The 72089-nt window shown below is 39.7% G+C and overlaps 1 protein-coding gene across 1 annotated transcript; it reads left to right on the forward strand.

Moving 5' to 3' along the window:
* The first annotated feature begins 4915 nt into the window (after window positions 1-4915).
* On the forward strand, window positions 4916-6418 carry LOC107798057 (CASP-like protein 4D2). The gene is made up of 3 exons (XM_016620997.2): window positions 4916-5120; window positions 5610-5745; window positions 5964-6418. The coding sequence occupies exons 1-3, from the start codon at window positions 4975-4977 to the stop codon at window positions 6201-6203; spliced, it is 522 nt and encodes a 173-aa protein (XP_016476483.1). The 5' UTR covers window positions 4916-4974; the 3' UTR covers window positions 6204-6418.
* The last annotated feature ends 65671 nt before the right edge of the window (window positions 6419-72089 follow it).

Below are 72089 nucleotides of genomic sequence, written 5' to 3' on the forward strand. Positions count from 1 at the left end.
AGCGACATCTACTCCGGGGGCAGCGTCATCAGTAACTGCAACTCGTGTCCTCACCATCTGTGAGAGAACGAAATGATAAAAGCTTCAAACTCCGAGATCAATAAACTTGCACGATAGGAATGAAGAAAGTGAAACTGTCCTAATAGTTCCGTAGCCCCTCGAAGATAAGTACATACGTCTTCGTATAGATCCGTAAGACTCTACTAAACTCGCTTATGACTCGTAGCACCTATGAACCTAAAGCTCTGATGCCAACTTATCACGACCCAATTTTCCCTCCGTTGGGTATCGTTATGACACCTAGCCTTAGGAACTAGGTAAGCCTAATATTTACTAAATAACAACAATAATTAAATAACATCTAATAATTTTTTGAAATGCAAATCTCTATAAAATTTATAATTCCCAAAACCGGTAGTACAACTCATAAGCTCTACAGAATTTGTTACAAATTTCTAAATACAATTGTTTGAAATAAAGTAAACAGTGTGACAAATCAGAAGGTGACTCCGAAGCCTGCGAACGCAGCAGTAGGTTTACCTTGAGTCTCCACAGCAACAATCCGCACAGCTAGCTAATGATCAACTGACTTCAAAAATACCTGGATCTGCACAAAAATATGCAGAAGTGCAGTATGAGTACACCATGACAATATTCAGCAAGTATCAAGACTAAACTCAATGGAGTAGTGACGAGGTACAGTCAAGACACCTACTGGACTAAATAACCTGAACAAGTATAAGTATAGGAACAACACAGTATGATATCTACATAAGGACTACGCGAAATGGCAAATAATACGGTAATTTCAGTAAGAAAGGAAAATAACAAGTATCAGCGGAATACCATAATAATGACACAGTAGATGTACGGAAACATGATCTAAATCCGGTGATCACAAATAAATGAAAGGCAAATAACAACTTAACAAAATGACCGCTTTCACACCGGGTTTTAGCCAATAACCTCCACGAGGTACCGAACCTCAGAATATTCACAAATCACGGGTCTCAATTCCTGAACCCTAATACTTAGCATCTTGTGCCCTCATTACAATTTATAACCGCACTGACGACTCACGTGCCAAATAGAGCCATTAGCACATAGAAGGCAAGTAAACAAGGGTGTGCATCTATACTCAACAATATCAAGAAAATCTCTTAACCGATAAGAGTGCTTAACTACGTGTATGTTTGTGCAAGAGTCCAAACATAGTTCATACCACTACACAAATATCAACAACAAGAATGCCCCACGCTATCACAAGTAATCACAAATCAATCCCTGACACAGCCCACCTTGTCTCGCCACGTGTGCAATAATAAAGTAAATGCCAGCCTTGTCTCTCCACACATGCATAATAATGTTCCCACCTTGTCTCGCCATATGAGCAACCCACACATATATATATCCCACCTTGTCACGTCACATGTGCAAATATCAATAGTAATAATAGCATGACAGAAACCTCGTGCAGCCCAATAACACTCGCACGGCAGAAACCTCGTACATCACAATAACAACAACCGCACGGCAGAAACCTCGCGTACACGGACTACAATTAGCATAGAAGACTCAAATCCTAAGGGGTCGTTCTCCCACATGAAGTTAGGCAACATACTTACCTCAAAGAAGACAGACCGATACTCAAAAATGAACTTCTCGGTGAAATGGCCTCCGGACAGCTTAAATCTAACCAAAATAACTTTAAAGCACAAATAAAACTCATAAGAAACTATTTCGGATCATAAAGGCTCAATCCTTATCAAAATCTAAATATCTACCCCCGGGCCCGCACCTCGTAACCCAACAAATTTCACAAAACCCGAACGCCCATTCCGATACGAGTTCAACCATACTAAAATTATCAAATTCTGATACCAATTCATCCCTCAAATCATAATTTTTCATTTTGAAAACTTTCTTAAAAAATCACTATTTTTCTCAACTCAAAAAATAAATTAAATGATAAAAATAAAGATAAAATCATGGAATATATTAAATTCTAGGTGAAGAACACTTACCCAATCAATTTGCTTGAAAAACCCACAAAGAATCGCTCAAAACCGAGATCTACAAGTCAAAATATGATGAAACATGGCCTAACCCTCGATTTGGAAAACTTATATTCTGCCCAGGTCTGAAAGCATCGCGAACGCGGAGAAAGGCTCACGTTTGCGAAGAAAAAAAATGAAGGCTGCCAGTGTTCACGAAGGGATGCGAACGCACAACACAAAGGATAGGAACCTACGCGAACGCGAAGAGGACACGCGAACGCGAAGGGTAAATGATCACCAGCGCTCAGGGCCTTGTTTCTACTACGCGAACGCGGAAGGAAGGATGCAAACACGAAGAAGGAAAAAGGCAGACTTTCGCAAACACAAAGTGGAAATATTAGGCGGGACAGCAGAACACTATGCGAACGTGAAAGGCACTTCGCGATCGCGAAGAAGAACATCAGATGACAGAAAACAACAGTTCAAATAGGAAGAAATGACTTGTGGCCCATCCAAAACACACGCGAGTCCCCCGGGACCCCGTCTAAACACACAAACAAGTTCCATAACCTAACACAGACTCACTTGATGTCTCAAATTATATCAAACAACGTCGAAACTATGAATCGCACCATGAATCAAACTTATAAACTTTCAAATCTTCCAACTTCTAAAACACGTGCCGAAACCTATTAAATCAACCGAGAATGACGTCAAATTTTGCAGGCAAGTCCCAAATGACATAACATAGTTGTTCCCACTCTCGGAATTGCATTCCGACCCCGATATCGTTAAAGTCAACTATTGGTCAAACCACTCCACTTTCCAACTTCAACTCTTTCCAATTTTCGCCGAAATGCTTCAAATCACCCTACGGACCTCCAAATCCAAATCCGAATGCACACCTAAGTCCCAAATCACCATACGAAACTGTTGAAATTATTCAAAACCCATTCCGGAGTCATTTATATAAAAGTCAAATTTCGGTCAACTCTTACCGCTTAAGCTTCCAAAACTAGAATCCTTCTTCCGATTTGACTCTGAATCATCCGATAACTGAACTCGACCACGCACGCAAGTCAATACACATAATACAAAATTTCTCAAGACCTTATGCCACCGAACATGACTTAAATTCTCAAAACGATCGGCCAGATCGTTACAATATAATAGATGTCATTGTTTATTAACCATTTTCAACAAGACAAGATTGACATAATATAATAGATTAATAAATACTAGAATAGATTCTGGATCAGAATCCTTTTCAAAAGGAAAAAAAGAAGAGAAAAAATGGTAAGATTGTTTCTATGATAATTGACTTAATAAATTTAATTTGAAGTAGTTAAATTTATCGTATCTCCATTTTTACTGAGACATAGTTAGTAGTTACCTTTTTGGAAACATAACCGAGTATTATGAGGATTTATAGACAAAAAAAAAAGTATTATGAGAATTTAACCTCTTGTAAATAGTAAAAACGGGAAAAAGGAATGCTGGTCAACATAATTTATTTGTTTTTGGCTACAAGTTGTAATGTGCAACTGTGGGCTAGTGATTGTTTGTAGTTTTTGTCGAGCGGCTAACTTTGTCAATCTCTCCATAAAGTTTAGTTTTAGGCCACAAAATTCGTCGGGCCGCCCCGAAGGCAAAGTTGGAGAATCAAAATGATTTTCGGCCATACGCTTTCATGTTAATGAAGATACACTAGTTCTCTCCTCATTAAAGTTGTATAGGGACCTTCTTTGTTTCCACGTGCCTCCATCAACCCTCAAGCATGATAGTGACCATTTCTTAAGAAAGACAAATACCGAAAAGGAAACGAAATTTCACCAGCAAGTATAGAATGGAGATGTTATCATTCATCCATTCGTGATTTTATGTTAAATTGCTTGACAAGTTTCGGACTTTTATGTTGTTTAATTTCTTGATAATATCTAGTCGGATTTGACAGCATTTTTTAGCATACCGCATCGAAATTTCGTGATTTCACTGGTGATGATGCGTTTCTAGAAGGAAACAAACAACCAACAGAAAGTGACGCTAAAGAAGGATTCATAAGTCACACACCAGAAAAGAATTTGTTTGTTCTAATATGATCCACCACTAAAGCAGGCAGCTTCGTTTTATTGCATTGACATATGCTTCGAGTAAGGATCTAAAGGATGATGAGGAATGAGGCAAAGGGATGCTTTTCCATTTTTCTTTTTGGTCTTAAGTATGTTTAATTTCATAAGGTTGTATACATTGACTATAAAAGCGTAGGCAGAGTACCACGAAAAGTCATTTGATAGGTGTTAAAGAATAAAGATATATTTATTAAACAACTAGGCTGTCTCAAGTGTAAAAACAGAAAAATAGAAGATATAAAAGAGTTTCTCAAATACTTGTGGGTTTTTACACAGGGATCTGCACGATAAATCGTATATTCGTTTACCCTAGCTAATTATCTTGGCTTTAATGCTGCAGTAGAAAAATGTTATAATACATGAAAATGGAGCATATAGATTAGAGTAAAATAGTTGAAATGAAATTGTATTATAGAAGAATTATATATGCAATTAAAAAAAAAACTATTAATTCAAGTGAAAGAGGGGACTAAAGCCATTTATCTCCTTAAATAGGCATAGGAGTATCTCCTTAAAGCTTTAACTTGAATCAAATACACACATTATTCACTAATTATCAGATAGAGTACTTCAACATAACAAAATATTCTAATATTCATTGGAATGGATAAAGACGTCACGCCCTTTTCTGTGCTATGGGAAACTAATTGGCATCTAAGCTATCAGGAAATTTCATCTAGAGTGACAGTAGGTAGCACGTACAAAACACGAATTCAGACAAAAAGACATACTAGTGATTAATGTTTGTATAGTTGTAGTCCAACGGTATAAAAGGCTGCTCTCACAACCACTCCAAATGTGCATATCGCTATAGATCTTAGAATTGTTCAAAGATTAAGAAAAAAAGAATGACAACACCACGGGCAATAGCAATCCTTGTTCTCAGAATCTTTTCAATGTTGTTGTGCGCAGCTTCCGTGCCGCTCATGATTACCAACAGTTTCACGCTTAGTGGTGGCGAAAAAACAAAATACAGTGACATTAGGGGTTATAGGTGAACTTCTGCTCCCATCATTTGTCTCTACTTTTTGCTCTAACCACAATTAATCATGAGTAGGGTAACAAACATATTCTTGAGTAGTATGATTCTTGTCGGGAGTTAACTTATATATACTAAGAGTGTATAAGTTTTGTTTGCTTAAGTATATTTTGATCTATTGTAGCAGGCCAACAATCTTATATATATTTAGATCATACAATTAATTCCACTTTTATGCACGATATAACTTGTAGTAATCTTTTAGGTGATTTGATACTAGCTAGTGTGAGACTTATTTTACTTCGCTGTGTTAAAACATTAAACTAGCTCTTTGTAATTGGATAATAGTATATTTTTTGTCATCCAAGGATCGATGTTGTGTGATTATAAGAGTTAGAGATTTTGAATTCTAGTTATGAGAATGAAATCGAGAAAACTAAGCTCCCTCTCTGTTGTCGCTGTACTTAAAAGAAGTAACATGTTAATCATTCTCTACTATTACAGGTATGTCGTATCAGCCGCTATGGGTGGATTTTTGTACTCATTGATTCAGCTGCCCTTCGCAATGTATTATGCCTTCACAGGAAAAAAGGTTATTAAGGGAAGGTTCCTGGGCATGTTGGATTTCTACGCAGATAAGGTCTGCTTTTATAACCTCTTCTAACTCTATTTTAATTCATTACACAATTAAGTAACTCGCTGCAAATTAAGTAGGCAAATTAAAAAATTTGATAATTCACTGTCTTACTCATTTTACGTCCCACATTGGTGGAGAAAATGAGCTGTTACACATCATGTTGGGCGCGTCGTTCTTAATTAATAGCGACTAATTAAAGTTTTGAATGAAATTGGCTGCAGATGATAACATTCTACTTGGCAAGTGGACTTGGTGTGGGATTTGGTGTCAGTTCTGAACTCAAACGTTTCATAAATGGATTTGTGGATACTATTGAAACATCAGGGATTGATACATTCGAAGAGTTAAGGACCGAGAGCAAAAAATTCTTTGACAGGGGTACTTTAGCAACAACTCCCCTTTTGGCAGGATTTACAACCATGGCTGTTCTCACCATTATTACTTCCTTCCACCGCAAATGAAGAAACTTTTGGGTCAACAATTTAATAAATGAACCTCGAGGCCCTGTTGGTTAATTCGTGTGATGATGTTTAATAATTTTTTTTTTTTTTTTGTAATGTGTTGATTTTTAAATGCTTATGTGCTTGTCTCAATAAATATCAAAAGATATGTGGAGATCTACTACTGTCTGTCATTACAATTATATATATATAATGGTTTTTGCTTCTGTTGTTAATTTATTTGAGGTTCTTGAGTTTCTACTGATGGTATGGTAATTTCTAACACAAGGAAATCAATATTGATAATTGGGGAAATAGTTAGAAAAATCCATCCAAAACAATTATTGCAAAAAGACTGCAGGAAACATCTCATGTAGTATTATTTTGGGCCTTGGATTACATTTTACTGTTGGACTGGGAGCTTATTCAGACCCAAGTCTTCATATGAGATTTGTGATGGACAAATTTAGTAATGTTATTGAAGACAAAAGTAGGGAAACCTTTTAAAGGCCATACATCATTGAACCTATTTACTTGAGATCTTTTGTTGGCGAAACCAAGAATTTTAACAAGATAATTTTAAACAATGCAAGAATACTAGAGGAGGGATTCAAACCTTCAATCTAGAGCAAATTTTTGAGCTATCTTCCCTGCTACTTTAGTAATTCCCTTATGCAAGGGAATTCAATAAATTATATATACACAAAAAAAAAATCGATATAACCTTTTTTTTTCTTTGATTTTACACTATTATCTGTATAACTGTTTGACGAATGAGATTCAATTGAACCCCTTTATTCCGGACAACTCCACCCCTGTTTGATAGTAAGTGCTAACAAAAGTAAAAGTCTGGATGATATTTAACTTTTAATACAATTTTGTTATAAAATAAAGACTGTAAAGTAAAGACAAATATAGAGAGAAACTGATATATTATTCAGTTTCAAACTGATGTACATAATGAACTGAAATCTCCTCTATTTATAGAAGAAAGAAAACTGTTGTGTAAGCTGCGTGTAAGCTGCTATTGTACCAGATATAGATTATCTTCTACTGGGGGTAATATTTATCCATAACGGAATACCGAAAGGATAAGCTTCTTCAGGAGGCTTATTTCCAATAAAGTACTAAATAGATAAACATATTTACGGCGGAGTCCCATATGGATAAGCTTCTTCAGGAAGCTTATTTACAACGAATTACTAAATGAACATCCATGATATAATATATTTATAACAAATTTGAAATAATGCATTCACATGTCATATCAATTTGCTTAATTTATAGGTTACTTTAAATTGAGAGGAACATTTGGCTCTCGAGGAGGGGAGCCTTAGAGCAACAGTAAATTTATTTCTGTATGACTTATAGGTCACGGGTTTGAACTGTGGAAACATCCACTAATACTTGCATTAGAGTAAGTTGTCTACATTACACTGCTTGGGGTGCGGCCCTTTCCCAGACCCTGCGTGAATGCGGGATACTTTATGCACTGAGCTGTCTTTTTTTTGGCTCACACTGCCATGCCACCTTCTTTCTCTGCGCAGCCTTGCCTCCGAAATTTTGATTTTGCTAAATTTTATAACTCGTGTTATAGGTTGATGAATTGACAGAACGTACAGCCTTATCCCTGTCGTAAGTTCGAACTCCCAACGAATTATAACAAGTAGAAATCTACTCTCAACGTAAAATTTTTAATAGAGGAGGTAAAGTTTAAGACTTTCTTCTGCACGTATATATTCTCGATGAATTTACTTATGTTTCAAGATTATAGCATATGAACAAAAAAAAAAAAAACAATATTGTTAATTAGTTACATTAAAATGTGATCTCGTTTTATTTCTAGCTACGAGTTTGTAAATTATTTTTTGGAACAAAATGACATATGACGTACAAGGCTATTCTTGAGAATGACATTACTTTGATAATGTGATTTTTTTTTTGCACTAAACCGTGTATATAACTTAAATTCATGAAAAGCATATTAATTCATCTCTACTCATCTCCATAGTTCGATCGCGCGATGATCTCATTATAAACTTTTTCTTAAAAAAATTTATTTGTGACTGCTTTTTTGAAGCTTAAGTCGTTGAAAATTACTTTGCGCAAGAGGGCTCTAGCCGTTGTTGAGCCCAAAAGTTTTGATAATACTGAAAAACTTACAATTTCATATCTTCGGCAGCTTTTGATCTATATGCTTCTCGCTGTTAAAATTAAAGTAATATACACATAGGGGAAATATGGAACTGAACAAATACAACACTTCTAGGTTATTAAGCTAGGACTCCAAACGTATACGTAGCACCTTAACCTGTAGTCTTTTGCCTCTAATTAATTTTTTTTTCCTCAATTAGGTGAATTTGGGTAATGTTAATCTGTAAAGTGAAGGGCCTCTTAGGGTTTGTTTGGAAAGCCATGTGTAATTATCTGGCAGTGTAATTACTAGAATAGTAATTACACACCCTAGTAATTACACAGTATAGTAATTATAATGACCTGTTTCTTTATCACAACGTAATTACAATGTAATTCTCACTGTCATGTTTGGTTGGACAAGTATAATTACATAGTTAAACAAAATAATTCAGATTAGCATGTGAATAAGTTTTATTGTATGACAAACATATATGTAAATAATAAATATAAAAAATCAATTAACTAAAAGGTATTTAAAATCAATATTTTTCTCTAAAAATATATTAAATAATTATATCTTGGTAAATAATATCATAAAAATAATTGGTATCTGACAAATAAATAATATTGCTACTTAAGTTAGTTAACGAATTTAATTTTTTCACCAACTCATGTGAATATAAGAAAGTTAGACATAAGCTTAGAAAAAACTTTTCATAGAAAATATTTATACTAATGATTAGAAAACAAAATTAGTAAATACAAAACATAAATTTTAATGTGTGAAATATACACACACACACACACACACACAAACACATATATATATAGAGGCGCGCGCGCGACATGACCGGTTATTTTGCGCTTTAGCATTTTGTTCAGCGGTTTCAGACTTGGAGTAGCTTCATATGACGCATTATAACTTGCATGTATGGTTAGTCTTGATTTTTGAGAGGTTCAAAGTTAATTTGGAAGATTAATATTAAATTCGGAAGCTTTATGTTGGAGGTTCTCGGATTGGTGTTATGATGGCTCCAATAGGTTCCTATGGTGATTTTGGATTTAGGCGTATGTTCAAATTTGGATTTGGAGGTTCCTATAATGTTTTGGCTCTAATTGCCGAAAGTTGAAAGTTTGTAGGTTTTGAGAAGTTCATAGGTTTGAATGAAAGTTGACTTTGATGATATCGGACTCGGATTTTAGTTTTGGGACTTGGATTATGATCGTTTTGTCATTTAGAACTGGGGTGCAAAGTTTATTTGCATTCTGAGTCAGGTAGGCATGAATCAAACGCTTGGTTGCGAATTATTGATGTTTTTGAACTTGAAGGCTTGCAACACGAGTTTTGATGCTTGATTCTTGGTTGTGGATGTTATTTAGATGATTTGAGCTTACGAGCGAGTTCGTGTGAGGTTTATATACTTGTGTGGATATTTAGTGTGGGGCCCGAGTATGATGACCCGATAGGTCATCTAGAGTTTTAAAACTAAATTTCCGTGTTTCGAAGCCTCCAATAACTTCTTTAAGCCTTCCTCGATTTTCATGCGCAGTCCGGGTGTTTTCCTGAAGGCTTTTATGTTAAAATTTAATAAAATATAAAATTTTACCTTAAAAATTTATTTGAGTTAGCTTTGGTCAATATTTTGAGCAAATGGACCCGGATTGACAGTCCAGGTGGGTCAGTATCGTAATTTTGGACTTGGGTGTATGCCCGAAATCGAATTCGGAGGTCCCTAACTCGAGTTATCGCTTTTGTCGAAATTTGAATGTTTAAAGGTTTAATGACTTTAATGGTTTGACCAATGTTTGACTTTATTGATATCGGGTCCGTATTTTTATTTTGGAACCCGGTATAGGTCCATTACTATATTTATGACTTGTCTGTCAAATTTGGTAAAAAACGGAGTTAGTTTGACGTGATTCGAATGTCCGGTTGTTAAAATAGAAGTACATAAGTCTTCTTGAAAATTTTATTTGATTTGGTATCCGATTCGTAGTTCTAGGTATTATTTTGGCGATTTGATCATGCGAGCAAGTCTATATGATATTTTTGGACTTGTGTGCATGTTTGGTTTGGAGCCCCGAGGGTTCAGGTGAGTTTTGGATAGGCTACAGAGTGGTTTGGACATAGAAAACAATGCTGGTGTTCTTCAGTTTCTGGTGCAGGCCTCAGACCTCGCAATTGCGAGGTCTGGCCTCGCATTTGCGATATGGCAGCATCCCTGCGAGGTTCGCATTTGCGACCAACTTCTTCGCAATTGCGAAGTGGAGCTGGGGGACAGTGGTCGCATTTGCGATCAAATGATCGCAATTGCGAGGAGTTCATGTTCGCAATTGCGAACAAGCCATTGCAATTGCGATGACAGCAGGAATGTGAGACATTCGCAATTGCGAAGGATTTCTTGCATTTGCGGCTTCGCAATTACGAACCCCAGGTCGCAATTGCGACACCTACGCCTGAGCAAAATCTGAGTTAGACGAGATTTCTCTCATTCTTTCAAATTTTCAAACTTAGAAAACCCTAGAGGTGATTCTTCCAAGAACCCTTCTTTCCTAATTCATTGGCAAGTGATTCTAACCTATTTTTTTAAAATCTTCCATTACATTTCATAAGATTTTAACCTAAAATCTAGGATTTTCATGGTACAAATTGGGGGTTTGGGTAGAATTAGGAATTTTTGTAAAATTAAAATTTAGACCTCAAATTGAGGTCACATTTCTAAACAAATCACATAACCGGGCTCGGTAGTGAATGAGTAATCGGGTTTTGATCCGAATATCGGGTTTGGACCAAGTGAATCTAGGAGTTGACCTTTGTTGACTTTTTCAATAATGACCTAAATTGAACCTTTTTCATTTGCGGGTAGTTCCTAAGGCTTATTTTGAATCGTTTGGTTGATAATTTGATAGATTTGGTTCGTTCGGAGGCTTGTTCGAAAGACATAGCCGTGGTTGAGCTTTGAGTTAGTCTTTGGAGCGAGGTAAGTGTCGTGGTTAACCTTGACTTGAGGGATTACGACTTGTTTGTCTATTTGCTACATGTGTAATTGTTGGGTACAACATATATGTGAGGTGACGAATACTTATGTGTTGTTGTTGGGTCAAAGAATGTGGGTGGCACTTGTTTCTTGTAATTTATTTCTTTCTTTGATCATGATATCCATGCTTAGACTAGTTAATTACTAAATTGATCATTCTTTCTGCATTTATGAGCTATATGTGATAATTGAGTATTGTTTCCGAAGTTGAGGTTGGTATTGTGGAACCATTGTTGACGTAAGGCCTGTTCTTGCTCATTCTATCTCCCTTTTGTTATATGTTCATTGTTACATGGTAAGGGAGAGTGTTAATACATGAAGGGTGATGCCTTGCCATATTTGAGAGTTAATACACGAAGGGTGATGCCTTGCCATATTTGAGAGTTAATACACGAAGGGTGATGCCGTACCATAATTGAGTGTTAATGCACGAAGGGTGATGTCGTGCCATATTTATGAGTTAATGCACGAAGGGTAATGCCGTGACGTATCTATTATTTCATGATGAAATTGAGAGTAAAAGCACGAAGGGTGATACCGTGCCATTATCTGCACAAGAAGTGCATAAGTGTAGCATGAGTACTACCGACCCAATGTAATCTGTAAGTATCGAGCCTAACCTCGACGAAGTAGTGACGAGGCTATGACACGACACCTATGTAAAATCCTGTCCAGATATATATATATATATATATATAAAGCAACAAAATATCAAGTAGAACAATTAAAAAATATTAACTATGAGGGGACATGCAAAAGGGAAAATATCATAAGAACGGCAAGTACGAAATCACCAAATAACATCTTCCGAAATAAGCAACAATGTAACCAAGTAAATCACCTATCCGGAAATCAAATAAGGCAATTAAAGAAAGATGGTACGGCATCACCCTTCATGCTTTTACTCTCGTCGTCACCATGTAATATCATAAATAAAATGGCATGGCATCACCTTTCATGCTTTTACTCTCAACCTCCCATAATATGATAAATGATGATAAATAATCAAATTCCTGGCATCACCCTTCGTGCTTTAATGGTCACAACCTCTCAATATGTGATAATGAATGTGTTACACCCCATGTTTTTGTACATAAAAATACGTCGTAAGTCAATTGATATAAGCTCAGAAATGAGATTTGAGAGTACACAAAGTAAGTGAATCATGTTACCTTGGAGGTTACAAATCTTTAAGATCATGGATAACAAGTACCAAGAGGCTTGAAAGGCTTAGAAGCTAAACAAATTGAAGAAAATAAGTTTTGTCGAATGTCGACAAGTTGGGAATGTTGTAACATGTACTTTTGGGGTGAGACTAAGGTTATTAACATTATAAAGAGGTTATGTTATGAGTTATTTTATTCGTATGGTAGTCATGTATTTATTTTAAAGTCAAGCGAGTTGTGGAACAAAAGTTGGCAAAGGTCATCATAAGTGTTACACTTTGTGCATCCTAAGGTGACGTATAATGAATATGAGACTTTTTAATCATGTTTTAAATGAGTGTAAAGTCATAATATGACTATATATGATATTTGGATATAAAATATAAAGTTTGGGAAAAATCGGATTTTAGTTGAGGAAAAACGGACTAAGGATTTGCCTTGTAACGAAACATATTTAGCAATACATTTCGTGTATTATATGAGGTCTTTTGGGGACATAGTATATACAAAATTGAAGGTCTTGGAATGTAGTTTCCAATGCTCTTAGCCGCTCATTCATACAACATCTGGATAAAAAGATATAAGTGTCTTAAGATGGGCCAATGCTACGATGCCAAGCTAGCACCTCTAGGGTGCCAAGCTAGCACCTCTTTGACTTTTCAAAAGTGGATACATATATCCCTTATGTAGTCTCTTTCTTCATTTTTCCACAGAACACGACCAAAATAAGACCATAAACTTACCCTTAAGCTCTCTACAAGTGTTTCAAAGAAGATTAACATCCCGAGTACAAAATCAAGAAGCGATAACATTAGAACGATCCCTATGACGTAAGCTTTTAAATATCAAGAAAGGTTGATAAATTCATTTCCTAATAGTTAGAACTAACGGGACAGTGATCGTAAGCCATAAGTTCGATTTATTTCACTTTTAGTGGACTGTTTTGTAGTCCACTCGTGTTGTAATTTCAGGCTAATTGATAACTTGTTGATTTGGTGTGTTATGGTATGTTTTGTTTTTTTCTTGTATTAAAGATCCCGAATTGTAGTTAGGTTGTTTTTGAGTTGCTGGTTGTATTGTGTTGTTGTCTCGCCTATAGAAGGCTTGAGGGAGCAGTAAAATCAGGGGAAATGCTGCCCGTTTGATTTTAGAATCGAGTTATCGTTTGAGATATATGATATACTAGCGCCATCTAAGTTGTACATGTATTTCTTTATTATAGGGTTGGCGCACTAGTTGTCGTGAGCTTCTTGTTGAGTTACATTGATGAATTGAGGTATGTTAAGGCTATCCCTTCTTTCCTTTTGGCATGATCCATATGATACAACGAAACGAGCAAGCACACAATTTTCACAAATGATTATATTCTTAGAAGTACTAGGGTTGCCTATGTTCTTGATTCTCCATATGTCCTACTATCATATCCTCTGTTCATGGGTCTCATGACATTTCGAGAGATCTTATTGACTTACTTCATTATGCATTGCATTCATTTATACATGTATATTGACCCATGACCAGATGACATTATATACGCATATAGTATATGTATATGGGGTATGGGAAATGGTTATGGCATTATATACGCACCACCACCTGATCAACTAACATACATTAATGATTTCTCCCACCGAGGTCGAGATGATGTAATGGGTTTCCCTCAGAGGCTTGACGACGTTATGTATGCATATACCTATGCATGATATGACATTTATATGCACATGCATGACATTATAAATGTTTCATCATTCATAGAGCTATTCATACTTACAGGTTGAGTCCTTTACTTTATGTTTCTTTCATGTCTTTTATATACTGCTTTCCATGCCTTACATACTCAGTACTTTATTTGTGATAAGGTCCCTTTTGCTTGGAGACGCTGCATTTCATGCCCGCAAGTTCCGATAGACATGTTGATAGTCCTCCTAGCAGGCTATCAACTCAGAGGAAGGTGTTGGTACACTCCACTTGCTCCAGAGTTACTTATTTGGTCAGTATACTTTGGACATGTATTTATTGGTATGGCGGGGCCCTGTCCTGGCCTTTATGACGTTTATGTACTCTTAGAGTCTTGTAGACAGATGTCATGTATATGAAAGATTGTATGGCCTTGTTGGCCTATGTCATGTATATGAAAGATTGTATGGCCTTGTTGGCCTATGTTCAGTGTACGAGTGATCATTTTGGTCTTATAGGCCCGTATGTCACAAGTATAAGTTTTGTATTACATGTTGGGTCATCCTATGTCGATTATTCCTTTATGTTTTATGCTGGTTAAATCATGACGGCCCTTCTAGCCCATTTATCCATGATGGTATGATAAGAAACAATACGTTACGTTGATACTCAGTTTAGTAAGGCATCGGGTGCCCGTCGCGGCCCATCGGTTTGGGTCGTGACAGAATGCAAATAAGGCACAACAACACCCTTCGTGCTTTTCACTCTTCCTCCAAGCAACAATACTCCCACGACCCAAAACTCAACCTGTTGTGATGGCGCCTATCATGATACTAGGCAAGCTGATAACTCATGCATACCAACACTTTCAAATTCAAAATATACTAAAACAGATCTAAATAAGTAAAAATCTCATAAAATCGGATGAAAACGTCACAATTAAATACAGAAGTTCCCAAAACCCGGGTGTCACTTAGTACATGAGCATCTATATAATGACATAGTTTGATACACTGTCTAGGAAGTAGAACTAAATAAATAAAACTGAAAGATAGGGGAAGGAGAGTCGAGGTCTGCGGATGCCAAGGAAGCTGCCTCGGTGATCTCCGAACTGATGAAACGCCAAGAATCAACAACCACCGTGTCCGAAAATACCTGGATCTGCACACGAAGTGCAGGGTGTAGCGTGAGTACAACCAACTCAGTAAGTAACAAGTCTAACTTTTGGGCCAAAACCAGTGACGAGCCTCACAGGTACAGTCCAATTACAGAAATACAGTATAGAACTGTAGACATGCTTTCAAGTTCAACAGTTAAAGCCCAAACATGTAAGATATGTCAAGTACAACTGAAATAAGAAATGATACATCTCGATGTCTACATGTCAGTTATGTATGCCAACTGAAGTACAAAACAATGATGAAATTATATGCATACTCTCAGAGTATCAATTACTCTGTCCTCCCATTCACGCCATACTCACAGTCACTCAATCCTTCCAATCGCTCGGCACTCGCACTCAGTAGGTACCTGCGCTCACTGTGGGTGGGCAGACTCTGGAGGCGCATATCCAGCCCAAGCGCTATAATAAGCCAATCATGGTATGAATCAAAGAGGCATGTTGCGGCGTGCAACCCGATCCCATAAATATCCTCACAATCAGGCCCTCAGCCTCACTCAGTCATCATTTTCTCCAGTCTGTCGGGCTCACAAGAATCATGTTAATCAGCCCAAATAGTGATGATATGATGTATCAATAAATGACAACAGAGACTAAGATATGATATTTAAATAATAGTTGTGACTGAGTACATAATTGCAATTTAAGCAAATAATTCAACGTGCAACATGACCTCTGTGGGTCCCAACAGTACCAGCATGTAGCCTAAGTATGGTTTCTAACATGAATCGCAGCTCAATTTCTCTAACACATGGAGAATATATGGATAAAAACAAGATTATGCATCTATACGGTTCCATGGAATCGACAGGGTCACAATTCCTACGGTGCACGCCCACACGCCCACACGCTCGTCACCTAGCATGTGCGTCACCTCAACACCAATCACATAATATGTAATTCGGGTTTCATACCCTCAGAACCAAGTTTAGAAGTGTTACTTACCTCAAGCCTTGCAAATATCTACTCCAATAAGCCCTTGCCTCGCGAATCGGCCTCTAATGCCTCGAATCTAGCCACAAACAATTCGATACAATCAACTCGAGCTATAGGAATCAATTCCATATAACAATGCTAAGTTCTTAATCAAAAGTTAAAAAGTCAACCCCTGGGCCCACGTATCGGAATCTGATGAAAGGTACAAAATCTGGACACACATTCAACCATGAGTCCAACCATATCAAAATTACTCAAATCCGATACCAAAATCTCGCTCAAATCCCCAAAATTCGGCCTAAGAAGTTTTCTCCATTTTTCCCAATTTTACAACACCAAATCACTAATTAAATGATGAAATCAAAGAATATAATCATGGAATTTAACCAAAACTAAGTAAGAATCACATACCCCAATCATTCCCTTGAAAACATGTCCTAGAATCGCCTCTAACCGAGCTCCCAAAACTAAATTGTGAAATAAACTCAAACCCTCGATTTTGAGATTTAATATTCTACCCAGAAGTCCTTAATCGCGATCGCGGGAAATGTTGCCTGATCGCGAAGCACAAATTATGCTGCCCACAAGTTAACCCTAAGTGAATGCGAAAAACACCATGCGAACATGATGCACTGACCCTCAGACCTACGCGATCGCGATGAACAAATGCGCGTAAACCCCCAGCCTTGCCTTCCTCTGCGCGAACACGACCTCTGCCACGCATTCGCTATTCACATCCTCACTAACCTACGCGATCTCAACCCTTAACTCTCGAACGTGTAGAACAAAAACCTCAGTTTCCCATATAAGCCTACTCGTTCGCAGACCTTTCCACGCGATCACGTAGAAGGAAACCAGAACACACAGCACCAACAGGCTTCAGCAATCATCAAAGTCCCGTTTCACTCCGTTAACCATCCGAAATTCACCCGAGGCCTTCGGGACCTCAACCAAATATACAAACAAGTCCTAAAACATTATACAAACTTAGTCGAGGCCTCAAATCATATCAAACAACATAAAAACATGAATTATGCATTGATTCAAGCCTAATGAACTTATGCATTTCTAACTTCTATATTCGATGTCGAAACTTATCAAGTCAAGTCCGATTGATCTCAAATTTTGAACACAAGTCATAAATGACACAACGGACCTACTCCAACTCCTGGAACCAAAATCTGAGCCCGGTAACCCTAAAGTCAACTCTCGGTCAAACTTCTCAATTTCCAAAGCTTCTAATTTTCTAACTTTCGCCATTTCAAGACTAAATCAACTAAGGATCTTCAAATCACTATCCAGACACACTCCTAAGTCCAAAATCACCCAACGGAGCTATCGGAACCATAAAAACTCCATTTCGGAGCCATTTACACATAAGTCAACATCCGATCAACCTTTTTAACTTAAGCTTCCAACCTTGAGACTAAGTGTCTCAACTCATTTTGAAACATCCCCGGAACCAAACCGACTACCCCGAAAAGTCACATAACAACAAATTAGCGTAGAATAAGTAGTAAATAGGGGGAACAGAGCTACAACACTCAAAATGACCGGCCGGATCGTTACATCCTCCCCCTCTTAAATAAACGTTCATCCTCGAACGGGTCAAGAAACATACCTGGAGTCTCAAATGGGCGTGGGTATCTGCTCTACATCTCCTTCTCAATCTCCCAAGTAGCGTCCTCAACTGCCTGACCTCTCAATTGCACCTTCACTGAATCTATGTTCTCTGACCTTAACTTTCAAACCTGCCAATCCAAAATGGCTACCGGCTCCACATCATAAGTCAAATCACCATCCAACTGAACCGTGCTAAAGTCCAAAACATGAGACGGATCACCGACATACTTTCAGAGCATAGACACATGAAGAACTGGATGAACACTCAACAGACTAGGCGGCAAGGCAAGCTTGTAAGCTACCTCTCTGATCCTCTGAAGCAGACCCAATATACCGAGGGCTCAACTTGCCCTTCTTCCCGCACCTCATAACACCATTAGTGGGTGAAACCTTGAGTAGTACCTTCTCTCCCAAAATGAAAGTAACATAATGAACCCTCCAATCGGCATAGCTCTTTTATCTAGACTGTGGGGTGCGAAGCCGATCCTGAATCAACTTAACCTTGTCCAAAGCATCCTGAACCAAGTCAGTACCTAACAGCCTAGCCTCACCCGGCTCAAACCATCCCAGCTGAGACCGACATCGTCTCCCATACAAAGCCTCATATAGATCCACATAAATGCTCGATTGGTAGATATTGTTGTAGGCAAACTCCACGAGCGACAGAAACTGATCCCAAGAACCCCCGAAATCTATGACACAAGCGTATAGCATATCCTCCAATATCTGAATAGTGCACTCGGACTGTCCGTCTGTCTGAGGGTGAAATGTTGTACACAATTCAACCTGTGTGCCCAACTCCCGCTGCACTGCTTTCCAAAACTGTGATGTAAATTGCGTGCCCCGATAAAAATTGATGGACACCGAAGCACCGTGAAGGCGAACAATCTCACGAATGTAGATCTCAGCCAACCACTCCGAAGAATAAGTAGTCCCAACAGGAATGAAATGCGCGGACTTGGTCAACCGATCCACAATTACCCAACTAGCATCAAACTTCCTCGAAGTCCGTGGGAGTCCAACTACAAAATCCATGGTGATACGCACCCATTTCCACTCCAGAATCTCAAGCCTCTGAAGCAATCTGCCCGGTCTCTGATGCTCATACTTTACTTGCTGACAGTTTAGGCACCGAGCTAGAAACCATACTATATCCTTCTTCATCCTCTTCCACCAATAGAGCTGCCTCAAGTCCTGATACATCTTCGCATTACTCGGATGAATGGAATACCGCAAACTGTGGGCCTCCTCAAGAATCAACTCACACATCCCATCTACATTAGGCAGACAAATCCGACCCTGCATCCTCAACACCCAATCATCCCCAATAGTAACATCCTTGGCATCATCGTGCTGTACCGTGTCCTTAAGGACAAGAAAATGGAGATCATCAAACTGGCGTTATATGATGCGATCATATAAGGAAGACCGAGAAATCAAAGAAGCTAAAACTCGACTAGGCTCTGAAACATCTAATATCATGAACTTGTTGGCCAAAGGCCGAACATCAATTGCAAGCGGTCTCTCACCAACCGGAATAAATGTAAGGCTACCCTTACTCACTGCCTTTCTACTCAAGGCATAGGCCACCACATTGGCCTTCCCGGGATGATACATAATGGTGATACCATAGTCCTTTTCCATCTCCCACTATCTCCGCTGCCTCAAATTTAAATCCTTCTATTTGAACAAGTGCTGGAGACTCTGATGATCTGTAACTACCTCACAAGACACACCGTACAGATAATGCCTCCAAATCTTATGCATGAACGATGGCTGCTAACTCCAAATCATGAACAGGGTAGTTCTTCTCATGAGGCTTCAACTAGCGTGAAACGTAAGTAATCATTCTACCCTCATGCATCAAGACACACCTAATACCAATCCGAAAGGCATCACAATAAACTTTATAAGAGCCAGAAGCTGGAGGCAAAACTAGAACTGGAGCTGTGGTCAAGGCAGTCGTGAGCTTCTGAAAGATCTCCTCACACTCATCCGACCTCCTGAATGGAGCACCCTTCTTGGTCAATTTGGTCAAAGGCGCCGTAATGGACGAGAAACCCTCCACGAAGCGTCGATAATTTTCGACCAAGCCGAGAAAGCTCTGAATCTCTATAGCTGAAGACGGTCTGGGCTAATTCTGAACCGCCTCTATCTTATTTGGATCCACCTTAATCCCCTCACTGGACGTCACGTGCCCCAAGAACGCCATCAAACTGAGCCAAAACTCTCACTTGGTGAACTTGGCATAAAGCTTCTCCTCTCTCAGCCGTTGTAGTACAATCCTCAAATACTGGGCATGCTCCTCCTGGCTATGTGAGTACACCAGGATATCATCAATGAATACTATGACAAACTAATCAAGATATGGCTGAAATACACTGTCCATCAGATGCATGAATGCTGTTGGGGCGTTGGTCAGCCCAAAAGACATCACAAGGAACTCATAATGACCATAACGGTTCCTGAATGCTGTCTTTAGAATATCCGAGTCTCGAATCTTCAACTGGTGATACCCAGACCTCAAATCAATCTTAGAGAACACCCTCGCTCCCTGAAGCTGTTCAAATAGATCATCAATGCGCGGCAAAGGATATTTGTTCTTGATTGTAACTTTGTTCAACTGCCTATAGTCGATGCACATCCACATAGTACCATCCTTATTATTTACAAATAGAACCAGTGCACCCTAGGGAGACACACTAGGCCTAATACACCTATTATCAAGAAGCTCCTGAAGATGCTCTTTCAATTCCTTCAACTCAGCTGGTGTCATACGATATAGAGGAATAGAAATGTGCTAAGTGCCTGGCACAAGTCAATACCAAAGTCAATAACCCTGTCGGGTGGCATACCCGACAGGTCTGCAGGAAATACGTCTGAAAAGTCTCGCACCACCGGAACAGAATCAATAGTAGGGGTATCAGCACTAACATCTCTCACAAAGGCCAAATATGACAGACACCCCTTCCCAACCATCCGTTGGGCCTTCAAATATGAAATCACTTTATTGGGAACATAATCTAGAGAACCTCTCCACTAGATTCTTGGCAACCCCGGCATTGCCAACGTCACAGTCTTTGTGTGACAATCCAGAATAGCATGACATGGAGACAACCAATCCATACCCAAAATCATGTCGAAATTGAACATACTAAGCAATAAGAGATCAACTCTAGTCTCCAATCCCCCAATAGTCACTACACACAACCGATATACATGGTCCACAACAATAGTATCTCCCACCAGCGTAGATACATGAATGAGGTGAAACTAAGGACTCATAAGGCATATCCAAATAATGAGTAAAATAGGATGATACATAGGAATAAGTAGAACCAGGGTTAAATAATGTGGAAGCATCTCTGTGGCACACTGAGAAAATACTTGTGATCACTGCATCTAAAGCAACAACATCTGGCCTGGCAGGAATAGCATAGAATCGGCCTTGACCACTACCTGATCGGCCTCCCCCTCTAGGGTGACCTCTGGATGCCTGAGCCCCACCCGAGCTAGCTGGGCGGGTGGTGAAATAACTGGTACGGAAGTCGCAGCCTGACTCCTCTGCTAAACTGGACCTCCCAAGCGACGAGGACACAGTCTCCACATATGTCCAAACTCCCCACACTCGAAGTAACTCCCCGCTGCTGGTGGTGGGGACTGAATTGGGCTCTGAGTACTAGAGTAACAGTTAGAAGGACCTAGCACAGATGAACCCTGAACCGATGGAGCATGGGATGAACTATGAGAAGAAATGGTAGGCTTCGCCAAGTTGCCATAGGATAGTCCGGGATTACTAGTATCAGAGAATCGCACTCCCCGCGGTTTTCTGAAAATGTTGGGTTTTAAGAAGAATGATGAACTGCTCTGTCTAAAGAAATCATATATCCCTTTTGAATTTCTTTACGGGCGTTATGGGGATAGAAAGTCATATCATCTTCACCATGATGAACTCGCCATTACTTCCTTGGGTTGGGTGCACTGCCAGGTTTATGTGTTTGTCGTCTACTTCTTGGGGTTGTTGATATTTCTAATGAAAGGAGGAAGGATTCATACTCGCTTAGCCATGGTCGTCAGGACCTTGATGGATGGAATCGAGGGACAAACTTATACCATCATCCGTATGATCTTAGCTGAGATGTACCACGCTCTAGATCGGTGCAAGCAGGGATTTAGACACTTTGAGGGTTGTAATCTATTGCTACAAGTATGGCTGCTAAAACACTTTTAGAGAGGAGAATACCGTCAAGAGCTTCTGCGAAGGCCAATGAATGACTACATAGCCAACCATCACCTAAAGAAAATGACGTTTATTCTGGACAGGTTTGCACAACCTGGAAATGATGTAAGTTGGGTGTGTTTCTTCAGCAATCTGACAGATGAGCGGGTACATTGGATGTTTGAATAGTTTCCTAGTAGTGAGTTTATTATCAAGTCAAGGGAAACTCCTCATTTGGTACTGGTCAGGTTGCGAGGCATCTATCCTTACACTCCCATAAGGGTAATGAGGCAAGCAGGAAGGAAACATGTCATACCTCAGGTTTCCAACATGGTCCAGTACAAGGTAGATTTCAAAGGAGATGTCATTCCGTTTAAGTTCAAGGCGCAACATATGTGGAACCAAAAGATCATTTTGGAAGGAGACACTATCGAGCCAGACAGGTATCACGCTAGTCAGATGTACTACTATCTATCATGGCTGGAAGATGACGTAGCAAGGGACGTCAAGCCTAGAGTCAATATGAAGGATATGATCATAGATGAAGTGGTTGAGGCACAAGTTAAGTACAAAAGGCTACTCAAAAGGGTGTTAGAGTCTGAAGCTAAACATCTGGAGCAGCACAAAGTGAACATGGAGGCAATAAGGGAATGGAAAGAGATTGCCACTAAGTCAACAAAGACTTGGAACAAAGACTGATGGAGCTAGAAGGGAAGATGAGAAAGAGACTCTCGAATTGTCAAGGCATGAACAATGATGAAGGATGAAAACCTAGCAAAAGCTTACTTATTGTTGGATATGCGCGATCTGGGAAACCAGATTGATGGGGTCAAAAGAGCCAAGCATGGATAAGGCCCTTCAGGGACCTAGTAAATTAGGAGATAATGTTCTTTACTGCTTTCTAGCGTAGATTAGATTTCGATATAAAAAGGCTTAATGCCATTAGTGACTTTATTATTATTGTCGATTTAGTGACAGTTTGTTTTGGCCTATTTTCGCATTAATGAAATGAAGCAAAGTTGGCATCAATTTTCTCAGAGTCTATGTGTCGCTTAGGCCTACCCCAGGGATAATGAGGTCCCCAAAATTAGGACGCGAATTATTGGATGACTTTGTGAAACATGTTTAAATACTACAAACATTCTTTTATTTTCACCTTACTAACTTGGTTACCTTTTGCCTTTACTTTTCTATTTGATTATTCCCATTCCCAAAGGTTAGTTCGTGCATACTGGCATCTTCAGCATACCACACTAGATCCAAAGGTCCTCCACCTCCTCCTCCACCTAGCGACCCGAAAGGTAAAAGCAAGGGAAAAAGGAAGATGGATGATTTAAGTATCAGGAAAGACGATGCTACTATGGTAGAAAATATGGAAACTTCAGATGGCAGAAGTACTCCGGGACAGAATGAGCTGGTCTTATGTTTGGAGCAGAAAATCCTAGAACTATAGGGAGAGCTTGAGCAGGACCAAAATCTGGCAAACCTCTCCCTTACTCTCAATGTTCCCGACATCAACCAACAAAACTCGACTACCCAGAACCAAACACCACCAAATAACACACAAAACTAGAATCCACCACCAAATCCTCCTGCACCACACCAGTATCCCGCACCTCCCCAGAACCTTATCCTGCCACCAGTGTCGACCCCTCAATAACATCACCATCATCCAACTCAATACCCGCAAACCACTAGTTATCACACCCCCCAAAATGCACCACAATCCGCTCCCGATTCTCCAAACTCAACCAATGACCACCCATATACCCAAGTTCCGAGAACTCATCAAAGTAACTCGATATAAGTGGAAACCTTACCCCATACCCCGCAGCAAATTCTATACATACCCAAGTCAACTGAGAAGGACCTGCTCATTAAAAACACGACGGAGGAACTCAAGAAGCTCACAGGTAGAGTCCAAAGTGTTGAAAGTGGTAAAGGCATTGAAGGTCTAAACTATGAGGACCTATGTATTCAGCCGGATGTGGAACTGTCAGAGGATTACAAACCTCCCAAGTTCGAAATGTTCGATGGTGTCGGTGATCTGAAGGTGCATCTGAGAACATACTACGACAAGCTTGTAGGAGTGGGCAAGAATGAATAACTCCGTATGAAACTGTTCATGCGAAGCCTTACATGAGACGTTTTGTCTTGGTATATCAGTCAAAACCCAAAGAAGTGGGTTAGTTGGGTGAATATGGCATCAGATTTCATGGATAGATTCAGCTTCAACACGGAAAACGCGCAAGACGTTTTCTACATTTAAAACCTCAAGAAGAAGCCGACAGAAACCTTCTGCGAGTATGCTACTCATTGGAGATCAGAGGCCACAAAGGTAAGGCCAGCACTTGAAGAAGAACAAATGATCAAGTTCATTGTTAGAGCTCAAGATCCACAGTATTACGAAAGGTTAATGGTCATTGAAAATCACAAGTTCTCCGACATCATCAAGCTAGGAGAAAGAATAGAATAAGGAATTAAGAATGGGATGGTAACTAATTTCGAGGCACTGCAGGTCACGAATAAAGCTTTACAATCAGGAGGCACTTCAAAGAAGAAAGAAGTGGGTGTCGTGATGGTAGCCTAGGGCCCTTAGTCTCCCCTTACATACCAAACACCTCCACCCACATATCAACCCTCACCCCCGAAATACCAATACCCTTCCACCTACCATACCTACAACACTCAACCTACATATCACCATTCACCTCCACCCGCCCGCCAAAACTACCCGAAGCCATGTCCAAATTTTGACCACAGACCTCCTAAACAATACATCCTAATTGCTAAACCCATAGACCAACTGTATGAGAGAGTGAAGGCCGCTGGTTATGTTACCCCTTTTCCTGCTGTTGTTGTGAAAAATCCCTCCCAGTGGATCAACCCCGACAAAATATGTGCTTATCATTCAGGATGAAAGGTCATACCATTGAGGAATATCGCACGTTGAAAGACAAGATTCATACGCTGATCGACACTAAGGTTATATTAGCAAAGGAAGTTGCACCAAATGTTTGAAACAACCCTCACCCGGATCACAGAGGTGAGGGAGTGAATGTGATAGAAACTGACAAGGAATGGGATCAGGAAGGGTCCATCAGACTCATTCAAGAGGGAGAAACTCCTAAAACATCTCCAGTCACCCTCATGCCGGTTCTGGTACAAACCCAGGCGCCATTTGAAGTTGAGGTAGCTACACCCTTCACTGTGATAGTAGCTCCCACACCATCTTACAAGTCTGATGTCATCCCATGGGATTATGTTGCGCAAGCAAGGAGAAAGGAAAAGGCCAAAGTAGAAGAAATAGGTGTCGCGCAAGGTATGGCTAGAACATACAGAGTTTGCACACCTGAGAATCTGGGAGGAACGAGCAAGGAAGCTGCACCTAAGCCACTTGTTGTCAAGACTGGCACTAATGATCTTTGGATAAAGGTACAAGTGAGGGAGTACTATATTGTTAACCACTTGAATAAAACTCCCGCTCAGATATCCATCTTATCACTACTGCAAAACTCAGACGCGCACAAGAATGCTTTGATGAAGGTTTTAAGTGAAGCTTATGTACCCACCGGTATCACTAGTGGAGAGATGGCTAACATGGTCGGACAGGTATTGGAAAGCCAGAAAATCACTTTCCACGAAGATGAATTACCACCAGAAGGACTGAGTCACAATAGGGCGTTGCACATCACGGTGCAATTTAAAGATAAGTTCATCGCCAGGGTCTTGATAGATGGAGGTTTGAGTCTTAACATATGTGCACTGACCACTCTAATTAGACTAGGAAAAGGCCTGCAAGAGATACGAATGGGAAGCATGAATGCGAAGGCGTTCGATGGATCTCAGAGAGCCACCATTGGAGAAATCAACCTCAGTCTATATGGTTCCGACTTGGTTTGGAGAAGATGGTTGGAGTTGTTGAAAGATTATGATTTCACTATTTTGTATCACCCCTGAAAGGCCAATGTGGTGGTTGATGCTTTGAGTAGAAAGGGTGTGAGTATGGGTAGCCTTGTGTATATTCCGGTTGGTGAGAGACCATTAGCTGCAGATGTTCAGACTTTGGCCAACCAGTTTGTTAGATTGGATATTTTCGAGCTGAGTCAAGTTTTGGCTTGTGTGGTTTGTTGTCGAGTTCCAAGTGCTAGATATATCTGCTACTTACAATCTATTATTGGGACGGCCATGGATACATGAAGTCGGGGCAGTGGCTTCAACTCTGCACCAGGCTATGAAGTTTGAGTGGAATCATCAGGAGGTGATCATCCATGGAGATGGGAGCAACCCCATCTACACCAACCAAACTGTTCCAGTCGTCGAAAATAGAAGAAAGCTGGGTGGAGAAACATACCATCCCATTGAACGGGTTAACGCAATTAAAAAGGACCGATGTTGGAGCAACAAGATAGAAAACATATTGCTGTGGACGGGGTATAAACCAAACCCGTACAACCACAGTATCATGGCATGACCTTTGGACTCGGATATGAATATACATGGCAAGAATATCAGGATTGGACACCACCGTGGCGTGCCCCTTATTATCCGCTGGAACAACCTGTACCACCTTTGCACCAGACATTCCATCAGGCTGACATGATGTGGGGATCTGAGGAAGATGAGGTTTTGGCTGGCATGAGGAAGCTATTTCTAGATGAAGAAGACATGGACTGCAGTGCAATTTTTGAGGAGGAGGAGGAGGAAGACCTTACCATTCAAACCATGGAAGAATGCGTTGTTCTCAAGAACTGGACCGCTGCACCATCCTGGGCTCGCTGTGTTCCTGGGTAGCCTAGCAAATTAGCATGAATTATTTTCAAATAGTTTTGAGCATTTAAGACATTTTTCAATATTTTGTTTTGAAATAATTACTCGAGCCATCGTGTCGTACTTGTTGATATTTTAAAATATTATTAATGCATTACTGCTTTTCAGATTTATCTTTCTACATTCTTTTTAGCATAATTATTAAATATCCTAATGAACCCATGATTGTGACATGTAATGAGATAATGCACCATAAGGATAGTGATTCAGAGGATTTGGGAGATGATATAATACCTGAGGAAATCGTTAGAGAAGTAGAAAACTTTGAAAACAAACTGAAGTCTAATTTGGAGGAAACTGAGGCCGTTAACTTAGGGGATTCTAAATCGGTCAAGGAAACGCGTATAAACATTCATCTATCACCGTCGGAGAAAGAAGAGTATACCAGACTCCTAAAAGAGTATGAAGACATCTTTGCATGGTCCTACGATGATATGACTGGTTTAAGCACATCCATAGTAGCTCACAAACTACCCACCAATCCTCTATGTCCACCAGTAAAGCATAAGCTCAGAAAGTTCAAGCCGGATATGAGTTTGAAGATAAAAGAGGAGGTCACAAGCAAATCAAAGCCAAGGTTCTCCGAGTGGTCGAATACCCCGACTTGGTTGACCAACATTGTGCCAGTTCTGAAGAAAGATGGGAAAGTTAGAGTATGTGTAGATTACCGGGACCTGAACAGAGCAAGTCCTAAGGATGATTTCCCACTACCCAACATACACATACGGATTAACAACTGCGCCAAGCATGAACTCCAATCCTTTTTGGATTACTTTGAAGGATACCATTAGATCTGGATGGATGAAGAAGATGCTGAAAAGACCGCCTTTATCACTCCATGGGGAATATATTGCTACGAAATGATGCCGTTTGGTTTGAAGAATGCTGGGGCCACCTATTTGAGGGCCATGATGACTATCTTCCACGACATGATACACAAGGAAATAGAGGTGTACGTAGATGACGTTATCATCAAATCTAAAAGAAGTTCGGATCACATAGAAGACCTGAAGAAATTCTTCGATTGGCTACGAAAATACAATTTGAAGTTGAATCCTGCAAAATGTGCCTTCGGAGTCCCTATTGGAAAGTTGTTAGGATTCATCATCAGTCGCTGAGGTATTGAGTTAGACTCATCAAAGTCAAAGCTATCCAGGACATGCCGCCTCCAAAGAATAAGAAAGATGTGATGAGTTTTCTAGGGCGCCTCAATTACATCAGCCGCTTCATAGCACAATCAATCGTGATATGTAAGCCAATCTTCAGAATGCTAAGGAAAGATGTTGCAACGAGTTGGACTGAAGAATTCCAGAAGGCCTTCGACAAAATCAAGGAGTATTTATCTAAACCACCCGTTCTGGTCCCACTACAACTAGGAAGACCTCTGCTGCTTTATTTGTCCGTATTAGATGGGGCTTTTGGTTGCGTTCTGGGACAACATGATGAAACTGGAAGGAAGGAGCAGGCGATATATTATCTGAGCAAGCAATTCAGGCGATATATTATCTGAGCAAGCAATTCACGCCTTATGAAGCCTAGTACTCTTTGTTGGAACGCACATGTTGTGCTTTGATATGGATAGCTCAGAAGTTAAGACATTATTTTTGTGCATACACTACACATCTCATATCAAGGATGGATCCGCTAAAATACATCTTTTTGAAACCCATGCCTACAGGTAAGTTAGCAAAGTGGCAAATATTGTTGAGTGAGTTCGACATCGTCCATGTAACTCAGAAGGCAGTCAAAGGGCAAGCATTGGTGGATCGCTTGGCAGAAAATCCCGTAGACGCAGAATACGAACCATTGAAAACATATTTTCCCGATGAGGAGGTGTCGTTCGTATGAGAAGATATCACCGAGGCGTACGATGGTTGGAGGACGTTCTTCGACGGAGCAGCAAACTTCAAGGGAGTAAGTATCAGAGCTGTCTTAGTATCAAAAACCGGTCAACACTATCCGGTATCCGCAAAAATCAGGTTTTCATGCACCAACAATGTGGCGGAATATGAGGTCTGCATCCTGGGACTCAGATTGGCCATTGACATGAACGCTCAAGAGCTGCTGCTAATCGGAGATTCAGATCTTTAGTGCACCAGGTTCTAGGGGAATGGGCTACGAAGAACACCAAAATATTGCCATATTTGCACTGTGGACAAGAGCTGATCAAGAGGTTCACAAAGATAGAATTCAAACATGTTCCAAGGATTCAGAATGAGTTTGCAGATGCATTAGCTACTTTGTCTTCCATGATACAACACCCAGATAAGAATCTCATCGATCCTATCCCAATAGGAATTCATAAGCAGCCATCTTATTGTGCTCATGTTGAAGAAGAGATTGACGAAAATCTGTGGTTCCACAACATCAAGGAGTACTTGGAAAAGGGAGAATACCCAAAGAGTGCTACCCATACTCAGAAGCACATGCTTCGCAGATTAGCCAACCATTTCTTTCAAAGTGGAGGAATTCTGTATAGAAGGACTCTTGACCTGGGATTACTGTGGTGTGTCGATGCCAAGGAGGCATCCAGATTGCTCGAGGAAATACATGCCGGAACCTGCGGACCCCACATGAATGGTTTCGTTTTGGCGAAGAAAATATTAAGAGTAGGGTATTTCTGGATGACTATGGAAACGGACTGCATCAAATATGTTCAAATGTGTCACAAATGCCAGATACATGCTGACATGATACGTGTACCACCCAACGAACTTAATGCAACAAGTTCGCCCTGGCCCTTCTCCGCTTGTGGTATGGATGTCATCGGACCAATCGAACCCGCTGCTTCAAACAGACATAGGTTCATTCTGGTTGGTATAAACTACTTCACAAAATGGGTTAAAGCCGCATCTTATAAAGTTGTAACTAAGAAGGTTGTAGCAAATTTTGTTCGGGACAACATCGTTTGTCGATTTGGAGTACCGGAGTCAATCATTACTGACAATGCTGCCAATCTCAACAGCGATTTGATGAAATCCATGTGTGAATCATTCAAGATCAAGCATCGGAACTCTACAACATACATGCCACAAATGAACTAAGCCATAGAAGATACCAATAAGAACATCAAGAAGATATTGAGGAAAATGGTAGACAATTACAAATAATGACACAAGAAGCTACTGTTTGCTTTTCTTGGGTATCGCACCACAGTTCGTACATCAACAGGGGAAACTCTCTATCTACTAGTTTATAGTACTTAAGTTGTTATTCCTGATGAAGTGGAAATCCCTTCCATAAGAATCATACAAGAAGTCGAGCTCAGCGGTGCGGAATGGGTACGAAGCCGGTATGAACAACTAGCTCTCATTGATGGAAAAATAATGAACGAAATATGTCACGGTCAACTCTACCAGAATAGAATGGCAAGAGCTTTCAACAAAAAGGTCAGGTCGAGGTAATTCACGCCGGGGCAGTTGGCGTTAATGCGAATCTTCCCAAATCAAGATGAAGCAAATGGGAAATTCTCACCTAACTGGAAAGGCCCTTACATGGTTCACCGGGTATTGACAGGAGGAGCACTTATACTTGCAGAAATGGATGGAGAGATTTGGCCAAAACCTATCAATTCTGACGTAGTCAAGAGATACTATGTTTAACATTATGTTTGCACTTTCTATTTGATGTAACTGAACTATGCTTGACCTGATTCCCGTTTAAGAGGGGATACGTAGGCAGAACTGTGGGTTCGGTCATATTATAATAAAATCTTTATTTCCCCTGTGGTCAGAAACTAGGTCAAGGTCCTGAGTTTGCCCGATCTTATCATGTTTAGAAACGCCAAGGAATGTATTGGCAGAAGTATGCATTTAAACTGGGGCAGAATTTTGAGGAGGGTCCTCAAAATTCCGAATCAAGGAGGTTGCAATGTCTCAAAATGCGTCACAGACATCAGTTCATCAAATTATTTGATCTCGTGCATTATCACAAACTTCAAACAACTACATTGTTACAAATAATTTGTCAAATGCATGCATTTTTTTCAAAAATTTTGTTTCTATGACAACTAGACATTACCCAGGGTGACTCAAGCAGGACCTCAAGATAAGAGCAAAGGTGAAGCAAGGAATCAAGAGCACGAACCAACCTCTCCCCCGCAAAACTCACAATTTTTCTTTGGATTGCAGGCACAATGAACATAATAGGAACGTTCGCAAATACATACACACAGCAAAATCACTATCTTCATAATGACAAAGTCGCCAAACGCAAACACATCAAGCTAAGAAATGTTTTTATCCTCTCGCATTTAGTCATTGCTTTTCTTGCATAGGGCTAAGCACTGCCCTTATCCTTGCATGAGGCTAAGCACTGCCTCCATTACTGCATAAAGCTAAACACTGCCTTTCGTTGCATGAGACTAAGCACTGTCTCCATTCTCTGCATGAGGCTAAGCACTGCCTCCATTATGGCACAAGGTTAAGCATCGCCTTTTCTTGCATCATACTAAGCACTGTCTCCATTCTTTGCATGAGGTTAAGCATTGCCTCCATTATCGCATAAGGCTAAGCATTGTCTTTCTTTTGCATAAGACTAAACACTATCTCCATTCCTTGTATGAGGCTAAGCATTGCCTCCATTATTGCATAAGGCTAAGCATTACCTTTCCTTTACATGAGACAAAACATTGTCTCCACCTTGCATAGGGATAAACACTGCCCCTACTTTGCATGAGACTAATCGATGTCTCCACATTGCATGAGGCTAAGCACCACCTTTCCTTGCATGAGACTAAGCATTGTCTCCGCTCTTTAGGCCTAAACACTGCCCTAACTTTGCATGAGACTAAGCACTGTCTCCACATTGCATGTGGCAAAGCACTGCCTTTCCTTGCATGAGACTAAGCATTGTCTCCGCTCTTTGCATCGGGCTAAGCACTGCCCTCATCTCATACAAGACTAAACCTTGTCTCGTCTCGTTCTCGCATACAACTGAGCATCCCCTGTTTCCTTTGTCAAGCAATCCATATTACCCCCATACTTGCATTTCATGGTCTAAAACATCGCCACATTGTCCGAAGGCATCATAGTCAAAGGCACCATCCTCATAGCCTGATGACACCATGCCATGGTCTGAGGATCTCTCAAAATTGCATATCATTATACAAAGGTGTCATAGTCTAGAGGCAACCATCCTCATGGCCCGAGAACACCATTTCATGGCCTACGAATCCCTTACCATACCCATTCCACGATCCGTCGTGCTTCTCCTCTAATCCTGGCCGTTTATCTCAAATGATCAATGGCCCACAACCTCCCCCTTTTTGTTTTACCCAAACCCCTAAAACCATAAACCATTACCTCCCAAAAGGCCGCCCCAAAACACTCTCAAACCCCCTTTCTCTTCTAAGAAACCCTAGCAGCCGCCTCCCCTAATCTTCTTCGATTCCGACCCAAATATGAAACCATTTCGTGATTCACTTACCTTATTTGTAATACCTCGCTATTATGTACGTGTCTGTGGAATTGATTGAGTAAGTGCGGCCTTCTGAGATAGGACTAGATCGACTCTGGCTCTGTTGGGATTTGGACGATGTATCGTCTATATACATCATACAAGGAAGGATCCTTGATTCTTGGTCTCGATTCTCATACGTCTGGACCTAACTAGGGTTTGAGAATCTCCTTCTCATTTGATGATTTTGATTGCATGTGATATATTCTTTCCTTTTATGTGTTTGACTTGGTTTTTTTCCATGTTTATCTGCTTAATCGAAAACCCCTCCCCAATTTCCCCTTTGGACAGACCTGAATCACTGAAATATTGCTACTACTCTCTTATTCTTACTCATCTTTTACTACTCTAAGACTCAATTTCTTGGCCGGCTGAAAGCCAGGGCCACCAGAATTCAATTATCGAACCTTTCTCAGTGTTAGCACTGCCCGGGGTTCATTTGAAACCCTTGAGAACTCTGATGCACTGAGATTCCTGGGTTCTACTGTTTGTTTTGCTATTGACATTAGAGTATTGCTGAAATTATTCTTTGTATTTACTTGTTCATTCATCTGTAACTGGTAAGCACCTATGGATCTTGCAATTTCATTCCTTTCCGTTTGAATTCCTGCTCTACACATCTATGTCTCTGGATTTTTATGAACCAACATGATATTGTATACTTTGAAGCTCTTCTTGAGGCTCTATGCTTTCTAATAATCGAATTTGCCTATTTGTTGTCCTGATTCTATTTCTTGAGTCTGTTTGCTCTATTGTATATGTTTAATGCTTATTATCGTTGCTTATTCTAAGTTTATCTTTTTGCCTTATTCTGTACTCTTGTGAATAGTCGAGTCATGCCCAGAACTTGTTCTAATTCTTGTTGAATCATTCATGTGTAACTTAGTACTTTTCTAGAGTTAACACATAATCATGTTACTGGCCCAAACCTACTTTGACTGCTACTTGTAAATTAATGTATGTTCCCTGCCCTCTCTTGTGTCTTTGTAATAATCAATACATATGTTCTAGACCTTGTTAAGTCATTCCTATCAAACATGCTATATTCCTGATGTTGTACTGTTAGCTAAGGCTTGTTTCCATGCTATTAAGTTCTAATGTATGCTTGGACTTATGCAATCCTGTGCTTTTCAACACTGTGTGAGAGACCTTAGGGTAAACCTCATGTCTAGCCTTTTCTCCTTTATGTGAATCAAGCCTAGTGCAGGCTAGTCCTGTTAACCTATATTCGACATATGCTTGCCCATTATGAGTCCTGATACTATTTAATCTTCATGTATGATTTATAATGTTAAAGTCTTCATGCCCAGCTAAGTGGATTGTTACATACTATGTTCATCAGCCTGTTTGTTATTGATCATATTTGCATCAGGCCTTCATGCTAGAAATCTTACTTGTTTTTTGTCTGTGATTCTGCAAGATCTCCCTGTCAAGATTGAATTTACTTTGATCTTAGATCATATTATGTCTTGAAATTTTATTTGGGATTGTATGTTAATTTCTGATGTTCCATCCTGTCTTTGAAATTCTAGCATCTTATGTATATAAATCCGTGTGATCTCATCTACCTGCTCTAGTTTAAACTACTGTTAATTGTGGTCCTAAAAACTAAGTGTGTGGACTTCAAGTGGTCTGATTAACATATGTACAATTTATTATTTATGCGGTTAAGTTTGGCATTGCTGGGTAAGTTAGTTTCCCCCTTCATGAATCCGTGTTTGAGTTATGCAGCTGATACACTCTAATGTCTTGAGGTGTCCCCACACCTAGGTTTACTATTCTATGTGAAGAATGAGATCACTAAAGACCTCGAAGTTGCTGGGTTATTCCTCTTTAGGCTTGCTCTACTTATTGGGCATGTACTCATTTTAGCTTGTAGTATTCCAGCACGTATTCATTATTTTAGACCTGTAATAAGTTGTAAACGAGACAGTTGGGGAATTAGTGGAATGGGGAACGGGTATCCTTTATCTTCATATAAATGGGTAGAGAGCATGCCTGTAGGGATTTACATGCTTTGTTTGCTACTTTGTTCTACATGCTCCTATTCTACACCCGCATAGAAATCATGCCTATATGAATCATGCATACCTCACGTGTACACTGTTCAAACACGTTAGTCTAAGTATTTTCCATACTTGTTTCTATGTTATTATTGTGCATTTAGACAGCATGCCTATAGGGTGTAATAACATATGCTTTGTTAATCTAGATATCATGACTACATGATCTTAATCGACTAATCAGCTACTTTTGTTGCTTCATTATATTGACATACTTAGATGATATGCCCATAGGGATAAAGTATCATAAAACCAATTTTAATTGCCAACCATTAGAAATCCTGCTTATAGGATATTGTCACCTGCCTAAGATGCATATCTATAAAATCAGCTTTGGTAATTCAGAGTTCTAGGGTTGTTTTCACCATCTTATTACACAAACAATTAGAAATCATGCCTATAGGACTTGTAACGCTCTAATCTATCCATACGTTAGTCTAGAAACTGTAGCAGTGCCTGTATAACACTGGAATCATATAGAGATCATGCCTATAGGACTTAAGGATTCTAAGTCTTAATTCTGAAATGTTCTGCTGCCTAATATAAGAATCAGTCTGCGTGCTTTCCTGTTTATGTGTGGAGGTTATTTGAGCCTTTTATTGCAATTATATGCAGTCATATCTGGTTTTGATTGTCACCTAGTTTTATCATTTTGAGCCCATGAGTTGAATCTAGAACTACCAAATAGTAGGCCGAAAGCCTCCTAGACCATAGGCATGGGACATGTAGTGCACTCATAGGGTATGACTTAGAAATGAATTAGAACGCCTTTAAGTAAATAACCGCAACATAGTAATCGGGTTGCAGGAGATGATAGTCTGTGCCTACTGAATAATATGAGCAACCCCTACCTAAAAGGAGTTGCGAAGTATTATTTATGTTGCACGGGGTGATCCTTTAGGCTAAAAAACTTAGGACTCCCCCCCCCCCTTTTTTTCTGCTTATTATCCATCCTTAACATAGATCAACGTGGTTTGTACCTACGTAGTCATTACGACTTGTATCGATCCTCATATGTTTTAATAAGACCCTATGACTTCTGAACTTCCCTTCTATTTATTTGATCACCTAGCTTAACTATATAATCCACATAGTCTAAAGTTCGGTCGGGACCCACAGTTGTGGACCTCGAAGAGTGCCTAACACCTTCTCTTCGAAGTAATTTAAGCCCTTACCCGATCCTTGGTGGCGTTGACTAGTCAAACAGAGTTATTTGAAAGTAGGTGCTCTAACGCTCCTCAAAACTGTTAGGTGGAGACTCTTCTCTTTTAATACCTCCTTTAAAAGAGTTGTCACATGTCGAAACCCGCTTTCGCGAGAGAATGGGGCGACACAGATAGTACCCCTGATGTCTGAAGTCCCTGCATCACCTACTGTGGAGTACGGGCGGCGGGAGTCTGAGTACCTCCTCTGGCCTGAGAAGTGGCTGGCGCGGTCTGAATTGAAACCTCCTGAGCAAGGCTAGTGCAAATAGTCAATATCTGGGCCAGAGCCTCCTGAAGGCCTAGAATCACAATGGGCACAGCTGGTTCCTGAGCTGGCCTCACTGGCTCAACCATATCTAGAACTTGCTTCGGAACTGGAGCAACTGGTAGATCTGCAGGTGCTGCTCTAGCTGTTTTACGAGCTGCACCTTGGCCCCTACAGCAACCGCGACCTCTCGTGGCCCTAACTAGTGGTACTGGTGGCTGTTAGTCCGGTCCGGTAACATGTGTCCTCACCATCTGTGAGAGAATAGAATAATAGAAGTTTAGTTCCCCGAATCAACAAATTCACATGATAAAGAAACAAGAATGTGAAGTTTTCCTAAGGGTTCGGCAACCTCTCGAAGATAAGTACAAACGTCTACGTACAGATCCACAAGACTCTACTAAACCTGCTCATCACTCGTGAGACCTATATAACCTAGGCTCTGATATAAACTTGTCATGACTCGAAACTCAACATGTCGTGATGGCGCCTATCATAATACTAGGCAAGCCGACAACTCATGCATACCAACACTTTCAAATTCAAAATATACTAAAACAGATCTAAATAAGTGAAAATATTATAAAGTCGGATGAAAACATCACAATTAAATACAAAAGTTCCCAAAAACCGGGTGTCACTAAGTTCATGAGCATCTATATAATGACATAGTTTGATACACTGTATAAAAAGTATAACTGAATAAATAAGACTAAAAGATAGGGGAAGGAGAGCCAAGGTCTACGGACGCCAAGGCAACTACCTCGATGATCTCCGAACTGATAAAACGCCAGGAATCAGCAACTACCGTGTCCGTAAATACTTAGATCTGCACACGAAGTGCAAGGTGTAGCATGAGCACAACCAACTCATTAAGTAACAAGTCTAACTTTTGGGCTAAAAGCAGTGACGAGTCTCACAGGTACAGTCCACTTACAGAAATACAGTATAAGAATGTAGACATGCTTTCAAGTTTAACGGATAAATCCCAAATAGGTAAGATGTGTCAAGTACAACTGAAATAAGAAATGATACATCTCGACATCTACATGTCAGTTATGTATGCCAACTAAAGTACAAAGCAGTGATGAAATTATATGCATACTCTCAGAGTATCAATCACTCGGTCCTCCCATTTACTCCATCCTCACAGTCACTCAATCCTCCCAATCGCTCGGCACTCGCACTCAGTAGGTACCTGCGCTCACTGTGGGTGTGCAGACTCTGGAGGCGCATATCCATCCCAAGTGCTATAATAAGCCAATCATGGCCTGAATCAATAAAGCATATTGCGGCGTGCAGCCCGATCCCATAAAATATCCTCACAATCAGGCCCTCGGCCTCACTCAGTCATCAATCTCTCTAGTCTCTCGGGCTCAGAAGAATTATGATAATCAGCCCAAACAGTGATGATATGATGTATCAATAAATAGCAACAGAGATTGAGATATAATATGGAAATAATAGTTGTGACTGAGTACATAATTGCAATTTAAGCAAATAATTCACCTGCAACACGACCTCTATGGGTCCCAACAGTGCCGGCATGTAGCCTAAGCATGATTTCTAACATGAATCGCAGCTCAATTTCTCTAACACATAGAGAATATACGGATAACAACAAGATTATTTAACTATACGGTTCCACGAAATCGACTGGGTCACAATTCCTACGGTGCACGCCCACACGCCCATCACCTAGCATGTGCGTCACCTCAACACCAATCACAAAACATGTAATTTGGGGTTTTATAACCTCATAACCAAGTTTAGAAGTGTTACATACCTCAAACTGTGCAAATCTCTACTCCAATAAGCCCTTGCCTCACGAATCAGCCTCTGAATGCCTCGAATCTAGCCACAAACAATTCGATACAATCAACTCGATCAATATGAATCAATTCCATATAAAAATGCAAGTTCTTAATCAAAAGTTAAAATGTCAACTCAAAAGTTAACCCTCGGGCCCATATCTCGGAATTCGATGAAAGTTATAAAATCCGAACACCCATTCAACCACGAGTCCATCCATACCAAATTTACTCAAATTCGATACCAAAATCTCGCTAAAATCCCCAAAATTCGGCCTAAGACGTTTTTCTCCATTTTTCCCAATTTTACAACCCAAATCACTAATTAAATGATGAAATCAAAGATATTAATGGAATTTAGCCAAAACTAAGTAATAATAACATACCCCAATCACTCCCTTGAAAATCTCTCCAAGAATCGCCTCCAACCGAGCTCCCAAAACCAAATTGTGAAATAAACTCAAACCCTCATTTTTTAGATTTAATATTCTGCCTAGAAGTCCTAAATCACGATTGCGGAAAATGCTTCGCGATCGCGAAGCACAAATTATGTTGCCCACAAGTTAACCCTACAAGAACGTGAAAAATACCATACGAACCTGATGCACTGACCTTCAGACCTACGCGATCGCGAACTACATCATGCGTTCGCGATGAACAAATGCGCGTGAACCCCCCAGCCTTGCCTTACCTCCAAGCCAACGTGACCTCAGCCACGCGTTCGCGATTCAGAGCCTTACTAACCTACGCGATCTCAACCCTTAACTCGTGAATACGTAGAACAAAAAACTCAGCTGCCCAAATAAGCCTACGCGATCGCGGACCTTTCGACGCGATCGCGTAGAAGGAACCAGAACACAGAGCACCAGTAGGCTTCAGCAAACATCAAAGTCCCATTTCACTCCGTTAACCATCCGAAATCCACCTGAGGCCCCCGAGACCTCAACCAAACATACCAAAAAGTTCTAAAACATCATACAAACTTAGTCGAGGCCTCATATCATATCAAACAACAACAAAAATATGAATCGCGCATTGATTCAAGCCTAATGAACTTATGCATTTCTAACTTCTACATTCGATGCCGAAACTTATCAAATCAAGTCCGATTGATCTAAAATTTTGCACAAAAGTCATAAATGACACAACAGACCTACTCCAGCTCCCAGAACCAAATCCGAGACCGGTAATCACAAAGTCAACTCTCGGTCAAACTTCTCAATTTCCAAAGCTTATAATTTTCCATTTTGCGTCATTTTAAGCCTAAATCAACTACGGACCTCCATATCACTATCCGGACACACTCTAAGTCCAAAATCACCCAACGGAGCTATCAGAACCTTCAAAACCCCATTTAGGAACCATTTACATATAAGTCAATATCCGGTCAACCTTTTCAACTTAAGCTTCCAACCTTGAGACTAAGTGTCTCAACATATTCCGAAACATCCCCGGAACTGAACTGATGGAAAGTACCATAGCAAAAATTTAGCAAAGAATAAGCAGTAAATGGGAGGAAAGGGGCTACAACACTCAAAACGACCGGTTGGGTCGTTACAAATACAAATCTGAATAACAAATGCAAGGCGGGAAACAATTTCACTTCAATTGTAGTGCCATGATAACAAACTCAACTTTCAAAATTCCCAACATCTTCAAAATAAATAATAAATATGAGGCGAATAATTAAAAAGTAATAATCTAACCTAAGCATGGGGAACATATTCAATGAAACAATATAATACAAAGAAACAATTTCCACATGCATGATTTAACCCAATGACAACGCATATGTACTCGTCACCTCACATATATGTCATCCCCACACATAATACATGTAGAAAATAGACCAACAAGTCCTAATCTCTCAAGGCATGGTTAAACACGACACTTACCTCACTCCGCAACCAAATCAATATTTAACCACGGCTTTTCCTCTAGAATTAGCCTCCAAACCAATCAAATCTAGCCAGATATAGTTCAAATAATTCAAAATAGGTTTTAGAAACTACCCACAAGTGAAAAAGATGCAATCTTTAATGATTTTGGAAAACGTCAAGAAAATTCAACCCCATGTCCGCTTGGTCAAAACCCGAGATTCGGATCAAAACTCAATTATCCATTCACCCCGAGCCCGATTATATAATTAGTTTCGACATTCGGCCTCAATTTGAGGTCTAAACCTTGATTTCTCAAAATCCCCAATTTCTATCTAAATCCCTAATTTTTAGCATGAAGAATCATAGATTAAAGGTTAAAATCAATGGGTGTTTATGGAAATGTAATAAAACAAGTTAAAATCTACTAACCAATGAAGTTGGAATGAAAAATCTCTTCAAAATCACCTCTAGGTTGAGCACAAACTTGAAAATGGTGAATAATGAAGAAAATCCCGACTTTGGAAAGTTTCAATACCTGGGCGTCAGGTGTTCTTCGCTTTCGCGAAGCACCTGACGTGTTTTCAAAGAATCAGCAGCCAAAAGGTCTACGTGTTCGTGAGCTACTTTTCGCGTTTGTGAAGGCTTACTCCCCCCTGCCTTTACGTTTGTGAGCAAAGGAACGCATTCGCGAAGAGTAACTGACATACTTCCTCCCAGAACCCCATAACAGTACGTGTTCGCGAGAGGACGGTCGTATTCACGAAGAGAAAGCCCCCCACTCTTTCGCGATCGCGACCGTATCCCCGCGTTCGCGAAGAACAATTCTGCCCTTGCCCATATTTTTCCTTCACGATCGCAAAGCACTTCACATCAGACACCAGAAACTGCTGAACACTAGCAATCTCCTCAATCTGAAATGGTCTGAAGCCTATCCGAAACTCACCCGAGCCCCTCGGGCTACAAACTAAACATGCACACAAGTGTAATAACATCATACGAACTCGCTCGCGCGATCAAAACACCAAAAAAACATCTCTAACTACAAATCGTACATCAAAATTCATGGAGTTTCAATGAAAACTCAAGAACCTGTAAAATCACAACCAAGCATCTGAATCCTATCAAAGCAACTCCGATTTGCACCAAATTCTGCAGACAAGTTTCAAATAGCAAAATGGACCTATACCAAGTCTCGAAACAAAAACCCGAACCCGATAATCACAAAGTCAACCTACGGTCAAACCTAGGAAGTTTACAAACCTTCAAATTACTAGATTTCGGCAAATCAAGTTAGGGACTTTCGAATTCAATTCCGGAAATACGCCCAAGTTCAAAATCACGATACGAACCCAACGGGACCGTCACAATACCAATCGAGAATCGTTTACACAAAATATTGACTGTAGTAAACTAAAGTTATTTTTAAAACTAAAATTCACGTTTTTTCAAATTTTCACATAAAATCTTTTTGGAAGACGAAACGGATTGCGCACGTAAATCGAGAAATATCAAATGGAGCTAATAGAAGTCTCGGAACACAAAAATAAGGGCTAGTACTCAAAACGACCTATCGGGTCGTCACATTCTCTGTCTCTAAAAGAAACGTTCATCCTAAACGAAAAAAGAAAAATACATGGACTAGTGAAAAGGTATGTGTATCTACTCTACATATTGGACTCAAACTCCCACATGGCTGCCTCGATCGGCTGACCTCTCCACTGCACTCTCACAGAAGGATAACTCTTATACCTCAACTTTCGGACATGCCGGGCTAAAATAGCCACCTGCTCCTCCTCATAAGTCAAATCCTTGTCCAGTTGGACTGAGCTGAAATCTAATACATGGGACGGATCACCGTAATACTTTCGAAGCATGGAAACATGGAACACCGGGTGAACTGCTGATAAGCTGGGCAGCAATGCAAGTCTGTAGGCCACCTCACCAACTCACTCAATGATCTAAATGACCGATAAACCTAGGGCTCAACTTTCCCCTCTTCCCGAACCTCATCACTCCCTTCATGGGTGAAACCTGCAGCAAAACTCTCTCTCACACCATGAATGCTATATCACGAGTACCCCGATCAGTGTAACTCTTCTGCCTAGACTGGGCTGTACGAAGCCGATCCTGAATCAACTTGACTTTCTCCAAGGCATCTAGAACCAAATTAGTGCCCAACAAACTAGCCTCTCCGGGCTCAAACCAACTAACTGTAGAACGATACGCCTCCTATATATAAGGAGCCATTTGAATACTCGATTGGTAGCTGTTGTAATAGGCAAACTCCACAAAATGTAAGAACTAATCCCAAGAACCCTCGAAATCCATAACACATGCACGTAGCATATCCTCCAAGGTTTGAATGGCGTGCTCGGACTGTCGTCCATCTTGGGGTGAAATGTTATACTCAACTCAACATGAGTACCTAGCTCCTATTGCACAGCTCTCCAGAAATGCGATGTGAACTGTGAGCGATCGAAGATAATAGACATCGACACGCCGTGGAGAGGAACAATCTCCTAGATATAGATCTCAGCCAGCTTCTCTAAAGAATAGGTAGCCTCTAGGGGAATGAAATGCACCGAATTGGTCAACATATCCACAATGACCCATGCTGCATCAAATTTCTTCAAAGTCCTAGGAGCCTTATAACGAAATCCATGGTAATACGCTCCCACTTCCACTCGGGAATCTCAAGTCTCTGAAACAAACCGCCAGGCCTCTGATGCTCGTACTTCACCTGCTGGCACTTCAAACACCGAGACACATTCTCTAATATATTTTTCTTCATTCGTTTCTACCAATAATGCTGCCTCAAATCCTGATACAACTTTGCAGCACCCGGGTTAATGGAATACCGCGAATTGTGGGCCTTCTCAAGAATCAACTCACGCAGCCCATCCATATTGGGCACTCAAATCCGACTCTGCATCCGCAACTGCCCCATCATCTCCAATAGGAACCTCTTTGGCATTGTCGTGTTGCAATGTGTCCTTAAGAACAAGCAAATAGGGGTCATCATACTGACACTCTTTGATGTGCTCATACAAAGAAGACCGAGAAACCACGCAAGCAAGAACTCGACTGGGGTACGAAATATCTAACCTCATGAGTCGATTGTCCAAAGCCTGAACATCCAATGCTAGCGGTCTCTCACTAACTGGAATATATGCAAGGCTACCCATACTCTCAGCCTTTCTGCTCAAGGCATCGACCACCACATTAGCCTTACGGGGATGGTACAAATTGATGATATCATAGTCTTTTAACAGCTCTAACCACCTCTACTGCCTCAAATTTAGATCCTTTTGATTAAATAAGTTCTGTAGACTCTGATGATCTGTGAAAACCTCACACGACACGCCGTAGAGGTAATGCCTCCAAATCTTCAACGCATGAACAATAGCTTGCAACTCTAAGTCATGAACATGGTAGTTCATCTCATGAATCTTCAGCTGCCGCGATGCAATATGCAATCACCATATCATCCTGCATCAATACCGCGCCAAGCCCAATACGCGATGCATCACAATACACGGTGTAAGACCCCAAACCCGTTGGCAACACCAACATTGGAGCTATTGTCAAAGAAATCTTGAGGTTATGAAATCTCAACTCACACTCATCAGACCACCTAAATTGGGCACCTTTTTGGGTCAATCTATACAATAGGGCTGCAATAGACGAAAACCCCTCTAAAAATCGGAGTATAGTAACCCCCCCCCCCCCCAAACCCAGAAAGCTCCGAATCTCTGTAGCTGAAGTAGGTTTAGGCCAGTTCTGAACTGCCTCAATCTTCTTAGAATCAACTTTAATGCCCTTGGAAGATACCACATGCCCCAAAAAGGCAACTGAATCCAACCAAAACTCACACTTTGAGAACTTGGCATATAACTGACTATTTCTCATGGTCTGAAGTACAACCCGAAGATACTGCTCATGCTCCTCTCTAGAATGGGAGTAAACCAAAATATCATCAATGAAGACGATCACAAAAGAATCTAAATAGGGCTTGAATACCCTGTTTATCAAATCCATAAATGCTACTAGGACATTTGTCAAGCCAAATGACATTACTAGGAACTCATAATGACCATACCGAGTCTGAAAAGCCATCTTAGGGATATCTGATGCCCTAATCTTCAACTGATGGTACCCATAACCTAAATCAATCTTCGAAAATACTTTGGCACCCTAAAGATGATCAAATAAGTCATCAATCCTCGAAAAAGGATACTTGTTCTTGATAGTGACATAGTTCAACTACCAATAATCTATACACATCCTCATCGAACCATCCTTCTTCTTCACAAACAACACTGTTGCACCCCAGGGCAAGACACTAGGTCTAGTGAATCCTTTATCAAGCAAATCCTGCAACTGCTCCTTCAGTTCCTTCAACTCAGTTGGGGCCATATGGTATGGTGGAATAGAAATGGGCTGAGTGCCCGGAGACAAGTCAATATAGAAGTCGATATCTCTATTGGGCGGCATCCCCGGCAGATCTGCAGGAAACACCTCTGGAAAATCTCGCACAACTGTTACTGAATCCATAGAAGGAACCTCCGCACTAGGATCATGGATATAGTCCAAATATGCTAGACATACCTTCTCGACCATATGCCTAGCCTTCACATAAGAAATAACCCTGCTAGTAGAATGGTCAGGAGTCTATCTCCACTCTAATTGAGGCAACCCTGACATAGATAAGGTCACTGTCTTGGCGTGACAGTCTAAAATATCGTGATAAGGTTACATCCAATCCACGCCTAAAATAATATCAGTCTACCATATCAAGAAGTAGAAGATCTACACTAGCCTTAAGGCTCCCGATAGAAACCACACATGAGCAATAAACATGATCTACTACAGTAAAATCTTCCACATGCATGGACACATAGACAGGAGCACTCAAAAAATCACGAGGCATAACCAAATATGTAGAAAAATAGGATTACACGTAGGTATAAGTAGAGCCCGGATCAAATAGAACTGAGACATCTCTATGGCAAACTGGAACAATGCCTGTGATGACGGTGTCAGATGATTCTGCCTCAGGTCTAGATGGAAATGCATAAAAATGGAGTTGGGCCCCACCACTCTGACCTCCGCCTCTCGGACGACCTCTAGCTGGCTGGCCTCCACCTCCAATGGCCTAACCTCCACCTCTAGCAGCTTGACCCCCGGCTCTAGTTGGCTTAGCGGGCGATGGAGCAACCCGTGCCGGAACCATGACACGAGACCCCTTCTGTGGCATAACGCCCTACGACCGCATGGTGCCCTGTGACCTAGGGCAAAATCTCATGGCGTGCCTCGGATCTCTACAAGTATTACAAGTCCACTGATGTTGTGACTGCTGACTCTGGAACTGACCTTGTCGACCTGGATAACTACCTTGATAACTTTGGATCGGAGGTGCACTAATAGGAGCTGAAGGTATGTTGTAGGCTAGCTGCTCAGGATGAGACCCATAATAACCACAACTACCCGAAGCACTGTGAGATGCCTGAAGCGCTGACTGAATCAGCCCGGGAGCATAGCCTCTACCAAATGAACCTCTACCTCCAGATGAGGCACCACTAAAACTACCGAAATAACAAGGCCTCTTCTCTGATACCGCCTCCCTACTCTGACCACGAATCATCTCGATCCGTCTAGCAATCTCTATGGCCCTCTGGAATGAAATATCATCTCCGATCTCCTTGGCCATTTGTAGCTTGATACCGAAAGTAAGTCCATCAATGAATCTCCTCACTCTCTCCTTCTCAGTAGGGAGTAAGATGACTGCATGGTGAGCCAGGTCCACAAATCGGGTCTCATACTAGGTAACGGTCATGCTACCCTACTGAAGGTGCTGGAACTGTCTGCGATACTCCTCTCTCAGAGTGAAAGGAATAAAATTCTCCAGAAAAATCTACGAAAACCGATCCCAAGTGAGGGGTGACAAACCCGCCGGTCTACCCTGCTCGTAATCCTACCACCACCTCTTGGCAGAACCGGTCATTTGGAATACTGCAAAGTCTACCCCATTGGACTTAACAATACCCATGTTGTGCAACACCTCATAGCAAATATCCAAATAATCTTGTGGGTCCTTAGAAGGGTCCTCGGAAGGGGCACCACTGGTGGAACTGCTGGAGTCTGATATATGGGAGCCATCTGCTCCAGAGTGTGAGTGGCGGGAGTCTGTGCTCCTCCCCCAGCCTGAGAGACAATTGGTGTTACCGAAAATGCACCGGTTTGGGCCACGCTCTCCATGAGGCCCACTAAGCGGACTAAAGTGTCCTGAAGCACGGGAGTGGCTATAAATCCCTCCAGGACCTGAGCAGGTCTGACTGGTGCGGTCTGAACTGGGATCTCCTCCTCATGATCAATCTGAATCTCCATAGTGGGTGTTGCTGCACGTGCTCTAGGCTGAGCTCTGCCTCTGCCTCGGCTTCGGCCCCTACCCCTGGTAGTGGCTGCAACAGGGGGCTTTGGCTCCTACCCGGCTGTAGATATTGTACGTGTTCTCACCATTAATGGAATGTAGAACAAGAATGGAATGATTCAAACATTAACGATAGAATAAAATTGTACGATAAGAAACAAAGAAGTGAAATTTTCCTAAAGCTCCATAGCCTCTAGAAGATAAGTGCAGACGTATTTGTACCAATCCTCCAGACTCTACTAAGCTTGCTCATGACTCTTGAGACCTAAGCAACCTAATGCTCGGATACCAACTTGTCGTGACTCGGAATCCCACCCTCGGGTTCGTGATGGCGCCTAACATTTCACTTGCTAGGCAAGCCAACGTTAGCAAGATTATTTAACCAATTTTAACCATTCAAAATTAAACATTAATGAAAATAAAGTGAAATAGTCTGAAATGGAATAATAATAATAATAATACATATGACGATATCAAGACATCTCCCAGAATCCGGGGTCACGAATACATGAGCAACTAGAGTACTACACATATCGTCTGAAGCAAATACAACTGCTTAAGACTAGATAAACAGTAGAACAGATAAAGAAGGGGACTTAAGGGTTGCGGACGTTGTGCAACTATACCTCAAGTCTCCGAATATAGCTCAATCCGAGTAGATCATCACTAGACGCCGCTGGGACCAACTCCAGAATTTACATAAGAAGTACTGAAGTGTAGCATGAGTATAACCGACCCAATGTACTCCGTAAGTGTCAAGCCTAACCTCGACGAGGTAGTGATGAGGCTATGACAAGACACCTATGTAAAATCTTGTACATATATATATATATATATATATATATATATATATATATATATATATATATATATATATATATATATATATATATATATATATATAAAGCAACAAAATATCAAGTAGAACAATAAAAAAATATTAACTGTGAAGGGACATGCAAAAGGGGAAATATCATAAGAATGGCAAGTACGAAATCACCAAATAACATCTTCCGAAATAAGCAACAATATAACCAAGTAAATCACCAATCCGTAAATCAAATAAGGCAATGAAATAAAGATGGCACGCCATCACCCTTCGTGCTGTTACTCTCGCCCTCACCATGTAATATTACAAATAAAATGGCACGGCATCACCCTTCGTGCTTTTACCTCAACCTCCCATAATATGATAAATGCTGATAAATAATCAAATGCACGGCATCATCCTTCGTGCTTTAATTCTCACAACCTCTCAATATATGATAATGAATGCAAATAAGGTACGGCAATACCCTTCGTTCTTTTTACTCTTCCTCACCAAGCAATAATATAAATCCGAATAATAAATGCAAGGCGGGAAATAATTTCACATCAATTATAGTGCCATGGTAACAAACTCAACTTTTAAATTTCCCAACAACTTCAAAATAAACAATAAATGCGAGGCGAATAATTAAAAAGTAATAATCTAACCTAAACATGGAGAACATAGTCAATGAAATAATTTAATACAAAGAAATAATTTTCACCCGCATTCTTTAACCCAATGACAACGCATATATACTCGTCACATATACGTCGTCCCCACATATAATACACGTAGTAAATAGAACAACAAGTCTTAATCTCTCAAGTTAAGGTTAACCATGATACTTACCTCACTCCGCCACCAAATCAATTCTCAACCACGGCTTTTCCTCTAGAATTAGCCTCCAAACCAATCAAATCCAGCCTAATATAGTTCAAATAATTCAAAAATAGGCTTTAGAAACTACCCACGAGTGAAAATATGCAATCTTTAATGATTTTGGAAAAGGTCAACAAAAGTCAACCCCGAAGGCGGGGTCAAAACTCGAGATTCGGACAAAGACCCAATTACCTATTTACCCTCGAGCCCGGTTTTGTAATAAATTTTGAAATCTGACCTTAATTGGAGATCTAAATCTCGATTTCTCAAAATCCCTAATTTCTACCTAAATCTCTGATTTCTACCATGAAGAATCATAGATTAAAGGTTAAAATAATTGGGTGTTTATGGAAATGTAATGAAATAAGTTAAAATCTACTAACCAATAAAGTTGGGATGAAAAACCTCTTCAAAATCGCCTCTACGCTCAGCTAAAACATGAAAATGGTAAAAAAATAAAGAAAATCCCGACTCTGGAAAGTTTTAATACCTGGGTGTCAGGTATTCTTCGCGTTCGCGAATCACCTGACGCGTTCGAGAAGAATCAGCGGCCAAAAGGCCCATCGCGTTCGCGAAAGACCAATCGTATTCACGAATGCTTACTCCCCCTGCCTTCGCGTTCACGAGCTAATGAACTTGTTAGCAAAGAGTAACGGACAGACTTCGTCCCAGAACCCCAGAACCCTATGCTTTCGCGACAGGACAGTCGCGTTCGCGAAAGGCAAACCCCCCACTACTTCGAGTTCGCGACCGTGTCCTTACGTCTGCGAAGAACAATTCTTCCTCAGCCCAAGTTTCCCCTTCATGATCACGAGAGAAGCTTCGTGATCACGAAGCACATCATACCATACACCACAACCTGCTGAAAACTAGCAATCTCCTAAGTCTGAAATGGCTTGTAGCCTATCCGAAATCTACCCGAGCCCCTCGCGCTCCAAACTGAACATGCACACAAGTGTAATAACATCATACGAACTCGCTTGCAGGATCAAAACACTAAAATAAAATCTCTAACAACGAATCTCACATCAAAATGCATGAAGCTTCAAAGAAAACTCAAGAACCTCTAAAATCACAACCAAGTGTCTGAATCCTATCAAACCAACTCGATTTGCACCAAATTTTGCAGACAAGTTCAAATAGCAAAACAAACCTATACCAAGTCCTAGAACCAAAATCCAAATCCGATAACCACAAAGTCAACCTACGATCAAACATAGGAAGTTTCCAAACCTTCAAATTACTAGTTGTCGACAAAACAAGTCAAATCAAGTTAGGAACCTCCGAAATTAATTTCGGGCATACGCCCAAGTCTAAAATCATGATACGGATCCACCGGGATCGTCAAAATACCTATCCGGATTTGTTTACATAAAATGCTGATCGTAGTCAACTCAAGTTATTTTTAAAGCTAAAAATCATATTTTCTTCAAATTTTCACATAAATTCTTTCCGAAATAAGACACGGATTGCGCACACAAATCAAAAAACATCAAATAGATCTAATAAAGGTCTCGAACACGAAAATAAGGGCTAGTACTCAGAATGACCTATTGGATCATCACATGATGTCTCTATTTGATGTTTAGAGCTTGGAATCGCAGTTTAATTTGATAAATTCATGTTTAGGTGATTTTTGTGAAAACGTTGATGCGTTGACAAATATACTTAAAAATCATGCTTATTTCTTCTCCTATTGTGATATGGTTGTACCTGATATTACTTAAGTTGTTTTTCCTTTTTGCCATTATTATGATGTTATTATTGTTGTTGGCTTTTGAAAATGAGTATTGGACCTTGCCAAGCTCGTCATTGCTTTAAGCCCGAGGTTAGTCTTGCTATTTATTGAGTACATGAAATTGATTGTACTCATATTGCACACTACACTTCATGTGCAGATCAAGGTGTTGCTGATTGTGGTAGTTGCCAGTGAGCCGTATCCGGACTAGTTAGAGATTTCGAGGTAGCACTGTTGTTCCGTTGGCAGGCCTTGAGTTCCCCTCTTTTATATCATATTATTAATATTTAGTCTTTCAGATAGTATTGTATTTTGTTCAGAATCTGTGTTTAGTATTTTATAGAACTCATGCACTCGGCGGCACCAGATTTTTGTGATGGATTCAGTTGTATTGACATTATGACTTCATTTATTTGTGCTATTCAACTATTTAAGACTATTTTTTTATCATTGTTGAAGCTTATTCCCGCATATTTAAGACCCGTTTGGCCATAAATTTTGTCAAAATAAATTTGAATTTTATTTGGTAAACACGTGTTTGGCCATAAATTTTGCCTACATTTTGGCAAAATCCCAAAACCAGCTCAATAGCTGGTTTTGGTCCAAAATATCACTATTATATATTTTAAAAATTACCCCAAACTTTTATATTTTATAAAAGAGCCCACCATTTATTATTTTATAACAATGTTGCTTCTTCTTCTCAGTCATGTGATAGTGTATCATGTAGTTCATTATAAAAATGATAATTTTGTATTAAATTTATTTATGTTCAGGACTATGGTTTGCGATAATATAATGAATATTATTGATAATTGTACTGTTAGGTATTTGTGATAGTTTTTAGAACTTGTGGGTATAAGTCATGTTTCATGTTTTTCCAAAATAAATTTGAGAAATATGTTTTGAACATTAATGTCCAAACACATTTTCATCTTCAAATCAAACTTTCACCCAAATCAGATTTTTCAAAACAAATTTGGGAATCTATGGTCAAATGCTAGCTTAATGTTGGTCTGCCTAGCAAGCGTTGTTAGGCGTCATCACAGCTTGGTGAAATTTTGGGTCGTGATAGTTATAAAATTATATAGAAATACACCATAAGCAACACATTAGAAGGTTGGGAAAGGAGGATAAGAGATAAAAAATAAATAGTTTAAAAATAGTACGTAATATATTTAAAAAAGAAAAGTTACACTATCTTGTAATAAAATGTAATTACCACCAATTCTCACTCGCCCCCTTGAGAATTGGTGAGTATAATTTTACCCTCTTATTTATACCTAATTCTATGTTAATCAAGTAATTAGTTGGTCAGACAAACATATCAAATTGTGTAATTACACTCAATTACACCAAAATCTAATTCCTAGGTGGCTTTCCAAACATTATTTCCTTTTATTTGTTCATGCTTCCTAGAATTCTTCATTGTCTTTTCTTAATGTTTTGGAATAGACAAAGTAGAAAATACATAAATTGAGTGGTTATGGATATGAAATGCAGGGGGAGGGGGGGAATAAAGAAAAGAAGGGAAGGAGACAAAGGAAAATTGCCACCACCAACTAGAAATTATAAAAACTCATATAATTAGACCACTTCCTCAACACATTGAGGGATCCATTTGTAAGCAGTCAATTATGAAGAAATGGGGAAACAACTTGAGGTACAAGCAGGTCCTTTGGACAAACTTTACAGAATTAATGGACATAAAGCCAACTAAGAAAGAGACAGTTTGAGACCAGCTCCAGTCAGGTCACTTGGGTAGAGTTTGTCACTTGCAAGCAAGATCTAACTACTTTTTTCCTTCCTAACTTCAATTGAAATTGTGCCTTATTTCATTATTGTCATTGTGCCTAAAACCAGTGGTGGAGGGGCAGAGGCACATGCATGGAAGGAGATTCCTCTTTGTCCAAAAGTAATATTGTGCTATAAATTAAAAATAAGTTTTAATTATATACATACTTTTTTAATCTCTTAAACAATATAAAAGAAGTGCATGTTCAAATCCCAGATATGACATTATTATATTATTTTGAATCTTCCTACAATTAAAATTTCTGATTCCGTCACTACCTCACCTCATATCTCTCAACCCTTCTTCTCATATTTTAGGAAAAGGAAAGAGGGAAGGATGGAGGGTGTGGGGTGGGAAGGCAGAAGACGAAAAATACTCAATGGTAACTTTATTCTTCTACATATATGTAAATTAAAATTAAGAGCTGAAGTACAATTACTTATTAGGAGTAGGACAGGGAGCATGGGCTGCTTTTCTTTTTCTATATTTTTCCCTTTCTTTTTATACCCTTTCTCTTTATCTTTTTTGTTGAAAGGAGTTAAATCTTTTCTCTGGTATAGGATAATCTATTATATACCAAACACAAATGACAAAGATCACAGACAGTTTATGGCTGTTTCATATATATATATATATATATATATATATATATATATATATATATATATATATATATATATATATATATATATATATATATATATATATATATATATATAAAATTTTCACCATTTTCTAGCATAAAACTTGGAAGTTCCGTAATTTACTGGTCATGAAGCATTTCTAGAATGGAAGAACAAACAAAAAGTGACATTTAAAAAGGATTCATAAGTAGTAACATGTCACACACACCGGAAAAGAATAAAGATAACAAAAAGGGTACTGTGTATCTATGTGTTTCTTTTAACAACCAAAAAAGCAGCTTCTTAATTTGAATTGACATATGCTTTGCAAGGAAGGATCTAAAGGGTGAGGAATGGGACAAAGGGTGTCTTTCCTCCTTTTTTTAATTAAGTATCCACGATCAGAACTTAACTAATTTGAATTCGTGTAGCATAATATCTATTAACGAAAAAAATCCTCCGTACAAAAATTATTTTTTTATTTTGAATCCAAAACAATAAAAGAATCATATTCATCTTATCACAATCCTTGATATTGATAGACTTTAGTTCTACGAGTACCCTAGCATGGGATGCAATGTAGTTTAGATAAGAGCCAACTTTCATGCACTAACAAAGTACAGTTGATTTTATACTATCCCATTAAAATGATCTACAATAATAGATAATTTATAATTCTAATTTTATAATTAATAATATAATAAATAACTTGCTATAATTGGTTAAAGATCGTTACTAGGATTAATTTTATCTGCGCCAATGAATAACTCATTATATATATATATATATATGATTTGATGAGGAAAAAGAAGATAGAATTTACACGAAGCCAACAAACTCTAATAATCAATGCATGAAAAAGGATGGGGTCCAGTGTTACTGTGGGAATCTTTTACCTTTTGTGTTTCTACCTCTAAAGGAGGAGATGATCTATCAAGAAACAGAGCATGTGAGTGGGGTGACTTACCTTTAAATCCAAAAAGAGAAGTTTCTTTGGGCAAGTTCGATATATATAGTCAAAGCCTAAAAAAAGCATACTAAAAGCTCATTCAAAAGAAACCAAAACGTGCAATTATACGCTAGTTGCAGAGGCGAAAAAGAAGCAAACACTTGTAATGATATCACTAGAGCATCTTAATCAATAAGCTCCCCGCCACTACTAGAAAATCACAGTGTTTTGACTACTAAAATCGAAAATTTTAATTTTCCGATTAACATATACATTGGAAAAATATACATTGGAAAATAATTTTTGACTATTGTCGTCGAAAATTTCTAATTACAGTAATCGGATACTATAATGTCCGAAACGATCAGAAAACAGATAAAAATTTTGTAGTCGAAAATTTGAATAAATAAATATTTATTTTTATAAATATTTTCAACTAGAATAGTCAGAAGTTTTAAATAAATAAATAAATTAGTTATTCAAGTTTTCGATTAAACTAGACAAAAATTTCGAAATAAATATAATTATTTATTTATTTTTTGAAAAATTAAAATTTCAAAAAAATGCATTAAGATTTTTGATAATTGTAGTCGAAAAAATTATTTTGGGGGGAAAATATGCCCATTCTGTCTATAATAGTCTACAACTAGGCATTATTTTAGACAAATTTCTGCTATTTTAATTAGCTACACCACCTGCCAAATAACCAAAACGACAACCAAAACCTAATAACTTGTAACAACTCGGTCGGTGGTGTTATAGTCCCGTTCCCCCATTTATCGCTTATTATGTGTTTGATTGTTGATACGTGACTTACCGGGGTGGTTGGTTTGATTCCGGGGATATTTCGGAATGAATTGGGACACTTAGTCCCAAGGTTTGAAGCCTGAGTTGAAAGAGTTGACCGGATGTTGACTTATGCGTAAATGGATCCGGAATAGAGTTTTGATAATTCTGATAGCTCCGTATGGTGATTTTGAACTTAGGAGTGTATCCGGATATTGATTTGGAGGTCCATAGATGATTTTGGCTTGAATTGGCGAAAGTTGAAAAAATGAAAGTTTGGAGAGTTGAGAAGTTTGACCGTGAGTTGACTTTGTTGTTACCGGGCTCGGATTTTAGTTTTGAAAGTTGAAATAGCTCCATTGTGTCATTTATGACTTGTGTGCAAAATTTGAGGTCAATCGGAGTTGGTTTGATAGGTTTCGGCGTCGATTGTAGAAGTTGGAAATCCATTTGTTTCATTAGACTTGAATTGGGGTGTGATTCGTGTTTTTGATGTTGTTGATGTGATTTGAGGCCTCGACTAAGTTCGTATGATATTTTGAGATGTGATGGTATGTTTGGATGGAGTCACGGGGGCCTCGGAAGTGATTCGGGTTAAAATCGGTATGAGTTTGGACTTGAGGGAAATGCTAAAGTGCTTCAGGTCTGGTGCGATCGCACCTGCGAAGGATTTGGGTGCAGGTGCGAGACCGCAGAAGCGAGTTTGGCATCGCAGGTGCGGTTTTAGCTGGGGCTCAGGGGATGCATAGGTGCGAGATTTGTCCGCATCTGCGGGACGTGGAGCGCATGTGCGATTTGGGCGAGGGGTAGGAGTTTCCGCAGAAGCGGAGAGGAGGTCGTTGGTGCGACTCTGCAGAAGCGAAGCCTGGTACGCAGAAGCAAAGGCAGGGGGCCTTTATGGAAACTGCAGAAGCAGAATTTTGGTCGCGCCTGCGGGGCGCGAAGGAACTGGCAGTGTATTAATTCGAAAGGTTCCGAGATTTGTTCATTTTTGAACTTTGCAAGCTCGGTTGGAAGCGATCTTTTGAGAGGGGTTTCACTAGATTTCAAGAGGTAAGCAACTTTTGGTCATTTTTATCTATTAATATTGAATACCCATTGAATTTTTCACCTAGATTATATGTTTTTAAGGTGAAATTTGGGAAATTATGGACTAGGGATTGGAGAGTAAGATTTGAGGATTTGAGTGACGATTTGATATCGGAATTGAGTAATTTTGGTGTGGTTAGACTCGTTATTGAATGAGTGTTCGGATTTTATAAATTTTGTTTGATTCCGAGCCATGGGCTTGGGATTGACTTTTGTTAAAGAACCTAGCTTTATCATATGGAATTGATTCCTATAGCTTGTGTTAATTGTATTAAGTTATTTGTGGCTAGATTCAAGCCGTTCGGAGGCCGATTCGTGAGGCAAGGGCTTGTTGGAGTAGAGATTTATGCTGTTTGAGGTAAGTCACACTTCTAAACTTGATTCTGATGGTATGAATCCATGAAATGCGTGTTATGTTGTTAGTGTTGAGGTGACATACATGCTAGGTAACGGGCGTGTGGGCGTGCACCGTAATAATTGTGACTGGGTTGATTCTGTGGTGCAGTGTAGTTATCAAATCTTGTTGTTATTCATGAAAACTCCTACTTGTTAGAGTAATTGAGCTACAATCCATGCTAGATAGCATGCCTAGGCTATATGCCGGTGCTATTGGGACCCACAGAGGCCACTTCTATTGTTGAATTATTTGCTTAAATTATAATTATTTATTCAGTCACATCTATCATTTGCATATCATATCTCAGTCTTTGTTGCCATTTATTGTTACATCATATTATCATTGTTTGGGCTCATTGTCATGAGATTTGTGAGCCCGAGAGACTGGAGAGATTGATGATTGAGTAAGGCCGGGGGCCTAATTGTGAGTGATCTTTATGGGATCGGGCTGCACGCCGTAACAGGCTTTAATGATTCATGCCATGATTGGCTTATATTAGCGTTTGGGCAGGATCCGCCCTTCCGGAGTCTGATATACCAGCAGTGAGCGCAGGTACCTACTAAGTGAGAGTGCCGAGTGATTGAGAGTACTGAGTGATTATGAGTGTTGAGTGATTGTGAGTGCTGAAAGCGCCGAGTGATTGAGTGTGTTGAGTGAGGATGAATACTCCGAGAGTATGAGTATATGACTTTATCACTGTGATGCATTACATTTGACATGTAGATATCGAGATGTAACATACCTCATATTAGTCATACTTGGCATATTTTATCCGTGTTGAGCTCAAACTGTTAAATACCTGAAAGCATGTCTAGAATTCTGAACAGTCTACGAATTGATTATGAGATTCTCTCTGAGTTACAATTGTCGTTTTCTTGTCATATCTTCGTTTTTATTATCTGGATTTCGATTATACCTATCTGAGCTCATCACTGCTTTCAGCCTAAGGTTAGTCCTGTTATTTATTGAGTACATTGGGTTGGTTATACTCATACTACACTCTGTACTTTATCTACAGATCCAGGTATATCTGGGTACGTCGGTTGCTAGATTTGGAGCTTCATCGGTTTAGAGACTTTTGAGGTAGCTGCTTGGGTATCTGTAGACCTCGACTCTCCTTCTTTTCAGTTATTTAGCATTGTTCTATCTTTTTAGACAGTCATATTAGCAGCTTGACTGTGTTGACATTTTAGTAGCTCGTGTACTCAGTAACACCCGGATTTTGTATTGAGTTGCGCTATTTTCTTAATAGTTATTTATGAGAATTTGTCACTGTTAAACCTGTTTCATCTTGTTTTCAATTTAAAAATGCATAGTTATTTGTGGTTGTCGGCTTGCCTAGTACTGTACTAGACGCCATCACGACATGTTGAGTTTTGGGTCGTGACATAACCCAACCAAATATCAATTCAACCAATCAAACCTAATTAAATTCGAATAACTAAGCACTCAACAAATAGGCATTCAAACCCCATTAAATAATTAAACTAAAGCAGTAATCAAGTTTGAAAAACTCAAAACCACCCAAATCTAGTCTTAAGTAGTTAATAAACAATCACAAAAATAAAGTCTAAACATACTACAAAGTCTAAACATATCATAAATTCTAAATATCCCATAAAGTATAAACATCTCGACAGTAATAAACAACCTTAATCAACTACTCCTAATCAGTTTCAGTCTCTTCGTCATTAGAAGATTGAGGCATGTGCTTATTCATAAACTTTTTTACTATTTTACAGTGTTGCATCAGCATTGCAATCTATTTTCACATCGCTTCCAGTTCTTCCTGATTTTGCAAAGTGGAAGCATCCGACAATAATGCGATGGACGACACGAGGAAGGCTACACTCCAAACTCATAGACTCTACCTTTTGATAAACCACCTGCTATATCTATCCATATTGAAGTTATGTCATCGGGTGACAATTGAATTTGGGGTACCATCCTGAAAAGCAGGTTGTGTCTGGAGCTATTCATCCAAACATCTATGATATCCTTCCTGAAATAAAAATAATAAGCATAATATATATATATATATATATATATATATATATATATATATATATATATATATATATATATATATATATATATAATTAAACTAATATTAAAGAAAATAAAATAGTCTTAAGGTTTTGATCTTTCATATGCCTCCTTTGTATGTGGCTCGACCCATCCTTCTCTTAAATCGTCCTTCTTCTTTTTCTTGTTGTCTCCACAAAGACCTCAGCATGAGACATTGATCCTCCTTTTAGATTTTCATACAAAATCAATATATAAGAGTTGGATAATAGCTCAATAGCATTTAAATAAGACCAATTAAAATAAAGGTGAAAATTATCATTCTCCGTCGATGCTAAAAAAAAATTCATAGATCCTGCAGTATGCAACGAGCTACCCTTTTGGAAGGCTCAGGTTGTCTTTGCTTGTTCACACTTCCTCTTAAATTCAGGAACCTCTCACTTCTCAAAATTTTTTATCCATACATCTTTTCGTATCCAATTAGACTTCTTCTTCTTTTTTCGAGCTTCATATAAGGAATCTGGAATTCGTTTTATTTTATTGTCATAACATTGTTGTCATGCACACTTCTTCTGCAAAATGATTAAACAAATTAGAGTAAAAATTGGGTATTTGATAAACAATATAGAAATAAATTTTATGTATATCCTAAACTGATTCCATATTACATCTCTGATATAGTATGTAATTATTTTTCAAATACTCCAAGCATCAATGTAAAGTGGCTTAAGAGACTCTGTAACCATATGCACTGCCAGTATATGAGGGCAAAAACCTGTATTAAAATTAACATATGTAAAACGTATATTTAACAAACTAAAAATAACTATAAGGATTACTTATCCATTATGCTGATCGGGGACGATAAGTATGATGGGTACAAGCTCCTACACCCTAGTACGAATTTATGTATTTATTCATATCTTGCAATTCACTTATTTATATCTTCCAATCCACTTTTCCTTCCTTCTATGTATCCATAATTTTATACAGTTTGTTACTCAATAACTGCTTGATTTATCTCTAGTACTATCGTAATTTTATATCGTTTGTTACTTAGTTTAAAGTTGTAGGAAGAGCTTGACATTTAAAAGAACATTAATAGGTGTAAATAATTTTACCCTTTTCTTAATACATGTGGCAGAATATAAGGGGATTGACATAAAAGGGACTTTTTAAGGATGGTCTTAGCAGAATAACCCCAAATAGGCAATATTTAAAAAATGATCCCCGAATCACACACAACTCTTTAGGAGTTTCTCTACCAGATTAAGTTTTTCATCGTAGTCTACTGGTTTGTCATACTTTTGCTCTTTAGGATTTCTCTAACGAATTGGTAGAGTTGGTGCTATTATAACTCTACCTATCTGTTAAGTTGTTCATTGAAATCTATCGGATTGTCATACTTTTGCTCTTTAGATGTTTCTCTGCCGGGTTGGTAGAGTTGATACTATAATTTCTCTACCTATATGTTAAGTTCTTTATCGAAGTCTATCGGATTGGCATATTTTTTTTTGTTGTTTTAACAAAGTGTTATTCGAATTTACAACTTCAAACCACTCCAAATCTTCTTCAAATGATCTCAAATTTGAAATAAAGCTTTCAAATACCAACACAAACAATTCTCAACCACCAATTTAGTCGAATAACACCAAATCAAAAAGACTCACTTTATTTTTTTCAACACTTTTTACAATTAAGTTTTGAGATTCTTACAGTAAATCATCAAAATCTGTATTTGAACTAAAGGTTAAGCACAAATTTTCAATATTCAAACGATTTTAACAATAATCGATCATTAACTTTTATTTTTCACTACCAAGCAAGAATTTCAAGCTTTAAAAAAAAAATTAAAAACTATGGTGTTCAAGTAAAAGGGAAACATTTTGCTAAGACCATCCCCCTTGTGGGTCATACCATGCTAATTTCAACAGAACATCAATATTTATTATTTTGGTTTCTCATTTAATATTTGATATTCATTTTGGGACCCTGATTAATTTGGATTTGCGTCACATAAGGCGTATCAAATGAGTAAACGCTTTCTACTACTATTAAGAGTAAATAGATCTTATTCATTTCACCACAAACTTTGACCGTTGTCAAAATATTCAACAGCACTTATTTTGGATCGGATACACTTTACAAACTTAGGGAATAAATTCAATGCACAAATACCATCTCGTGCATACCTTTACGCTTTTGACACACGTACTGCTTAGTGCTTATTGCTGATGGGTGACAATTATTTTGATCCCTTAACTTTATCTTAAAAATCAAACCCCTCCTCCAATATTAAACAATAGACATTTTGCTCCTCCAAACTGAATTATATTTTTAAAATTCCTATTTTATCCTTAATCTTATCAACCTTGGTCTCTATATCTTTTTACTTTATTAATACCACGATATTTTTCTTAATCTATATCATGAATTTACCTATAATAAAAATAATTTAAATTTTTTTAAAAGGTGAAAAACAATAGTCAATCATATATAATTTTGTTGAAATTGAATAATAAAATAAAGTAAAAATGCATAAGTACCTCCTGACCTGTATCGGATTTTTAACTACACACTTTATCTTCGCGGGGGTCCTATTGCCCTCCTGAACTATTTTTAAGTAGAATTATTTGCACCCTTAAAGCTTACGTGGCTGAGTGTGTGTATTTCACTCTCCTTGCAAGAGTGAGAAGCAAGAAAAAATAATTTTCATAATTCTTTTTTTGTTTTTTGTTTTTTGTTTTTTTTAAATTTTTTAGTTAGATATATAATTTCTTACTTTTTTTTCCTTTTTTTTTTCTTTGTATGTTTTTTACTTCTTTATTCGTTTCTTCTCTACCTTAGTCATTACCTTCCAAAAGGACATTTACTCGCCGGCGACTTTATCTAACCATTCTTATTCCATTTATTCTACTTTTCTTCTTCCTCTTTTTATCCTTTTCGCACACAAATTAAACTCTAAAAAAGATCTACTCATAAGAAAAGCACAATACACTCTGATTTGGGAAAAAATTCATCATCGAAAAACCTTCTCACACTGAAAAGATGGAGGTATTGAAATTTTAACCTAAAAAAGCCTTCTTCTAACCTAGCATACAGTTACAAACAACATATAATTGCACGAAAACCTTCCAAATGGAGAATATGGGGTTCCGAATAACAACAAATTTACACTATTTCTTATGACTTTTCTATTGATTTGGTGTCTAATTTTGGGATCTCCAGCAATGGAGTGAGCAGAGATGGTGATAGGCCCGTCGACAGTTGATGGTAGGCTAGAAACCCATGTTTTAGCCATAATTTATATTTTAATTACTATACTTTGAATGTATTTGAGCCTAATTATTAGTACTTTATACTTATTACGTGTGTTATGCTGTGTAGGAAGTGATTTCAAGTGTAGAAGCAAGTTTGGAGCTAAAATGGAGGATTTGGAGCTTTGAAGTTTGAGTAGAAGCCCAAGAAATTAAGCGAGGTTCACGTTCGGTGGTCGAGGACCAAGTCTGGATATCAAAAAAATGAGAAAAATATTTACTCTGAGAAAATTACACTACCCCACCGCGGGGTACAAGGCTCCAGTGCAAAATTCATGTGGACTGAAAAAACCTGCTCTCTGAACTTTTCCACTGGCACGGCGCATGAGGCATTGCATGGGGCGTCGCGCTAGTACAAAATAATGCCCAACTTTTCCCACTTCAGCTTGGAGAGGATAGTTTCGTCCAGGCCCGTTCCTATATAGTATAAATACACCAAAAATACGATTTTAGAGGACTTTTGACCTTGGGAGCTTTTGGAGAGCATTGGAGGCTTCAAGACACAAGATTTCATCATCTTTGCATCAATTTAATACGGGAGTTCGGATTGTAATGTTGGATTGCTGATTTCTTATTCTTTAACTCTATTTGTGATGACTTCCTCCATGATTATGGATTAGTTTTCCTTCGGGTTTGACATGATTTTGTTACTTGATTGTTATCTATGGATTGATTATTATTTGATTTCTTGAATTTATTGGAGGAGTTTTAACTCTAGTTGTGATTTTATTCATCGTTGTGTTTAATCGGAAGAGGAGCATAATATTGAATATCGTTGCAACTCATGCTTTAATTTATTTTGGTACTTCTGTAAAGTAATCGAAAGAACTTTGTGATCTACCTTTTGAATTAAGATTGAGAAATATTCGAGAGAAGTTTCTCTTAGACCATTCTTACCAATAGATTCTTGCAAGTTTCATCGCACTTCATATTAGCTTATTTGAATGATTTAGGTTTAATCGAGAGAGGAACCTAAGTCAAAATAATAGGATAATAATTTGTTGAATTTGAGAGAATTAATAGAACATTAATAGTGAAATTAAACAGTGTAAATTCCAGGTTAACAATCTTGCACTTATCATGTCATGACCTTTATTTCTCACATTGATAACAACCTAATTCTTCTAGTCTATAGTTCTTCGTGAACAATTATCAATTATTTTACTTTTAGTAGTTAATTGTAGTTCGTACTTGTAATGACCCAGCATATTATTTTGAGTATTGTAGCCATGTTCCCCATTTATTACTTATTTTATGTTCATATATGGTTATATGACTTGTCGGGGTGGCTGATTTGGTTCTGAAGATATTTTGGAATGAATTGGGACACTTAGTCCCAAAGTTGGAAGTTTAAGTTAAAAGAGTTGTCTGGATGTTGACTTAAGTATAAATGACTCTGGAATAGAGTTTTGATGGTTCGGATAGCTCTGTATGATGATTTTGGACTTAGGAGTATGTCTGGATATTAATTTGGAGGTCCGTAGGTCATTTTTTGGCTTGAATTGGCGAAAGTTGAAGGTTTGGAAGTTGAGAAGTTTGACCGGGAGTTGACTTTTTCATACCGGAGTCGGAATACAGTTTCGAAAATTTTGATAGATCCGTTATATCATTTATGACTTGTGTACAAAATTTGAGGTCAATCGGACTTGATTTGATAGGTTTTGGCATCGATTATAGAAGTTGGAAATCTATTAGTTTCAATAGGCTTGAATTAGGGTGCAATTCGTATTTTTGATATTGTTTGATGTGATTTAAGGTTTTGACTAAGTTCGTATGATATTTTAGAATGTGTTGGTATATTTGGATGGAGTTCCGGGGGTCTCGGGTGAGAATCAGATTAATTTTGGATTGAGTTTGGGACTTAAGGAAAAATTTGTTATGTTTCAATTCTGGTGCAACCGCACCTGCGAGGTTTTGGCCGCAGGTGCGGAGCCGCAGAAGCGGCCTTGGGGTCGCAGGTGCGGTCCTGAGCGAGTTGGGCAGTGGTCGCAGGTGCGAGGTTATTTTCGTATGTGTGAGCCCGCAGATGCGACAAAGCTGCGGATTTTGGTCAGGAGCTCAGGGATCACAGAAACGGAAGGCTTCCGCAGGTGCGCTCCCACAGGTTCAGGGCTTGGACTGTAGAAGCGGACCCGCAAGAGCAGGATTTGGGCTAGGAAGCGGCTGGTCGGGAGTTTATTGAAACTTCGCAGAAGCGAGCTTGCTTCCGCAAAAGCAGAGTCGCAGATGCCGCTGGTCAGTCCGCAGAAGCAAAAATGCTGGCAGTGTTTTAAAAATCGAGGGTTTGAGTTCCTCTCTCATTTTGAGAATTATGGAGTACGGACTAAGGCGATTTGTGGAGAGGTTTTCACCTAGATTGAAGAGGTAAGTAATTTGTGATCACTTTTGTCCATGAATATTGAATATCCATTGATTATTTCACCTAAATCTCATGAATCTAAGTTAGAATTTGGGAATTTTTGACCCATGTATTGGAGACAACAACAACAACAACCTAGTATAATCCCACTAGTGGGGTCTGGGGAGGGTAGTGTGTACGCAGACCTTACCCCTACTCTGGGGTAGAGAAGCTATTTCCGATAGACCCTCGACTCCCTCCCTCCAAGAACTCCCTACCTTGCTCTTGGGGTGACTCGAACTCACAACCTCTTGGTTGGAAGTGGAGGGTGCTTACCACTAGAGCAACCCACTGTTGTTGTTGTTGTTGTTGTTGTTGTTGTTGTTGTTGTTGTTGTATTAGAGAGTAAGATTTGGGGATTTGAGGTTCAATTTGTGGTCAGAATGGATGATTTTTGTATGGTTGGATTCGTTATTGAATAGGTATTTGGATTTTGTAAATTTTATCGGGTTCTGAGACGTGGTCCCGGGGTTGACTTTTTTGAATTTGGTTAAAGAACTTAGCTTTATCGTATGAGATCGATTCCTATAGCTTTGACAACACAATACCCAGTATTATCCCACAATGTAAGGTCTGGGGTGGGTAATGTGTACGCAGACCTTACCCCTACCTTGTGAGGATAGAGAGGTTGTTTTCAATAGACCCTCAGATCAGGAAAGCATAAGCACCATATTAATGAAAATATAGACAAGAAGGGACATCACCAAAAAGCCATATAAAAGCATAATAAAAACAACAAAATAGTAAGGTGATCAATAATGAAAGAAAACAATGGTTAGTCATAAAAACGTATTACTAACGGAAAGCGAGACTGCATGCCAATACTATTGTTATGAACACTCTAGACTAACTACCCTACTACCCTAATCCTCGGCCTCCATACCTTCCTATCAAGGGCCATGTCCTCGGTCAGCTGAAGCTGCGCCATGTCTTTCCTAATCACCTCTCCCCACCTCTTCTTTGACCTACTTCTACCTCTTCGTAGGCCCTCCAATGTCAACCTCGCACACTTCTTCACCGGGGCGTCAGTGCTCTTCCACCTCACATGGCCAAACCACCTAAGTCGCACTTCCCGCATCTTGTCCTCAATAGAGGACACACCCACCTTGTCGCAAATAACCTCATTCCTAATCCTGGTGTGCCCGCACATCCATCTCAACATCCTCATCTCTGCTACCTTCATCTTCTAGATATGAGCGATATTGACTGGCTAACACTCAGCCCCATACAACATCGTCGATCTGACCACGACTCTGAAGAACTTACCTTTAGGTTTTAGTGGCATCTTTTTGTCACATAAAACACCGGAAGCGAGTATCCATTTCATCCATCCTGCCCCAATACGATATGTGACATCTTCATCAATCTCCCCATCTCCTGAACAATAGACCCAAGGTACTTAAAACTTCCTCTCCTAGGGATGACCTGCGAGTCCAGCCTCACCTCCCCTTCCCCTCCTTGAGTCTCACCACTGAACTTACACTCCAAGTATTCAGTCTTGGTCCTACTCAACTTGAAACCTCTAGAATCCAGGGTCTGCCTCTATACCTCTAACTGCGCGTTCACACCGCCTCGCTTCTCGTCAATCAATATAATATCATCTGCAAATAGCATGCACTCGTGTACATCATAATCGAAAAATAGTCCTAGTCCCCACCCACCGTCCTCACTCGGGTCTTTGCTCCATCATACATGTCCTTAATCACCCTAACATAGGAAAAAGGTACACCTCTTACCTCCAAACATCTCCATAAAAACCTCCCTCAGAACTTTATCGTACGCATTTTCTAAGTCGAAGAGTACCATATGCAAGTCCTTCTTCCTCTCCCTATACTGCTCCATTAATCTCCTAACAAGATGGATGGCTTCTGTAGTCGAACGTCCCGGCATAAACCCGAACTGGTTCTCAGAAATAGACACACTCCTCCTCACCCTTAGCTCTACCACTCTCTCCTAAACTTTCATAATATGGCTAAGCGGCTTGATACCCCGATAGTTATTACAATTTTGGATATCACCCTTGTTCTTGTATATAGGAACCATCGTGCTTCACCTCCACTCTTTGGTCATCTTCAACGTTCTAAAAATGACATTAAATAACCTAGTGAGCCACTCTAATCCCGCCTTGCCCGCACTCTTCCAAAACTCCACTGGAATTTCATCCGGCCCGGTCACTTTGCCCCTGCTCATCTTATGCATAGCCTCTTCAATTTCATCAACTCTAATCCGCCTACAATACCCAAAGTCACAACGACTCCCGGAGAGTTCCAAATCAAACACGATTCCTATAGCTTGTATTGATTATATTAATTTGATTGTGACTAGATTCGAGTTGCTCAGAGGCCGATTCGGGAGGTAAGGGTTTGTTGGAGCATTGAGTTGTGCACTTTGAGGTAAGTAACACTTATAAACTTGGTACTGAGGGTATGAATCTGTCACGACCCCAATTTTCCTCCGTAAAATATTGTGATGGCACCTCTCTAAGACTAGTTAAGCCTAACAAACATGCAAAATAACTGAAATAGTAATTTAAAAGCTCAAACATCAACAACTATATAAAATAAAATATGCAACTCAACATGTACATCTCCCAAAACCCGGTGTACATACAAGTCACAAGCTCTAGATACAGTACTGAACACTCTTATACATTATTGTCTATGAAGATGTAAAGAAATAAGAAAATAACATGATAGAAGGGGACTCCGAGGCCTGCGGCGAGGGCAGGTGTACCTTGAAGTCTCTAAAGCAAGCAACTTAACACGCTAATACCGAGGCTAATGATGTACCAAGATATGCACAAAATATATGTAGAAGCATAGTATGAGTACACCACAACGGTACCCAGTAAGTGTCAAGCCTAACCTCGGTAGAGTAGTGACGAGGTCAGGTCAAGGCCCAACTGGAGATAATAAGAAAATAAGGCAGAAGATATAATAATATAATTGTAATTACAAGGAAATGAAGCAATAAAGAATTTACTGAAAGGTAACAACACGGAATCAAGGAAGCTAATACAACACAAAAGGAAAACAATAGTTTAACATGTTAAGGAACAACAACCAAACAGTACAGCAAATAGAGAAGATCAACAGGGGTATTCCCTATGTACCATCTCGTAGTCACAAATCAAAAAGATAACTCACAGTCTTTCCTTATATCACCACGGGAGACTTTATATTTTTGTTTGAAAATCATTTTTCCGAAATAGCATCCCGCGTTTCAGCCCACCTTATCGCACCGCATGGCTTCTAGTAGTTCCCCTACTAGCCACGCGTATCAAGCCCACCTTATCTCACCGTATGCGTTTCAACACTCAGACCATATTCCACCGCATGTGTATCAATAATCACAACGGCACGGCAGAAACCTCGTGCAAACAATAACAATAGCACAACAGAAACCTCGTGCACACAACCAAATAATCATCTCAACAATAACACAAATGCCAAGACATAACAACTAAATAAAGCAATATTTCACAACTTACACCTTGTCGCAATACAAACTACGGCCTTTGCAACTCAACCCCAAACTCAACAGCAAGATATTTCAAGGATAGCAAATTTCAAGTAGAGAATCCCACGGTTAAATAATGAACACGGAATTAAGAAAGCAAGTAATTCAACTAAACATGTAGCACAAGTTGCAAATAAGAGATAAGACAGGTAGACATGTGGAATTAGGCTGAACATGATGACTATAACATGCTAAAGTAATTCAATTAAGGCATGAAAAGGAAACTATGTAGCTAAAATCGAAATTTCAACATTTAGCACGTCGACGCATTTGTCACCTTGCGTAAATGGCCTCCACATATCACAATTATCACAACAATACCAAATCCTAAGGGGAATTTCTCCCACACAAAGTTAGACAAGTCACTTACCTCAAATCACGCTAAATCAATCAACTAAAAGGCCTTTCCCTCGATTTTCCAACTCCGAACGGCTCGAATCTAGCAAAAATAATTTCATACTATAATGTAACTATAAGAAACATATTTATATAATAAAATTATGATCTTAGAAAAGAATTGAAAAATCGTCCCAAAAAGTAGACTCGGGCCCGCGTCTCAGAACCCGACTAAAATTATAAAAAATCGAACACCCATTCGATATCGAGTCCAACCAAACAAGAATTACACAAATCTGACCTCATTTTGCCTTTCAAAAACCAAAAATTTAGTCTAAGAACTTCTACACTTTTCCCCCAATTTTTCCACCCAAATCCCTAATTACATGATGAAATCAATGATAGATTAGTGGAATTTAATAAAAAAATGAGTTAAGAAATCTTACCCCAACAATCCCTCTGAAAATCCATTGAAATTTCGCCTCAAACCGAGCTTTCTAAGTCAAAATTAGTGGAATATGAAATAAACCCTCGATTTTGAACTTAAGTCTGGTGCCTAGTTAATTCCTTCTTCGCGAACGCGAAAATAGCCTCGCGTTCGCGAAGCACAAAAAGTTACTGCCCAATTTTTCCTCTTACGCAAATGCGAGGATCCACTCGCGAATGCGATGACCAAAATATCCCAGGCTTCGCGAACGTGAAGCCTCACTCGCGAACGCGTAGACTAACGCATGAGGTCCCCCCAGCCTGCCTCTCTTTTTCGAGAACGCGTGGCCTTCTTTGCGATCTCGAAGAACAAATCTCTCCAGCCTCCAAGGTACCCTTCGCGAATGCGAGACACCTCTCACGAATGCGATAGAGGAAACCAGACATCAGAAAATGCAGCAGCTTTAGCAATTCTTCAAGGTTCTGAAATACGCCGAACATAGTCTGATGCACACCTGAGGCCCCCGGGACCTCAACCAAACATACCAACAAATCCTAAAATACCATAAAAACATGCTCGGAGCATCAAATCGCATCAAACAACACTAGAATCACGAATCGCGCATCGATTCAAGCCTAAGAACTTATGAACTTTCGAATTCCGAACCCAACGCCGATTCATACTAAAATAACTCCGATTGACACCAATTTTTGCACACAAGTCATACATGACATTACATGCCTTTTCCAACTTCCGGAGTCGAAATTCGACCCCTATATCAAAAAGTCTACTCCCGGTCAAATTTTCCAAAAATCTTCCAACTTTCCAGCTTTCGTCAACATACACCGAAACGACCTATGAACTTCCAAATCAATATCCGGATATGCTCCTAAGACCAAAATCACACTACGGAGCTATTGGAACTATCAAAACTCCATTCCGGAATCATCTTCACACAAATCAAACTACGGTCAACTCCTACAACTTAAATTTCCTGTTTAGGGACTATGTGTCATATTTCACTACGAAACTCACCCGAAACCAAAACCAAACATCCCGGCAAGTCTTGTAACTATAATATGACACAGGGGAGGCAATAAATGGGGATCGGGGCTAATACACTCAAAACAATCGGCCGGGTTGTTACATCCTCCGCCTCTTAAAACAAACATTCGTCCTTGTTCGAGTATAGAGACATACCTAAAGTGGTAAAAAGATGAGGATAACGGCTACGCATATCATGCTCGGTCTTCCAAGTCGCCTCCTCGACTGGATGACCCCTCTACTGAACCTTAATTGAAGCAATGTTCTTCGACATCAACTTTCGAACATGCCTGTCAATAATGGCTACCGGCTCCTCAACATAAGACAAATCCTTGTCCAACTGGACTGAGCTGAAGTCTAACACATGAGATGGATTGCTGTGATACTTTTGGAGCATAAAAACATGGAACATTGGATGAACTGCAGCCACTCTCCAACCCTCTCAAGAATCTCAAAATGTCCGATATACCTAGGGCTCACCTTGCCCTTATTCCCAAACCTCATAACACCATTCATGGGCGAAACCCGGAGGAACACTCGCTCCCTAACCATGAATGCAACGTCACGAACCTTTCGATATGCATAACTCTTCTGCCTAGATTGGGCTGTACGGAGTCAATCCTGAATCAATTTAAGCTTTTCCAAAGCATCCTGAACCAAGTCTGTACCCAATAGCCTAGCCTCAGCCGGCTCAAACCAACATATCGGAAACCGGCACCACCTACCATATAAAGCCTCATACAGGGCCATCTGAATGCTCGTGGTAATTGTTGTTGTAGGCAAACTCCGTAAGTGGCAAGAATGAATCCCAAGAACCCCCAAACTCCATCACACACATGCGAAGCTTATCCTCCAATATCTGAATAGTGTGCTCGGACTGTCCATCCGTCTGAGGGTGAAATGTTGTACTTAACTCCACCCGCGTGCCCAACTCATGTTGTACTGCCCTCCAAACCACGATATAAACTGCGTACCCCGGTCAGAGATGATAGATACCGGCACACCATGAAGCCTGACAATCTCGCGAATATAAACCTGAGCCAGTTGCTCTAAGGAAAAGTTAGTCACCACAGGAATGAAGTGAGTTGACTTGGTCAACCTATCCACAATCACCCAAACTGCATCGAACTTCCTCTAAGTCCATGGGATCCCAACAACAAAATCCATATTAATCCGCTCCCATTTCCACTCTGGAATCTCTAGCTTCTGAAGCAACCCACCTGGCCGCTGATGCTCATACTTCACTTGCTGACAGTTTAGGCACTGAGCTAAATATTCCACTATATCCTTCTTCATCCGCCTCCACCAATAGTGCTGCCTCAAATATTGCTACATCTTGGCGGTACCCGGATGAATGGAGTACCGCGAACTGTGAGCCTCCTGGAGAATCAACTCACGCAAGCCATCTAAATTGGGCACACATAGATGGCCTTGCATCCGTAATACACCATCATCTCCAATAGTGACCTCCTTGGCATCACCATGTTGAACCGTGTCCTTGAGGAAAAGCAGATGGGGATCATCATACTGACGCTTTTTGATACGATCTTAAAGAGAAGACCAAGAAATCACACAAGCCAAAACTCGGCTCGGCTCAGAAACATCCAATCTAACAAACTAGTTGGCCAAGGCTAATACATCTAAGGCTAATGACCTCTCTATTACCGGTAGATATGCTAAGTTGCCCAAACTCTCCGCCTTGCGACCTAAGGCATTGGCCACCACATTGGCCTTCTCGGGATGATATAGAATGGTGATATCATAGTCCTTAAGCAACTCTAAACCCCTCCACTGTCGCAAGTTAAGATCCTTCTATTTGAACAGATGTTGTAGACTCCGGTGGTCGGTGTAGACTTCACAAGGGACACCGTACAAATAGTGCCGCGAGATCTTCAAGGTATGAAAAATAGCTGGTAGCTCGAGGTCGTGGACAGGATAATTCTTCTAATGTACCTTCAGTTGTCTATACGCGTAGGCAATCACCCCACCGTCCTGCATCAACACCAAGTCGTGACCAATACGCGACGCATCACAGTATACAGTATAAGACCCCGAAACTGAAGGAAACACCAACATTGGGGATGTAGTCAAAGCTGTCTTGAGCTTTTGAAATCTCTCCTCACACACCTCAGTCCACCTGAACGGAGCACCCTTCTGGGTTAATCTGGTCATAGGTGTTGCAATAGATGAGAAACCATCTACAAATCTACGGTAATACCTTGCCAAACCAAGAAAACTCCGGATATCTGTAGCTGAAGACAATCTGACCCTTGATCCCTTCACTCGACACTACATGACCCTAAAATGCCACCGAATCTAGCCAAAATTCACACTTTGAAAATTTTGTATATAACTTCTTTTCTCTCATGGTCTGAAGCACGGTCCTCAAGTGCTGCTCATGATCCTCCCGACTTCGGGAGTACACCAGAATGTCATTAATAAATACAATGACGAATGAGTCAAGATAGGGCCGGAGTACACTATTCATCAAGTGCATGAATGTTGCTGGGGTGTTGGTCAGCCCAAATGACATCACAAGGAACTCGTAATGACCATACCGCGTCCTGAAGGCAGGCTTCGGGATATCTGGCTCCAGAATCTTCAACTGATGATAGCCTGAACGTAAGTCAATCTTGGAGAACACTATCGCTTCCTGTAGCTGATCAAATAAGTCATCAATACGTGGTAATAGATACCTGTTCTTCACTGTAACCTTGTTCAACTGGCAATAATCAATACACATATGCATAGAACCATCCTTCTTATTTACAAACAAGGCTGGAGCACCCCAAGGCAACACACTAAGCTAAATGAAGCCCTTATCAAGCAACTCCTACAATCGCTCCTTCAACTCTGATGGGGACATACGATATAGAGGAATAGAGATGGGCTGAGTACCCGGTAACAAATCAATACCAAAGTCGATATCCCTGTCGGATAGCATGCCTGGAAGATCCATCGGGAATACATCTGGATAATCCCTTACTATCGAAACTGACTCGACGGTAGGAGTATCCACACCGACATCTCTCACGTATGCTAAATACGCATCACACCCCTTCCCAACCATCCGCTGAGCCTTTAGAAATGAAATAACCCTACTAAGAACATAATCTAAGGTACCTCTCCACTCTAACCTTGGTAATCTTGGCATAGCCAGTATCACGGTCTTAGCGTGACAATCAAGAATAGGATGATAGGCCGACAACCAATCCATGCCCAAAATAACATCAAAATCTACTATACTGAGCAACAATAAATCGGCTCTGGTCTCAAAACCATCAAGAACAACTAAACAAGACCGATACACACGGTTCACAATAATAGCATCTCCCATAGATGTGGACACATAGACAAGAGAACTCAAAGAATCACGGGATACACCCAAATATGGAGAAAAATAAGAAGACACATAGGAATAAGTGATCAAATAAGACCGATGCATCTTTATGACAGACCGGAACAATACCTATGATGACAGAGTCAGATGCAACTGCCTCCATCCTAGCAGGAAGAGCATAATATCTGGCCTGGCCTCCCTCTCTAGGACGACCTCTACCCGCTCGACCTCCACCTCAAGCAGGCTGTACAGGTGGAGTGGTAGCTGGTGTGGTAACCATGGCCTGAGGACCCGGTGGAGCACACGGAGTCTGAGTAGTCTCTGGAGGTGCACCCCTCCTGAGTCTGGGGAAATCCTTCACCATATGGCGAGTGTCACCACACTCAAAATAAGCTCTCGGTGATGTGGCTGGCTCGGGCCTGATTGGCCGAACTAACCACTGAAAGCACCCCGTGCAGGAGGTGCGCTAGACACTAGCAATGTATAATAGGGAGCCTGAGGCCTAGGAGTGGTCGGAA

Source organism: Nicotiana tabacum, chromosome 21 (assembly GCF_000715075.1).
Source record: "Nicotiana tabacum cultivar K326 chromosome 21, ASM71507v2, whole genome shotgun sequence".
In the NCBI taxonomy this organism is placed as follows: domain Eukaryota; kingdom Viridiplantae; phylum Streptophyta; class Magnoliopsida; order Solanales; family Solanaceae; genus Nicotiana; species Nicotiana tabacum.

Bases quoted from the DNA above. Each gene is read 5' to 3' on its own strand.
- LOC107798057 (XM_016620997.2), top strand. From the start codon at position 4,975: ATGACAACACCACGGGCAATAGCAATCCTTGTTCTCAGAATCTTTTCA. The intron at 5,121-5,609 runs GTGAACTTCTGC...CTACTATTACAG, and splicing joins AGTGACATTAGGGGTTATAG to GTATGTCGTATCAGCCGCTA. The intron at 5,746-5,963 runs GTCTGCTTTTAT...AATTGGCTGCAG, and splicing joins TGGATTTCTACGCAGATAAG to ATGATAACATTCTACTTGGC.